The 60,948-nt window shown below is 39.7% G+C and overlaps 8 protein-coding genes and 2 pseudogenes across 8 annotated transcripts; 8 read left to right on the plus strand and 2 right to left on the minus strand.

Moving 5' to 3' along the window:
- Positions 1 to 752: 752 nt before the first annotated feature.
- On the plus strand, positions 753 to 1,985 carry LOC149116231 (melanocyte-stimulating hormone receptor-like). The gene has a single exon (XM_089278617.1). The coding sequence runs from the start codon at positions 788 to 790 to the stop codon at positions 1,727 to 1,729; it is 942 nt and encodes a 313-aa protein (XP_089134743.1). The 5' UTR covers positions 753 to 787; the 3' UTR covers positions 1,730 to 1,985.
- Positions 1,986 to 8,271: 6,286 nt separating this feature from the next.
- LOC149116232 (melanocortin receptor 5-like) lies at positions 8,272 to 9,217 on the plus strand (annotated as a pseudogene).
- A 4,728-nt stretch (positions 9,218 to 13,945) lies between these two features.
- On the plus strand, positions 13,946 to 16,327 carry LOC149116233 (uncharacterized). Its single transcript, XM_089283461.1, has 3 exons — positions 13,946 to 14,003; positions 14,237 to 14,544; positions 14,872 to 16,327. Exons 1-3 carry the CDS (start codon positions 13,946 to 13,948, stop codon positions 16,195 to 16,197), a joined length of 1,692 nt encoding a protein of 563 aa, XP_089139587.1. The 3' UTR covers positions 16,198 to 16,327.
- Positions 16,328 to 16,588: 261 nt separating this feature from the next.
- On the minus strand, positions 16,589 to 18,189 carry LOC149116234 (uncharacterized). The gene has a single exon (XM_089282169.1). The coding sequence runs from the start codon at positions 18,089 to 18,091 to the stop codon at positions 16,631 to 16,633; it is 1,461 nt and encodes a 486-aa protein (XP_089138295.1). The 5' UTR covers positions 18,092 to 18,189; the 3' UTR covers positions 16,589 to 16,630.
- An 8,259-nt stretch (positions 18,190 to 26,448) lies between these two features.
- Positions 26,449 to 27,893, plus strand: LOC149116235 (melanocortin receptor 4-like). The gene has a single exon (XM_089278638.1). It carries the CDS (start codon positions 26,496 to 26,498, stop codon positions 27,432 to 27,434), a length of 939 nt encoding a protein of 312 aa, XP_089134764.1. The 5' UTR covers positions 26,449 to 26,495; the 3' UTR covers positions 27,435 to 27,893.
- An 8,756-nt stretch (positions 27,894 to 36,649) lies between these two features.
- Positions 36,650 to 40,340, plus strand: LOC149116236 (melanocyte-stimulating hormone receptor-like). Its single transcript, XM_089282170.1, has one exon. It carries the CDS (start codon positions 36,762 to 36,764, stop codon positions 37,689 to 37,691), a length of 930 nt encoding a protein of 309 aa, XP_089138296.1. The 5' UTR covers positions 36,650 to 36,761; the 3' UTR covers positions 37,692 to 40,340.
- LOC149116237 (uncharacterized) lies at positions 39,705 to 42,595 on the plus strand. Its single transcript, XM_089282171.1, has one exon. It carries the CDS (start codon positions 40,678 to 40,680, stop codon positions 41,356 to 41,358), a length of 681 nt encoding a protein of 226 aa, XP_089138297.1. The 5' UTR covers positions 39,705 to 40,677; the 3' UTR covers positions 41,359 to 42,595.
- A 6,761-nt stretch (positions 42,596 to 49,356) lies between these two features.
- LOC149116238 (melanocortin receptor 5-like) lies at positions 49,357 to 50,670 on the plus strand (annotated as a pseudogene).
- Positions 50,671 to 52,772: 2,102 nt separating this feature from the next.
- LOC149116239 (uncharacterized) lies at positions 52,773 to 56,544 on the plus strand. The gene is made up of 3 exons (XM_089282173.1): positions 52,773 to 53,861; positions 54,178 to 54,748; positions 54,871 to 56,544. Exons 1-3 carry the CDS (start codon positions 53,278 to 53,280, stop codon positions 56,542 to 56,544), a joined length of 2,829 nt encoding a protein of 942 aa, XP_089138299.1. The 5' UTR covers positions 52,773 to 53,277.
- Positions 56,545 to 56,835: 291 nt separating this feature from the next.
- Positions 56,836 to 58,933, minus strand: LOC149116240 (uncharacterized). Its single transcript, XM_089282172.1, has one exon. The coding sequence runs from the start codon at positions 58,667 to 58,669 to the stop codon at positions 56,972 to 56,974; it is 1,698 nt and encodes a 565-aa protein (XP_089138298.1). The 5' UTR covers positions 58,670 to 58,933; the 3' UTR covers positions 56,836 to 56,971.
- Between the last annotated feature and the right edge of the window lie 2,015 nt (positions 58,934 to 60,948).

Below are 60,948 nucleotides of genomic sequence, written 5' to 3' on the forward strand. Positions count from 1 at the left end.
TGTCAACTTGAAGCAAAAGAATGGAAAGTGTCAGTCATTTTGAACAATACCATTCTTAATTTAATTTGTCTTCCGTATAAACAGCAGCTTGTGCTCCGGAGCTTTAGAAGAGGCGGAAAATGAAATAAAAACCAACTCTGGAAAGTAGTTGTTATTTGCATAGAAAAACGCAGCAAGGAATTCTTCATTTGAATTGTAGCCGTTGTGTATTTATCGTCGATTTAACAGAAACGCTCCTTTCAGGAAAAGGGTAAAAAAATGTCAATAGAGAGGATTGATCTTCAATTTCTCTACAGAGGAGCTTTATTCCAAACAGGAAAAGTATTTTTCAAAGACCTTTTTCTCGAAGACTTCGGGGATTAATAACGATAACGTTCTGTTCACGCGATTTCATGACATGATATCGGTCAATATCATGATATCAGGAATAAATTACTTTTAGGATAACAGGAAGTTTTTAGAACTGAAGAAATGTTTCTTGAAATTGAAAATGCTAGCTCGCGCATGTTGGAGCCCAATAGTTCAGTTGACTTTAAATTTGCATTTTTGTCCCTGTCGCGGTATTCATCATGAAACAAACTTTCTGCTTTTACTTCTAAACTGAAGAAAAAAAGTCCATCATTGGTAGCAAAACCATCTGCCAGGCTGATTTAATTCAGTTTTACCAAATCTATTGTTCGTGGATGTCTCTTACAATAATTTCAATAGCGTGAATTTTGATTAGGGCACTCCAGCTCATAGTTAGTCGCGCCAACACTACAGATAGTCATATCGCTTCGGCAGAGTAATGCCTACGACAAACGTTTCTGAAGACGGAAAGCAGATCGCATTTACGACGTTTCAACAACTATACTGCTCACCAGATTTAATTGCTAGAATACACGGCCATTTCACATTTATCTCAATTTTAAACGCTTTTCTGTCCATTGCTGCATTTCTCGGAAATACTCTGATCCTAATCGCTCTTTGCAAGGAGTCTTCACTTCATCCGCCATCCAAACTTTTGCTTCGTAGCCTTGCAACATCTGATCTTTGTGTTGGTCTTATTGTAGAGCCTCTGGCTGTTACTTTATTTGTGACTGCAGTCAGTGAACATTGGAATATTTGTCGCTACGTATACGAGGTAGTCTCTGTAATAGCCACTATTTTGTGTGTGGTGTCTCTGTGGACACTGACTGCAATAAGCGTGGACAGACTTCTCGCCCTGTTGTTGGGACTGAGATACAGACAAGTTGTAACCTTGAAACGAGCCTATGTGATCATTATCACTATTTGGATTGTACCCACTGTCTCGGCTTCAACAACTAGACCCTTTTGGAATTCTCGTAAATGGTTGTGGTTGGACATCATAGCTCTTTCACTGAGTCTAGTAATCTCGACCTTCTCTTACACGAAGATTTTCTTCACCCTACGTCATCATCAACATCAAGTACAAGACCATGTTCAACAACCAAACCAAACAAATCAACTGAACATAGCGCGATACAGAAAGGCAGTGTTCACTGCACTGTGGTTGCAATTCATGCTAGTCGTTTGCTATCTACCATATGTAATAGTGATAACTTTAGTCGTTCAAACTGAGTTATCTTCATCAGTTTCTCTCGCCGACAGTTATACAGCTACCTTAGTTTTCTTAAACTCGTCATTAAACCCGATTCTTTACTGTTGGAAGATCGACGAAGTGAGGCAAGCAGTAAAGGACACAATCAGACAAGTTCCTTGCTGTTGATCGAGTTAGGTCTTGTGAACTAGATCATTTCTTAGCTCAAGTACTAAGAAAAGGAACTAACGGCGATAAAAACGATGGTTAACGGATAAGATTATTCTTCAAAAGCTGTCTTGAATTATAGACATATTGGAACCATGAAAATAAATTTTATTAGAGATTAGAAGCTTTATGCCGTCGTTAGCTAGTAGGAGGTACACTTAGTACACGTAACGCTGGTGGTTGGCAGCGTGTTCACTCGCTCCTCGTCCGTTTTACTTTAACTGCTTCAATTGCTTCTTCAACCGTGTTTCTTTTCCAACATGGAAAAGATAACAGATATACGCTTCTCTACAGGTAGCCTTGAGGCCTCACCGGGAATAATTGTCGTTAAAATGCCTGGGCTTCTTTCAGCGACTACTGTCCGATTGCAACGACGCCATGTTGGTTTGACTCACCTATCAAGAAAAGGTTTCTTCGCGTCACGAGTAAAGCACTCCTCGAATTCGATATCCCCTTTTCAGATAACTCGGATTGTTCTTAGTGGTGACGTTGCCATGAATCGCGGACCTCCTAAATGTTCAGCCTGCGACAAGACCATTGCTAGAAATAATCGCGTAGTGGAGTGCAACGTGTGTCACCGAAGACTACACATCAAATGTGGCAAAGTAAAACCAACTAAATTTGACCGAATTCGGGCACAATCAGTTAAGACATGGACATGTCCTTGCTGCCTCGATCAACTAAAACAGCTACCATTTGCGAATACAAGCAATTTTGACACGAGCTCGAGCGGAAGGTCTTCTGATACAAGCGACACCGAGAATGATTCACTGTTTGACACCTGGAATTCATTTGATTTATTAGCAAAAAAACATCGGGCTAATACCAAGATTGGGCTCATAAACGCCAATAGTATTCCTGGATTTAAAGTTGGCTACTGTCTGGAAGATTCGAGATACTTCTCGTAACAGAGACGAAGATAGATGCTAGAATGGTCAATTTAATGTGGATGGATTTCGTATGCATCGCGTCGATAGAGATATTCATGGTGATGGACTGGTGATTTTCATAAGAAATGACATTTGCTTTCATGTGATGACACGTTTCAACATGGACCTGTCTAGTTTTCGTACCGAATCCAAGACGTTGAAAGTCAAAATAAATAGATCATGGTTTGCTCTCGCTGGCATCTACAAACCTCCCAACATCCCAAAAAGTCAATGGAAATTTGAATTGAGTGCAATCTTGGACGCTGCAAAAACGATTTCCAACGATGTTATTTTCCTTGATGACTTAAACTGTGATATGATGGAACCGAACAAGCCTCCAATGAACGGTCGGGATTTAAGTGATTTACTGGACATTTACAATTTGAAGAACACGATCACATCTCCAGCTAGAATAACAAAGACAAGTAAAACATTGCTCGATCTCATTCTTGCAAACAACAAGAAACCAATTCTATCATCAGGCGTAGTCGACGTCCAGATTAGTGATCACTCCCTTGTATTCACTATTTTTAGACTCTCAGCACCAAGACTACAATCGCGAAAGATTTATGCCAGAAATTATAAGAATTTTAACTCAGACATCTTTTTCGAAGACCTGCAAAACGCTCCGTTTCATGTTATGGATGTCTTTGACGATGTGGATGATAAATTATTTGCATTTGAATCGCTTTATCTGGATATTATAAATGAACACGCACCTATAAAGAAATTCCATGCGAGAGGTAACCAAGTGCCTTTCATGACGGAACAGTGGCGCAAATCCATCCGATAGAGGAACAAGCTGTGGAAAAATTTCACATATGATCGTACAGATGCAAATTATGCCCTCTACCAAAAGCAAAGGAATAGGTGTACTTCCTAAAGACGGAAAGCGATCACGGCATATTTTCTCAATGAATCCGAAACAGAGAAACCGAATGAGTTTTGAAACACTTATCGTCCCTTTCTTAAGTCAAAGAAATCAAGGCAAGCAAACGACATCTTACTGGAAGAAAACGGGGCACTTATCAAAGACAAAACCGAGATAGCGAATATTTTCAACAGCTATTTTATTCACATTGCTAATGCAGCAGCGGAGATAAACGAGGAGGACTTTGGAACTGATTGCAGTACTCATCAAAGCATTCAGTCCATATTAACTAACCATTCTTCAAACATAATAACAAATTTCGAGTTTGAATTTACTGACTCAAAGCAAGTGGAGAAGTTTTTGTTAGAAATGAATACGTGTAAATCTTGCGGTCATGACTTGATACCTGCACGATTACTGAAGGAGTCTGCATCAGTCTGCATCTGTAACATCGGAGCCTCTTGCTAAAATAGTGAACTGTTCAATCGGTCTAGGTCATTATCCTTCAAGCTGGAAAATGGGGCAAGTGATCCCTTTATTTAAGAAGGACGATGAATTTTGTAAAAAGTACAACAGACCCGTATCTGTTCTTCCGGCCCTCAATAACATTTTTGAACGAATCCTAGCATAACTAACAACTTGAGCTTTTTTATCAAGATATCTTGTCAGATTTCATCTCTGCATACAGACCAAATAACAGCTGCGAAACCTCTTTATTAAGACTGACAGAAGACTGGAGAAAAAGTTTTGATAGTAAAGAAACTGTAGCAATTGTTTCTACGGACTTGTCAAAGGCTTTCGATAGTATCCTTCACGCTCTCTTGTTGGCCAAACTCAAGGCTTATGGTCTTGGTGAGACGAGTATTGAACTCCTGAGGAGCTACCTTTCTAGTGAGAAGAGGAGTCTCCCAGGGAAGTGTCCTTGGTCCTATATTTTTCAACGTTCACATCAGTGAGTTATTCTACCATTAAGCAGGCAAACCTGACTGCCTACGCTGATGATGAACAGTTGCACTCGTCTGACAAGGATTTTTTTCGAGAAACCAAGAAACTTCTTGGAAATGACAATCTCATTAGTTAGTTAGGTAGGTGGGTAGGTAGGTAGGTAGGTAGGTAGGTATTCTTTATTTATCCGCGGTATCAATTCTTGTAATCCATCACATATTTTCGCTCGCGCGCGATTGGTCTAAACGCGTCACGTGACCGAATATTCCCCAGCTGAAACTGGGGAATATCCGAGAATATTCCCCAATTTTCAAAACTGCGCGCGAAGCTCACAGTTTTCCTCGAGCTACGCTCTCGGGAAACTGTTCGCTTCTCGGAACAGATAATGTCCCTAGACATGTATCCGAGCATATTTTCGCGCCAAATGGAGGCTATTGATTATATATAACACGCTCTTCCATCGAGCCTTGCTTACTTAACTAATTAAATTATCTAATGTAACTAAATTAATTTTATGCACAGAATTATACTAAAAACTATTAAAAACTATCCTATATAATTATTAGCTATCGTGGTATAATCTTGATTATATAAAAGAGTGGGCTGTATCTTAGCACACAAAGACAAGCTGTTCCAGCGAACAGAACCGCGATATTAAAAACCGGCAGAACCGGCAGATGCTTTTCTGACAATATTGTCAATGTGGGAGTTCCACGATAAGCTTTCATTCAAATGAATGCCAAGATACTTGTAGGTTTTAGCTCCCTCTAGGGCTGGAGAATGTTCAGCGATTTAATTTTTACATCAAACTGGTGGTTTAAGTTAACCAATTTGTTATGGCTACCAATACTTGATTGGGTCAGGAGCCCATGACCGGCTCCTGATTAGGTACAGGTCTGGAAGTTGTTTCATGCCACTTAAGGATCTGTGGAGATTATCCACACCGCAAATGGGAGTAAATTCATTCAAGTCCATGAATTTACTAGAAGATTTAGAACAGTTCTTCCCTGTGGGCTCAGGCCAGTGACGAAGTTCTTGATGAATAAAAAGCCGGGAACTCTCCCCAATGATAACAGGCCGTATTCTATGACTTATATGTACACTTGCAGGCTTCAGTGTACTTTGAAATCAGTTTGACCAGATAAAAAGCAACACGCCAGTCCTTGTGTTAAGCGTTTTCATCAGTGAAAGATGTCGAGGTAAGCAAATACTTTAGGAATAATAAATAAATGAATAATTTTCGTAGTGTTAACGGGCACACCCTCAATAACTAGCCAGAAGCAAGGAAGTCCAGTTCTGGCTGCGAATAGTGCGTTTTAGCCGTCCCGGATATCCTCAGGCTCAGTTCGCTAGCAAAACACAAGAAAAGAAAATAATCACTATATCCTGATTAGGAAAGAATAAATGTATATAGTTAAAGTTGAGAACGTTTCACAGCGATGTAAACGTCTGTGTAGCAAGAAGCTGAAAAGTGTAAAATTTCGGATTATCGCGAAGTGAAATCTGAGCTTTCGTTAAGATGACCGTTTTTTCGTGAATTTCTGCCGTTATATTGGATATTTCAAAAAAAAAAAAACTTAATTTCCCTCAATTGCTTACCTAGGCTTTCAAACTGGCAAAATAAAATCGATTTTTCAACCGTGGCCACGATTTCGTTGATTTTTAGCGACAATTACTCTTAATTTATACAGGAAAAAAGTTTATTTGAGTGTTTTGCTCGGGTTTCCACCTTTAGCTGTTGACGAGTAATTTGAGAATTCAAAGAATATCTGAATTCATGGAGTCAAAAAAGGAGAACATCAAAGAGAAATTTTTAATTTGGCACTCAAGAAGTATTTTACTAAGCTAGAATTTCTGACTGTTCGCAGTTTTTCGTTTTCATTAAGTTTGAGTATACAGACAGCAAATACTGAATTACTGAGTAAATTAAACGGAGGCCTGTTTGTCAGCTTAGAAATAAAAGAATGGAAAGTTGTCAGTCATTGTGAACAAGACTTTGGATATGAAAAGCAGCATCGTGTACTCAGTGTTTTGAAAGACGCGGAAAATGAAATAAAAACCAGTTCTGCAAAGGAGTTGTTATTTTTAGAGAAAAAGCAAGAAGTTGTTCATTTGAATTAGTTGTTGTGTATTTATGTCGACTTAACAGAAACTCTCCCTCACGTAAAAGGACCCGTGAAACAAATGAATAGAGAGGATTGATCTTCAGTTTCCCTGCAGAGGAGCTTTATTCCAAACGAGGAAGTTATTTTCCCATATGCCTTTTTCTCGAAGACATCAGGGGTATTGAAAACGATGTCTTGTACACGCGATATCATGACATGATATCAGTCGTTATTCAGTACTATTTGTTCACTTAAACGTCGTCTTTCAAAAAATGACGGTTTTTCTTTGGGTTAGGTGATAACAGTGATAGTAAGTTTAGTTTCTTGGTTTTTGTGTTATAGTTTTGGTCTTCTAAACGTTGAAGTAGCGCATTCTTTCACATTTTCTATTATGTGCATGGTTTTGTGGTTGGAATGAGAAATGATCGTCTAGCCGCCAAGAAAAACAACGACAAAACTTAAAATAAAATAAGAAAGATAATTACTAACGGATGAGATTCTTTTTAAGCTGATGCTGAGTTTAGTTTATTGTATATTGACGGTGGTGCACGTGTTTGCCGGTAGGGGTAACAACGAAACCAAAATCATTGTTGTAGATTCAATTTTCTAGCAGAAATTTGCAGTGAAGATTTGTTTGTAATTGTGGATAAAGAGATCAAAAAAGACAGGATACTTTTCATGTTTTCTTGTCGGAGTGCATTATTCAAACACAATTGGAATAGGATAGGCTGATACTTAGTACAATAAGTAAGCTGTGATACGGTTTTTGGATGGTGAACGTATTATAAATTGGTGATGCAGAGGAACTTTATTCCAAATAATTATGTCTTTTCCTGAGATTCCTTTTCTGTGAAGATCATCGGGGCTATCGGTGGCAATGTGAACATTGGCCTTCAAGGGTTTTGAACGTCTCCTTTTCCCTACATGCAAGAAAAAGAGCTCGGAGCGATCAAATTAAGATAACTGATCGTAAAATACAAACTTTCTTCAAACTGTTCTGGTTTTGTAATGTTTATGATATCAGTCGCCATAACTACTTGTTCACATCATTTTCGTCTTTCAAAACATGCACAGTTTTAAGCCCCAGCCAAACAATCGCAACATATCAACACAACATGTCGCAACATTATTGGCCCAGCATTTGCAAGCTCCGGCCAAGCATACCGTAACATTGTTGGGTACAACATGTTGCACGCGTTTGGCCACCCTGTTGCGACGTGTTGCGACATGTTGGGTATTGAAAATCGAACTAGTGCGTATGCCCGGGTGCAACATTGTTGCACGAACCTGGCCGAGCGACTACAACATCATGCAACATCCACAAACGTTGTATGAAAAATTTGACCTGTTTCAAATTTAAGCCAACAACACCCAACATGTCGCAACACGTCGCAACAGGGTGGCCAAACGCACGCAACATGTTGCGCCCAACAATGTTGCGATATGTTGGGTTGAAATGTTGCGATCGTTTGGCCGGGGCTTTACTCTTTAAATTTGGTAAAACCATCTGCCTGGCTAGTCAGGCTTAATTAACCTAATTAAGAATTCATGGATGGCATGTTTGGCAAAGTTAAAAAGCATGAATTTTGATCAAGGCATTCCAAGCAGCAGTTAAATTCACGCCAGTACATATTGTCATATTGCTGCAGAAAAATGGTGCCAGCAAATGTTTCTGACGACGAAAAGCATAGCACTTTCACTATGGTCAAACAATTATACTGCTCACCAGATACATCTGGTGAAATACACGGCCAGCTGACATTTATCTCAGCTTTAAACGTTTTTCTGTCCATTGCTGCATTTCTTGAAAATGCGCTGATCCTAGCCGCTCTCCGCAGGAGTCTTCACTTCATCCGCCATCCAAACTCTTGCTAAGTAACCTTGCAACAACAGACCTCTGTCTTGGTCTTATTGTAGAGCCTCTGTACATTACCCTGTTGGTGACTGTAGTGAATGAACACTGAAATATTTGTCGCCACGTAGCTGTCGCATTTTCTGCAACAGGCTTTATTTTGTCTGGAGTGTCTCTGTTGACAATGACTGCAATCAGCGTGGACAGACTTCTCGCTTTGTTGTTGGGACTGAGATACAAACAAGTTGTAACTTTGACGCGAATCTATTTGATCATTATCACCTTTTGGGTTGCTGCCACTGTCGTTTCAACAGTCAGCCTCTTTTGAATTCGCCCATAATTTCATGGTATGACATTTTACTTGTTTCAATGTGTCTGGTAATCTCGACCTTCTCTTATACAAAGATTTTCTTCACCCTCCGTCATCATCAACATCAAGTAGAAAACCTTGTTCAACAACCGAACCAAACAAATCAACTGAACATGGCGCGATACAGGAAGGCAGTGTCCAGTGCAATATGGTTGCAATTCGTGTTAGTCGCTTGCTATCTACCATTTGTAGTATCGCTCAATGTGCTCTTTCATACCGGGCCATCTTCATCAGTTTCTATCGCTTTCAGTTATACAGCTACCTTAGTTTTCTTAAACTCGTCATTAAACCCGATTCTTTACTGTTGGAAGATAGAGGAAGTGAGACAAGTAGTGAAGGACACGATCAGACAAGTTCTTTGCTGTTGATCGAGTAACCTCTTGTGGAATGATATTATCTCTTAGTTCACCAAGAAATAAAAACAGAACCTAACATCGACCGCTAACTGTTGAGATTTTCTAAAACCTAAGGGTGATAGTCAGTTTAGTTTATTGGGGGTACATATGTGATATATTTATTGTCTTCTAGACATCGCAGAAGCGTGTTGTTTTGTACCACAACGACACAAAACGCAGATAATTACTCCTTTTTTTTTCTTCTTTCTTTTTTTTTCTTTGCATTAATTTTGGTGTATACAGAACAAATACTGAATTGCGGATTGAATTAAGCGAAGACCTGTTTGCCAACTCAGGAAAAAAAAGGATGGAAAGTTGTCAGTCATCATGAACAAGGCCCTTCTGATGCTCTCGTGGATTTAATAAACAGCAGCTTGTACTCCGTGCTCTGGAAGGGCCCAAGAGGAATTTCAAACCAGCTCTGGCTGAGCAGTTGTCATCTTCAAATAAAAAAGCAGCAATTAAATTCCAGGAATTTTTCACGTGAATTTTAGTTCATGTGTATTTAGCGTCGATCTAAATCGAAGGCTCCCTTCAGTAAAAAGCTAAAAAATATCGATCGAGAGGGTTGATCTTCAATTTCCTTGCTCAGGAGCTTTATTCCAAACAAGGAAGTTATTATTCCATCTACCTTTTTCTCGAAGACATCGGGGATTAATAACCATGGCCCCAGGAACACTTGATTTCAAAGGTTCTGCAACTCACCATTCTTCCATCTAGGAAAAAGAGCTCGGAAATATCGAGTTAAGATATCCAAACGTAAAATACTGCTCTGTTTTGAAATGTTCATGATATCAGTCACCATTACTAGTTGTTCACTTCAACTTCATCTCTGAAAACATATGACAACTTAATTTGGTGTTGAGAAATAAATTGCTTATAATGGTAACCGGAAATTTTTAGCACTTCTAGAATTTAGGAAGTATTTCCTGGAATTGAAATAAAAGTTTTGAGCCCAGTTGTTGAATTATAAATTTCTATTTTTGTCCTTGAATCGATCTTTATTATAAAGGAAAAGCTAATGCTCCTAAATGCAAAAAAATTGAATACTTGGCAAATTCTGAATAAAGAGATGAAAACAGAAATAGATTCCAATTCCACCCCGATGGAATGCGTTATCAGACACGATAGTGTTACTAGAAGCAGTATACAAGCAAAAATCCGTCTGAAGAAAGTTTTACAATGTTACGTTAATATTAACGTTTTGAGTTCGGTTTATTCTGGCCGTTCGTCTACGATTGTCTTAAGTACAATTTCAAACTTGAACCCTTCATTTACTTCCGATATCATTAAAAAACAGTGAAAGAATAAAACTTAAATCAGTTGAATATGTACTCGGTTCACACTCAGGAAGCAGTTTCAATAGAATTTGAGTTGTTCATCGCCGCAGTGGTTCGCTATTGTGTCTATGATCAGTGCTTAGAGCATAATAAGAAAAGGGAAGGTCGTCATTTTACAATTCCCTAGTTGAAATCAAAGTGGCTGTGAGCCACTGAACACGGTTAATGATTTATGAAAGCCTGAGAATCGAATGGAGTTTTTGTATTAATTAAATAACGCGAGTCCATTCATAGCTTATGTTCAAAAGTCGTTCGACATTTGTACCTGTACATCGAGTTGTATGTCACCCGCTACTCCACCTCCATTGATTTCGTGACGAATGACGCCATTGTCAAACATCTGAACAGATCCACGAATGCACGAAAGAGAAACATTTCCAGAAAAACAATAATTCACCTCCACTTAAACAAACGACTTCTTTGAGGGATAAGCTGGAACCAGCCATCGACTCGTGCGGCCTATGGGCGACTACTCTTACTTGAGCCTGCTGTTCTAACAACCCAGCATTTCTCTAGAAACCAATATAACGAATATGAATTAAATCACTTGCAAATAAATCTTTTCCGACTTGAGCGCAAGGGACTGCCAAGGCTTTATATACTGGTCAGTAAATGTAGAAAAAGTTAACAGGAATCGAATTAAAGATTTTAAGGAAAACGACCACTTTTTTAAGTTTAAAAAACATGTTTCGACAGAACTTCTGTCATCTTCAGTTGAATGAATGATTACAAAGCAAGTTGAATAATAAGTAGGCAAAAATGCTAATTAAGACAAATAGTAACAACAGAACGTGAAAAGGTGTAAATTAAAAGGATAATTTTAGATTTACATGGTGTAATTGCTGATCGAGGCAAGGTAGTTCTTTTTGAATATGGATAGCCTCCTTTATCTTGAGTTGAAAGCTGGTAGTGGCGTGATCTAAAATATGAAAGCAGTCTATTGAACACAATGAGCGACAACGTTCAGAATTCTGAAGATGTTTGAAGAGGTGAGAGGCCCTATCAACGGCTAAGTGCTCACGTACGCGTGTGGAAAAATGTCGGGAGGTTTCGCCGACATAACAGGCATTACAGCCCGCACATGTAAACTTATAAACTACACGTGAACGAAGCCCGCCGGGGATAGGGTCTTTCACACCAAAAAGGTTACCTATCTTAAAGGAAGAAAAACCTAACCGAATTAAGCAAGCAAGCAAGCAAGAATGGAAGCAAGCAAGCAAACAAGGATGGAAGCAACCAAGCAAGCAAGAAAGGAAGGAAGGAAGGCAGGGAGAAAGGAAGGAAGGGAGGAAGGGAGGAAATAAGGAAGGAAAGAAGGAAGGAGGGAACGAGGAAGGAAGAAAGGAAGGAAGGAAGGTAGGAAGGAAGGGAGGGAAGGAAGGAAGGAGGAAGGAAGGAAAGAAGGAAGGGAGAGAGGGAGGAAGCAAGAGAGCAAGCAAGGTATGAAGGGAGAGAGGCAGCAAGCAAGCAAGCAAGCAAGAAAGCAAGCAAGCAAGCAAGCAAGGGAAGGAGGAAGGAAGGAAGGAAGGCAGGGAGGAAGCAAGGAAGCAAGCAAGGAAGCAAGGAAAGAAGAAAAAAAGGAAGGGAGGAAGGAAGGAAGGAAGGACTAGAGGAAGAAATGAAGGAAGAAAGGAAGGAGGGAAGGAACGAAGAAATGAAGGAAGGGAGGGAGTGAGAAAGGAAGGAAGAAATGATCGTTTCCCAAATGTCCTCGTTCCTTTTGTTACTTTTCGTTAAATCTGTTAAGTCTTAGATATTATATCATTTCATTGTCGCTCCACGGCGTAAAAGCATTTAGAAGTTGAACTGCAATTTCCCAGTCAATATAAAATTGAAAAACAGCAACGTTGTTGGATTTTGAAACAAAGTAGAAAAACTAAAGGTAAACGGTCCAAACTGTTCTCTCACAAGAAGACACTTGACTGAGACATGGAAGGGAATGACTAAGTTAAATCTATCAATGTTTCAAAATCCGTCAAATCCGTCTTTTCCGCCGTGTTTAGTAAAAAGTTTCACTTAACTGCCTCCCAGTACTGGAAGTTTCCACCGAAGGTTTTTCCTATTAATGGCGGAAAGGACGGATTTCGCGGATTTTTTAAATTGGTTTTATTTAATTCTTCTCTTTAAGACTGTAAGTAAAATATTATTAATGATATATTATAATATATTATTTATATTATACTTACAGTTTTAAAGAGAAGATTTAAATTAAATTAAAAAATCCGCAAAATCCGTAAAATCCGTCCTTTCCGCCACTAATAGGAAAAACCTTCGGTGGAAACTTCCAGTACTGGGATGCAGTTGGATGAAACTTTCTTGTAATCACGGCGGAAAGGACGGATTTCACGGATTTCGCGGATTTTTTCAATTGGTTTTATTTAATTCTTCTCTTTAAAACTGTAAGTAAAATATTATTAATGATATATTATAATATATTATTTATATTATACTTACAGTTTTAAAGAGAAGATTTAAATTAAATTAAAAAATCCGCAAAATCCGTAAAATCCGTCCTTTCCGCCATTAATAGGAAAAACCTTCGGTGGAAACTTCCAGTACTGGGAGGCAGTTGGATGAAACTTTCTTGTAATCACGGCGGAAAGGACGGATTTCACGGATTTTGCGAAAATGTTCAGATTTGTTTTAATATCTCTTTACAAAACTAAAGCATAACATTTGCGCTTTTATCCTTTGGCCTTTGAAATACAAGATTTTACTTATCTCTGGTTTCTATATTCTGTTTCAACTGTTTTTATTGAACCACATCCACATTTGCGGTGACATAGAAAATGTTACATCTTTCTTCAAAAGCCAGTGACACTGATACGTCGCTTTCCTACCTTCCCCAACATCAAGATGAGAGCTGTCTCAGTTTATTTATTCTTGTTCGTGTTTTTAACATGGGTCGTAATAATTGTGTGATACACGATGAAAACACGCCGCTGTAGATAATATTTTCTCAACTCTTTTCGCTTGCCTCATTAGTTCTGGTTGATGTTGTTGATAGCCCCTACTGGGACCATGAGTAGACATCATTTCCTAAATTCCTCTCACACGAATTTACCGTCACTGTGGCTTGTTAATCGAGTTTATTGTTTGGTGTAAAATAACTGTTGATTGCTGACCACTGCGACAAAAAATGGCATCGACATGAAATTACGTGGCGAGAAAAGTCGTCTAGAAAACTCACTGGAAAGCATCTGCGAACTGATAGCGTGTCACAATTGGCCATTTAAAACAAATAATTACGTCTTCTGTTGATTGCATTTGTGTGGTATAATTATCCCCGGGAAATTCACAAGTCTTCTCTCTATAAAAGCGAAACACGTTTCAAGGTTTACATCGTTCAAGATGCAGAGACTCGTTATCCATGCCGTCAACTAAACAGCAGGACGATAAAAAGCGCTGCGTTGTGCTACTTGAGCCCGGTAGTTCTGGGAAAATGTAGTATTATCAGTGCAAAATGTGCTTGCAAAGTTCAGGAGGAAGGTTTTGAAAATGCGTGGAATGGCGTGTGTCGAACTAGAGATGCCTGTGATAAAGCTCTGCAAGGTTTGTTTATATGTGTGTTGTTTGAAATGTCGAGCTTTTCTGTCGTTGTTTTGGTGGAATAAATTGATGCAGATTCAGTGAATAATATCTTGTTTCGTCTATTTTGCAGGCATAAAGAATGCCGCATTCTTTTTCAGCGCCATTAGCACGCAAAGTCTAAAGAAAGAACAAAGCAGGAAAAAAGCACATGTCGAGGAAGAGGGGAGCGATGATGCAGACGAATTTCCAGATTCGAGTCAATTGGGAAATTCCACAAGCCAAGAATGGGTTGCAAGTCACTCCACAATCATAAATCAGAAGTTGTGCCCATGTGTGAGTTACTGGATCGCTCTGACCACGCCAAATGGTGCGCCGTGTAGTCCTCTTGTTATCCACCGTGCCCTCCTGGAGTGCAGCGTGGATGTCTTCGCAACTCAGGTAACAACGTTATTCCAATCGTAAAATTGACATAGGTAACACTAATCAGTGATAAAGTGTAACAACTCTTTTACCGGCTTATTACAAGGCATGAAAAAATAAATAAATAAATAAAAAATAGTGAAAGTCAGGCTTTACATCAAATGTATAAGTGCCCAAGATAATTCCAACGGTTAGATTCAACAACTTTTATTTAGCCTGGAATTTCAAAGTACACTAACGATGAATTTCCTCGGTACTGAAAATCACTGATCACTTGTTGACCAGGCGAATGCTGGTTATTACGAAAGAACCGGAATCAACCTCTTAAGTATTTCTCAATCTTAGGTCCCCTGTCACGAGGGTAAAGAAACCGGAGCGATGAAAGAGCTGTTTAAAGTCCTTAAAGACCACAAGAACCCGTTTATGGAGGATTTGGTGAATTCGTCTTACCAGTATTGCTTTCGGGATGAATTTGAAAGTTTCGTGGGGGACGCTGATTCAGTGGATCTCGACGAATGCGGCACGGAGAACGTAGTCCGAATTTGTCTCGTCGATCCCTCGTTTTATTCCAGTCTTTCGTGGGCTTTGAGGAAACTTCAAGATGTAAAACTGGTCATCGACCAGTTCGGCTTCCAATTAGACGGCTCGGCTGTTCCAAGAGAGAATGAGATCGTCTACGAACAGGCAAGATTGTCCGATAAACTCACAGTGCTTGTCAATGACATCGGTATCGCCATGAAGAGGCTGGGCTACGCTTTGTACGGTGGAAAAGTGTACAAGAAATGCGACAAGGCAAAGTACACCTATTCCTACAAGTGCGAGGTGGAGGCGTTCGTTAATAGTTTGGCGGCTAACGAATCCTTCAAGGCGCGACTTCTAAAGGACATGAAGAAAGTCATCGATATCCTAGCCAACCCGCACTGCGAGGTCATTCGACCACTTCGCGTAGATTATAATTTGATTGAGGTTAACGATGGCAAGTGCTGGTCAGTCAAGGAGCGTCGCTTCCTGGAGAATGTGATCGCGGACAAGGACGTTGGTCATGTTACACCGCGAGCGTTTTCCCCGTACGATCCAACAAGAGAGCCAGAACCGAAGTATTTCAAAGAAATTTTGGAAAACAGCCTCACAGAAGCTGAAATTGAAGAATTTTGCGAAGATTTCTTGAGGCTCTTGAATCACAATCAAAAGAGACACAAAGACAAAGTTCCTTGCCTAATTGGCGCTGCTAATAGTGGAAAGACGAGTTTATTTCAACCAATTCTAGGCCTGGTACATCATGGCAACATAGCGACTATCACTAAACAGCGCGTCTTCAATAAGGCCATGATCAATCACTTCACAGAAGTAATCTTCGTGGACGAAGCGAATCCTTCCACACTAGATATAGATGACTGGAAAATCCTAACGCAGGGAGGTTACACGGCCTGTGACATCAAGTATCAAACAGCTAAGTCATTCATTAACCGTTGCCCGATGCTTTTAACAGCACAACAGAAACTTGAATTCGGACCAGAAGATCAACCAGCAATGGACCGTAGGCTAAGGAACTATGTCTTCAAGAGTCTGCCTAACCCAAGGAAGAAAGCTGCAGAGTGGCTCAGAAAGCACTCCATGGATTGTGCTGTCTGTGCCTCATTCAAGCTTCGACGACTGTGCAGTCTCTGCTGAACTACTTCGAGCTAGTACTTCTAACAAAAAGAAGCGAAAGAGGCAATCCAGCAGTCAACGAGCAGTCAAAAAATCCCAGAACGTTCTAACTCGATACTTTACTAGTCAAAAGTAAAAGCGGTGTTTTTTTTCCTCGTAAGATAGGCCGTAGGGTGGTCTTTTTCAGTAGTTTGATAATTAGGATAGAATTAGAATTAATAATAGATAGGATAGAATTAGGCACTCAGAACCCTACATGTACCTACGATAACTCGTTAAAAGAATAGACTTTTGTGTCCAAGAAATTAGAGTTTATTACACTTTGATCATTTATAAAACGCGTTCCGTAGATGTGTTAACAGGCTAGCTGTTTGTCGAATTGCGATAATTAAATGGTCCAGTTTCCTCTGCATTTTAGTTGGTGTGCATTTGTTGTTTTTTGCTAGTTGAATTGCTAACCGAGTGGCATTTTCATTCCAGCCCTTTTCTTTAGAGAGTCCGCTGTTCTTCCGTCTTGAAATTGGAAATCGTCATCTCTCAAAATAGCAGTCCACTGTCCAAACCCGTGCTTAGTTATCCCTTCCTTTAGAAAATCGTCCTCTTCTTTTGTGAATTTCAAAACACGACGAATGTTCCTCTGAGAGCGCAAGATTCTTTTAGGCAGGGCGTCCTTATTGGGGGAGGACTTGATATTTTGCACTCTTCCAACTGAAGGCCCGGCGTCGGAAGTTGAATCTCCGAGTCTTGCGTGGACGTCCTCGTCCACCTCTGAACCCTTGGCACCTTGAAGTTTTTGTAGGCACTCGTGACCCTTCAAAACAACTTCACGGGATCGTTGCTTTTGATAGTGAACTTTGGCAACAGCAGAGCTGTGTTTTTGGTCTTCCGACAAAATCCTCTGCTCCTCGCTAGTGAGCTCATTGAGGCTCTGCGTTTCAACAATTTGGCGATAACGCGTGGGATGGATGTACTTTCCAATTGCATCAAACACCAGTTTGCTCATGATCTCCCTCAATTTACCATGTTGGCCCCCGTTTCTGTTGACGAGAACGAAATCGCACTGGGGTTTAAGCAAAGGTCTGACGTTCGAGATGTAGCCATTGAGAACTTGCATGTTTGCATCGGTCAGAATCAAAGAATCAAATCCATACTTTCCAGCAGTCTTGAACGTTTTCTGATCAATGAATCCACCCTTTTCCTTAGCTGTAGCGATCATGTCCACCGTCAAATATTGATAAGTCATGGGACGCGACCCCTTCACTTTGATGAACAGATACATGGCAACGAATTTCGTGGCAAATGTCAAGTCTGAAGGGTTAACTTGAGTTGGACTCGATTTGCAAATCTTCACGGTATTCTCGTAGCGCGGCAGATGGAATTTCACCACCTCCAACAACTCCTCCATTGTTGCCCAATGGCCTCTCGCTTCTAGTGTTTCGATGTCTAAATCTTGTGTCCACTGCAATCTCATCATCTTAGCAACCGTCTTTCGCGCTCTTTTGAGGTACAGCTCTGTTGCAGAGAACTTTCGAAAGACTGCCTCTGATGCGCCATGAAGCTTTCTGAAGTCGATCATTTCAGAAATGGCATCTATGTAGCCTAAACGTCCACCATGTCCAAGCTTGCATTCGTCTTGTAAGTGGTCGATAAACTTGAACAACAAATTTGGAGAACACAAACTAAAGTCCACCACGTCAAAAGTCAACTCTTCCTCGTCCTCACAACAAAATCTAAGAAACTTAAAGCATCTTGTCACTATTTGTTGAGCTGCGCGATCTTTCTTGCAACCGCCACCACTTCCAGTCAACCATCTCGTGAATACTTCGCCAATGTCACACGACAATGAAAATGAGGGAAGTAACTTTCCGGCATGTTTTGTAGTCTCACTTGTTTGATCTTGAATTGTGTTCACCATTGGAACATTTCTTGCTACCTTTAGCGAATCTGGGATTTCTTTCGAATTGGGCTTTTCATCGAAATAAAAGAACTAACTGTGCTTGGTATTAACGTGTTTTCTGCACCCTCTTTGACTTTGAAATCCACCATGGTCACACTCTTGTATTAGGCAGTGATACAAGCTGTCGGTTTCATCCTTTTCCAAATGAAGCCGTTTTGGTTTGGGTGATGCTCCATCGATATCCGACCAATTGACCTTGCACTTCTTGCTCATTTTGCCTTTTGAAGAGCATTTGGCCAACACGATCTCCTTTAAATCTGACCCATAACCAAGGAGCCGATGACAAGCAAAGGAACTGCATATATGTTTGTATTTGCCAAGTCATGCCCTTACTTGCCCGCCCCCATTACTATTGTGCAAAATTCATGACAGTGACATGCAACCAAACTTGCCCAAGCAGGTCTGAGCGCGCCCTATTGTTTGCCTTACAAAGTACACCTCCATTTGGGAACAAAATAGGAATGCGCAGAGAAATGGTCCGAAATCTGGTCCCAAATGACCAATTTGGGAACAATGTGTTCCATTCACAGAGAGGAACTCGGAAGAAAAGGTCCTAAATTATCAATTTGGGAACAATATGTTCCATTTACAGATAGGAACTCGGAACAAAACAGTCCTATATTTCGTAATAAGTGGCCAATTTGGGAACGAACTGTTCCATTCACAGATGGGAATTCGGAACAAAAATATCAATTTGGGAACGGTATGTTCCATTGGCAGATGAGAATTCGGAACAAAACAGTCCTAATTTACCAATTTGGGAACAATGTGTTCCATCAACAGATAGAAACTCGGAACAAAACAGTCCTAAATGACCAATTTGGGAACAATGTGTTCCATTTACAGATAGGAACTCGGAACAAAACAGTCCTAAATGACCAACTTGAGAACAATGTATTCCATCAGCATAGAGAAACTCGGAACAAAAGAGTCCTAAATGACCAATTCGGGAACAATGTGTTCCATCAACAGATAGGAACTCGGAACAAAACAGTCCTAAATGACCAATTTGGGAACAATGTGTTCCATTTACAGAGGGGACCTCGGAACAAAACAGTCCTAGTTTATCAATTTCGGAACAATGTGTTCCATGCACAGAAAGGAACTCGGAACAAAACAGTCCTAGTTTATCAGTTTGAGAACAATATGTTCCATTTACAGTTAGAGAACTCGGAACGAAATGTTCCTCTTTTACACTAGAGCGAACGTTTTGTTCCTACCATGTAAAAAATCTGGTCCTCTTATAGTCAATAGGAACATTAAAACGAGGAACAGTCGATACTTGAGGAACGCTCCTTTTGGAATATAGGAACAGCCAACAAAACTTAAAATCAGCGAAAAAACGAGGCAAAGACTAAAGAAAAACTCAAAAAAGCGTAAATCGAGCGCTTAGGTGAAAAGGAAACAATCTTTAAAAACTGGTGAAGTTTGTTTCGCTCAAAGGCAGCGAAACACGCCATGATAAATTTTTGGGAAATGTGAAGGAGGAAAGGTAGGCAAGGCGGGCAGGCGGGCAGGCGGGCAGGCGGGCAAGGAGGGAAGGGAAGGAGGGGAGGAGGGAAGGAGTGCCGTGTTTTATCCACACCTACATCTCGGATTAATGATTACGTCATTATCTGAGTTAAACAAGGAGAACTGTGCGTTAAATGTTTGGAACGTAACAAATAGAATGAATATTTGTCATCAAAAAGAGGATACATAGTTCTTCAGCTGTCACAGTAAAATGCCCTTGACAGGCGGAATTTGCCTTTTAGAGCAGACTTTCAAATACTTTTAATTTCTACCGTTGCCTTTTTAATTACTCGGGTTCATGTTTTATTGACTACGATACAGAATAGTAAAGCTTGAAATCTTCACTTTTGACTGTGGATAGTAGTTAAATATGTTTAGAGTATTTGCGATCGAGAACTTAATTTGAGTTAGACATCACATGAATATTTGGTTAAACTTCTTAAGTCGAGCTATCAAAGGCAAAGGTACCTGGTGCAAACATCGTTTGTTTTTCAAGAACCGGCTCGCCGGCTTTCCACTAAAATGTACTGAAATTAAAACAAAGAAGAGTTGTTATATACCCGGTACAGACAACCAATAACTAATACATTAACGCTGGAAGATGGCGAGTCAGATGCGTTTTCCAATTTCTTTTTTTCTTTAGTTTTTATTTTTTATTTTTTTTTTTCAATAAATCAGCCAAGTGAGCAGCACATAGCAACAGATCTTGTCAACTTGCTCTATTTTCTTTGACCGTTTTCGTCTGATCACACAGTCTTCGTCAGGGATTTTGAACAAGACGACTAAAAGGATAATAGGATTCCTTCACTCCACGCAAGTACAAAATAAATCTCATTCGTACGCTCACTTATCGCTGTTACCGAATTTGCTCCTCCACTTTCCTGCTTAAATCTTCCCTTGATAACCTTCGCAAACTCCTGCTTCAAAATGGCTACCCACAAGGTATTATCACTTCCAACATTAACGACGTCCTAAACAGAAACAGAAACAAGCCAAGCAGCCCTGTCCCTACGGTTCCGAAGAAAGATATTATCATCTTATTACCTTACTTAGGTGTACAAAGTGACCAAATCTCTAAGCGTCTGAAATCATGTGTATACAATTTCTGTTCATTTGTCAATCTTAAGATAATTTTTCAAAACACTCGCCGAATCAAATCTATCTTTCAATACAAGGACCGTCTAAATCGTTCACAGAAATCTAAGGTCATTTATAAAGCTGCTTGCTGGGACTGCAGTGACTTTTACATAGGCAAAACAAAACGACGGCTTCATGATAGGAAAACGGAACATTTCAGGGCTGTCACTAAGAATGACCCCACATCAGCCATTGCTAGCCTGCAGTGCAGGTGTCTTACTGGGGCGAGTTAGCGTTACAACCTTGCGACCGCCTTTTTAGACCGCCATGTTAGACGGTGGGGGATGGGGGAGGGGAAAAATGAGAAGACGCCTGCCCGAAAAGCCTGTTAAAATGCGAAACACCTCATGATTAGTTGCGCTTCACTGCATTTCCGGAAATAAGCGGGTAACCAATCAAAATGAGGTTTTCTCGACACCGGAAGTCTCACAAGGGTACACACCACGAGAAGTTTGTGCCAAGCCGCAGGATGTCTTGCATTCTCACAGAGGTACGTGTTGCGCTAGCGACTTCAGACGTACAGAGTATTTTAGAAATACCGGCAACTGATGAGATCCACATGGAGGATCGAAACCATGGTCTTGCCTGAACTAAGCCGAACAATGGCATATAAAACACGCAAAACAGTTAACGGGACTTGCGCGTAAACAGCTACACTTGAATCATGTGGTGCCAGAACAACCAAAGGAGGAATAAACCTATACATCGAGCAAGAGAAACATAAGCTCGATCAGATAGCTGCAAGAAACATAAGAATGTCTCTAGACAAACGTATAGCTTTCTCAAAGTAAAGCTACAGCGTCTCCGAAGGAAATCGTACGAGAACAAATATGATATCCGTGATAAGGATCTACCTACTGTGCTTGTAAACAGTTCTAGTCAGAGCCGGGCCCGGTGTCACAATATAGAATGCAAGTAAGCAACATGTTCGCGGTAAATTTCATATTTTGTCCCTCAAAAGCAAATTCATGGAGACTTAAAAGCATATCTTGCATTAGAAATGAGCCTAAACAATGCATAAACACATGACAAATTACAGAGGTGTCAAACTCAACGAGTCGACATGCAGATAACAGCGAAAACCATGCAGACGTTTGACTTATAAAAATTTGCCATAGCACGATCTAACGGCTCAACTCCGCTTAAAATTCCTCCTTATTACACAACATGAAGTGCCCTTCATGAACACGAGTGAAGCGACAAGAAAGGTCGAGTGACCGAACAGAGAACGGCAAATGTGCAAATGTCACGAACCGTAGAAGTCGTGTAGGCTAGTCAACCCCATTTTAAATATTAAGCTTTTCCCAAAGCCAGTGGGTAGCACTGCCAACAGATCTTTTCCGGATACCAGTGTGGAAATTGCGTCTTTTTGCTCCGTTCGTAATTCGCGAGACATTCCAAGTTCACATAAACGCTTGAAAGATTCCTCGAGAGCGGAATCGAAACTAACAACATCACTTTCGACAGAGTTTGCCATGTTTCTTACCCGCACGAACGAAACGAAACTGACTGACAGACAATTGACAGGCAGGGTCAAGCCGCACCAATCAGAAACTCCGTTCGTGAGCGAACGGAGTTTCCTAAAAGAACAATGACCTCGGGCAGGCGAGATTTTCTTCGCTCCACCCCTCCCCTATCTTTCCTCTTGTCTATCATTCACCCCCTTGGTAAAACTTTCTTTCTCTCCCCAGTCTTCCACTGCATGAAAATTCAAGATGGCGGCTAAACTTTTTACGATGTGAGCGCTCGCTCGAAAAAATCTCGCCTGCTCTGCAGGCTAGCCATTGCCGACCATATAAAAGCCACAGGTCACAACATCAAGTGGGATCATTTTGATATTCTAGCTTCTGGTAAAACAGATTATCATTGTAAAATTAAAGAAACTTTGCTCATCCAAGAACTTAAGCCGGCTCTTAATGTAAACGTCAGCAGTGAGAAGCTGATACTTTATTAATAAGCTTAGGCTTTTATTGTTTTACTGTTAAGAAACAGATGTTTCTTAATCTCGTTTCCAGACCCCTTATTTACATTTCATATATAGTTTTCAAAAATTGTAACGGTCTTTAGTCCACTTTTGAAAATGTATGTTGCGTAGCATACGAAACGTCAAGTTATTAAAATGCGTAAGTTTAATATGTTTATCACCGCTATTTGTGTTTTATTCCTCGTTAAACTACGGCTAAAAGGAACTTATGTCACACCTAATCTATAGAATATACTTTCGACCTTCAGGGTGTGAACAGTAAAAACTCCTAGAGAGCACTACGTGCAGGCTATGACTAAAATCGTTTGTAAAAGTGCAATGCTTAATTTTGGAGCTCACGGATTTAACCCAAAATTAAACACATTTACCTCATATTACTTCATTTAGCTTCTGACCAGAATACCCACCACCATCCCCTCCCCCCCCCCCAAAAAAAAGGGGTGAAAAACGAGAAGTATGAGTAGCGATAAAATCAATTTTGCATCAAGAAAGAATTTACCTCTTGTAGACATTGTTAGCTTGCGCGAAATAAACAGGGGAGAATCGCAGCGCTTCTTGCTCCTCGTACCAAGCCTCTCTCTCCTCTTTTTTTGCTCCGCCGTCTTTTTACGCGGCGCCCCAACTAAATGAGCGCCTAGCAATAAAAACTTCTTAAGCTTAGAAACCGATTTGGAAGACTCCAACATGACAAGCAGCCATTTTTTGCAGAATGGAAACAAATTTGCCTGTTGCAGTCCGAATTCGCGAGTCAGCCGTGTTGAATTGGTCTGTACGCGTGAGGAGGCATAAGGACACGAAAGGTTCCAGGTGTGACGACATGCCATTTGTCTAGATCAGCCAATCAGCATTAAGTTCGACCAAGTGCTCGAGCTGTTGTTCGTTTTACAACATGGCAGTGTAGCATTACCTCGTTCTCAGAATAAAGTTCTGTTGAGTTTACTATTTATCGAGTTTATCGAGCCTGATTTATACAACAGGTATACTACCCTCTAAAGTAAATTGTGCAGCTGAACATCTTTGCCATGTTGCGATCTTAATCCCTTTTCAAGAGTCATATCTCCTTTGGAGAGCGAATAATCCCTTTCGAAAGAGCCAAAACGAATCATGATAAACTCCTTCGCGAAAACAACGGTCCTGTGACTAGACTCAAATTGCATTCCACACAATTTGCATAAACTTTCAAGATGTGTATTCTGCGGATAACTTCCAAGAATTTGCGACCCTTCACGCAGTTTATGAAGAAATATTCAAGCTACATATTTTTATTGAATCAAGGCAGGAGTATATTTAGAATGGACTCTCATTTATAAGGGAAGATGCGGCATTCTCTTTTACTATTTATTTTGGTTTTATGCTCGTCTAGTTCATGTCATGCAACATGATTTTCTTTTGCTGTCAGACACAGTTTTCTAAAAGAATTGGCGATTGCTAAGACTGCTGAATATATTTAAACTACTAGTGAAATAATTGGCTAAACTATCGTCAATGCAGATTTTCCTTAAGACTTGGCAAGAACATTGGTTCGTCAATAATCCCGCATAATTCCCGGCACAATCGAAGGTTTAATTCTCCCGCACAATGTGCCTCCAAATTCACACGTTATTTTTTTTTTTCCTGCACCCTACGGGAAAGCCAACTAACTTGGAGGTAAGATATTTAATTCAGGTTACCGAAAGTCCTATCTTTACAGCTTTGGAGATTGACATATTTTGCGCGGTGCAAGAAACAAGTCGCATGTTTTTAATGAGCTACGAGTCCAAAAACGCTTTCGTATTTAACTCGTTTTATCGCAATATGATTTGTTTTACTGCAATGTTCTAAATAATAACAGCAGTACCCACATACCGTCATTGACTGCCTATTTTTTGCCAGTGTTTTCGTAGATTGAACTCATACCGCAATCGGCTCAGTTGTTATCTCACGAGAACGTTTCGAACGTGGACTTTGCCTACCTGGCTGGCTTTCAAGCAATATAATTCGCGGACGGACCCTTTCTGAAAACGATTGACATCTTAAAGGCGCGATTCTTGCCAAAACTTTCTCCGCAAAACACCGCATTCTGTCACGAAGAGCGAGCAATGTCGCGTTTCTCGTCCCCAGTTTCCATGGTCTACGCATGGAACGCCTGGGACCATGACCCCCCTTTTGGCGACCAAAACGCTTGCATTTTATGACTTGGGCTTTCCTACGGAGTAGACAAGAAGAAGAAAAGATAATTGAAACAGAAAATTAGGTGAATTCGCTCAGAATAACTTAAAAGCCAATGGAGCTGTTGCTAATCGTCGCAATTATTAAAATTTTCATAAGATGTTTAAATTAAAACAGATGTTCACTCACGTGTTTCCTTTCTCTAATTTTTAGTGTATAGACAGCAAGTACTGAGTTGCAGAGTAAATTAAGGGAAGACCTGTTTGTCAACTTTCATAAAAGCAAATTGAGTTAAAGTGTCATTCTTTTACAAACAAAGAAACTGAAAAGGTGAAAAAGTTTTATTAACTCAAGGTCTAGATAGCAGCAGACATGTAAAGATTTTAAGGAAAACGACCAATTTTTTAAGTTTGAAAGACATGTTTCGACAGAACTTCTGTCATCTTCAGTTGAATGAATGATTACAAAGCAAGTTGAATAATAAGTAGGCAAAAATGCTAATTAAGACAAATAGTAACAACAGAACGTGAAAAGGTGTAAATTAAAAGGATAATTTTAGATTTACATGGTGTAATTGCTGATCGAGGCAAGGTAGTTCTTTTTGAATATGGATAGCCTCCTTTATCTTGAGTTGAAAGCTGGTAGTGGCGTGATCTAAAATATGAAAGCAGTCTATTGAACACAATGAGCGACAACGTTCAGAATTCTGAAGATGTTTGAAGATGCGAGAGGCCCTATCAACGGCTAAGTGCTCACGTACGCGTGTGGAAAAATGTCGGGAGGTTTCGCCGACATAACAGGCATTACAGCCCGCACATGTAAACTTATAAACCACACGTTAACGAAGCCCGCCGGGGATAGGGTCTTTCACACCAAAAAGGTCACCTATCTTAAAGGAAGAAAAAACTACACGCGTACGCGTACAGTTAACACCGTTTGTAAATATGTGTTCTTTTCAGTAAGATATTCAATTGTCAGATTTACCGCTTTGTTTATTTTTAGGCAAAGTTCAAATAATGCGTTGTGTGGAGCTCGTGAAACTGTTCGCGCAAAATAAAAACCTAATCGAACTTAAAGTATTTTTTTCTAAAAATAGTTAATCCAGAGCTATAATCTGGCAAAGTTTAGGGATTTTCAGTTTTTTCATTTTGCACATCTCCAGGCGAAATTTTGGGACGATTGCTCTGAAGTGTTTGAAAGCCTGACAGGTTTACCTCGGGATGAATAATAAATTTCTTATCAGAGGCCAGAACGTTTCCAGAATGTAAGAATTTCTGAAATTGAAAATACAAGCTTCAAGCCCAGTAGTTGGATTATAAATTTACATTTTGGTTCTTATATCGACATTTTTATTATCAAAGAAATAGCTGCTTCTACTCCTCTCTTGTAGAAAAAAGTTATGCAGACTTTGGTAGAAAAACCATCTGCTCGGCTAGTTAAATTGTTAATTTTCCACATTGGTAACTCAGGGATGACAAGTTTGGCAAATTAAAAAGCTTGGATAATTTTGAACAATGCACTCCCCAGCCAGCTTTCAAAAACACCAACAACGCAATCGCACCCTATTGCAGCGCTGCCGTAATGGCTACAGAAAACGTTTCTGGAGACGAAAGGCAGACCACTTTTATGATTGAACGACTATACTGCTCGTCAGATGTGACTGCTGGTATACACGGCCAGCTGACATTTATCTCAGCTTTAAACGCTTTTCTGTCCATTACGGCATTTCTTGGAAATGCTTTGATACTAGTTGCTCTTCGCAAGGAGTCTTCACTTCATCCGCCTTCCAAACTTTTGCTTCGTAGCCTTGCAACAACAGATCTCTGTGTTGGTCTTATTGTGGAGCCTCTGTACGTGACTTTATTGGTGATTGTAGTGAATGAACATTGGGATATTTGTTGCCGCGTAGCAGTCGCATTTTCTATTACAGCCCGTAGCTTGTTTGCGGTGTCTCTGTTGACACTGACTGCAATAAGCGTGGACAGACTTCTCGCCCTGTTGTTGGGACTGAGGTACAGACAAGTTGTAACTTTGAAGCGAGTCTACGTGATCACTATCACCTTTTACGTGGCGTCCACTGCCTTTTCGACAATGGAGAACTTTTGGAATTCCCTTATAGGGTCAGGGTATACGTATGTTATGATAGTTATCGTACTGTGTCTGGTAACCTCGGTCTTCTGTTACACGAAGATTTTCTTCACCCTCCGTCATCATCAACATCAAGTACAAGACCATGTTCAACAACCGAACCAAACAAATCAACTGAACATAGCGCAATACAGAAAGGCAGTTTTTACCGCACTGTGGCTGCAATTCATGTTAGTCGTCTGCTATCTACCACTATTTTTGGTAGCTTTGGCCTTTCATTCGAAGCCATCTTCATCTGGTTATCTCATCTGGAGTTGTACATTAACTTTAGTTTCCTTAAACTCGTCATTAAACCCGATTCTTTACTGTTGGAAGATCGACGAAGTGAGACAAACAGTGAAGGACACAATCAGACAAGTACTTTGCTGTTGATCGAGTAAGCGGTTGTTTCTTGTTTTACTTTTGCCAGTTATAAATAGAAAAAAAAACCATCAATGTATTTTATAGGCACGCAAGGAAGCCCGGAGAAGCCAATAAGGCTTATACAAAAGATTACCTTGAGTAATTAATTCTTAACAAGAGAATAAAAATGCTGCCATCGGCACGCAAAATAATCAAGAAAAGCACACACAAGCACACTAAGAGAAGTAAAACATACTAATACCAAGAAAGGTGACGAACGTTTAGAGGTGAATACAGCAAAACTAAGAGGCATTTTGAATTTCAGTGCTGAGAGAATAAAATAATTTTGGGCCTTGAAAACGGAGAGAGAATGTTTTTACATTTTTCCTACAGTAGGGCAAACGGAAAGAATTCTTAGCTCTAAAACTGAATTTATGTTCGTCGCAGTAAAACCATGTAAGTGAAACTTTCCGGAAGAAGGCGATTTTTGCAAAGGTACATAAATTTACCTATTTGAAGTTTAATAATGTTTTCAAATTTAAGGATTATTAACCCTCGGACATATAAGCTAACTCATTACCCCACCGAGGTACAAGGGTTGCGGAGGAGTTGATGGATCGCTCCTCTGGGTTTTCGATCGGTTAAGACAAAGCAAAATAAATTTACACTCATTAGATAGCCCTGAGTTTGCTCTACAAGATAATACCATTTTTGTTCGTTATAACGTCATATGATGTTAAATGACGTCTTTTGGTCTGCCATGTTGGATTTCACTCTTTTATTAAAAGGTCAAGAAATAACGGAAATTAAAGCAGAATCAAGCCAAATGCTTATGAAATACACAAACTCGCGAATTTCGGAACATTTCATGAAGAAAACTGGAAAAAGGTACAGAATTATGTCAAAAAAAGTTGATTTTTGGCCAAGCCTACATGAAATTTGCGGTTGCCATGCAACGTCAAAAATGATGGACGCACAGCTGACATATCAACTGAATGTTTCAGCCCCTTAGAATAAATCGTCTTTTCAAAAATTTGAAAAACCCTATGGGTGGGTGGCATTCATCCCCACCTTGTACGTCCGGCCGAGGGCTAACCTCACAAAAATAGGATCGGTATCTCTCGAAATTATCATAATGATTCGTTGCTGAAGTGTATTTAAACGTTTGAGATTTGATTCATAAGCCGAACGCCAGGCACTTGCACAGTAGTGTAAATAGGGATAAACTTAACTATAATAGAGAGTACATAAGGAGGTCTTTTTTAGGCACAAACTTGATTGATAGTCCCAATTCGTGAGTCAGCCGTGCTGAATTGGTCCTATTCTTCGGTTGCACTGTCACGCAATAAAAAAAATAATTCGAAAACCATTCAGTGGATAAAGTCAATATATTATAATGTTGTAGGGTCGGAGATAAATAAAGAAGACTCTTCTCCGAGTTTTACGTCTGTACAATTTCCCAAACTTCAAATATTCGTCGAAGTATATTTTGCACACATTTACAGAGCCCAGTATGGAGCCGCCATGTTCATGTATCTCCGTTTTATAACATAGCGCGCGTGCTAGTCCTATCTAATTCCTATTGAGCCATCATGAACGAAATCTCTATGTACGCGCGGCCGTGCGTATATAAGATGACGTGTGCAGTTTCAATTTAGCTGCAAAATTTCTGTCGAGTTCAGTGCAAGTTCCTTTTGTTTAAGTTTCGACAATGTAAAGATTATTCTGAACAATCCAAACTCTAATTCGAGCCTTTGACTTTTGCCAAGCTAAGATGTCGACTTAAACGTAAGTATTTTGACTTTGTTTGTCTACATTTTCATCGAGTATTTTTGACTTTGTGTGCTTACAATTTCATTATAATTATTTCGAAGAAGCGAATTCTTCATTGGCAATTTTAGGAACCAGGCTATGCGTTTTCGACGTGTTTTTCGCTCAACCGTTGCTCAACTGATTGTGGCGCGTTAGGATTCTAATGACCTCTGTTTTCGTTCACCGTGCATTGTGAGAACTTTGTAGTCAATCACAAATAAAACATGTGTTAGCGTTCAAGTTGTTATCGCCATGTTATAAAAGAATTGGTTCATGCTTTTAGCTGTGCATATATCGATTTATGGATGCACCTGGGAAGTTTGAAGAGCACTCAAGAAGCTATTAGTAGAATTTTCATTGTCATTCTGCACTTCTGTGGCACACGCGAAGATACTAAGATATGAGCGAAAATAATTTCCGCGCATGCGAAGAAGTGCAGCAGGATGGAGGTTTCCGTCGCTGAGGGGAGGTGGATGGGACAAAAAGGGAACTCTGAACAGACTTCTCGGGGCATGAACGCATAACAGAACGATCTCAAGTGTGGAGGGCGTATAAATACTCTGCTCAATACCCATGGGTATTACGTGGGTCTCTAGAGGAAAAGTATGCGAATTTATGTAGCACGCGAGGCGATTTCGGTGCAATCATATTAATGAAAATAGAGTTGCTCTCGGCTCTCGTTTCGTGCCCTCCAAACTTCCCGCGTGCATCCATAACTCGACATACGCACGCTAATCATGAACCAGTTCTTAAGTACACCAACATAGCGGCTGGAAAACGGGTGCCAGTAAACATCTGGATCTTACTTTGGCTATCTAGCCGACTGATTATCTGAACTGATCAAGTATGCATTTAAACAAGCACTTTTCCTAATACTTTAACTTCTAAAAAAAGCTAAAATTCACGTGGTGAGTATATATTTTTTGACAAACGCGTTCATAAAATAATTATGCAATAGAAGGTTTTGCACGAGGAAGTTTCATTTTGAAACAGAGGCACAACTTACCTCGGAAATTCCCTATTGATTCATATGGAAGATTTGGAGTGGACAAAATGAAGGTGAGAGTTTTTGAGCCATTTCTGCAACTTTTCTAACGTTTTGTAAAACTCATGAAATTCAAGTTGGCGGTTATTTAGAAATAATCACGTCATTTCAACAACATGTGATACCAACACTCCACTTTACGACTTGAGTGGAATTGTTTTCTAAATTTTCTAAGCTTTGTTGTAAGGGCCTCGGTAATGTTCGAAAATCGTCGGAACGTCTACGAAAATGTTTGTCATTGCTCGGAAATAATGAGTTGACAGGTATAATGCTGAAAATTTATTTTCAAGCAAATTATATTTGGGCCATTAGTTAAAGATTTTCTCTTCTTTCGTGTGAAAAGAATGTAACTAGTATTTAAGAATTAGAAAACGTGTACCGTGTTTCTATCGAGTTATAGAAACACGAGTGGAAGTTTGGGAGAACGAGAAATGCTGTGGGAACACGAGCCACAATCGAGTGTCTCCACAACTTTTTTCGTGTTCTCCCAAACTTTCACAAGTGTTTCTATGACTCGATAGAAACACGGAGAACATGTCTCCTATTTCTTTTAGAAAACACCGCGACGAAAAAAGGAAAACAACTTGTTAACTTTGATCATCAAAATGTAAATTCTCTTTGCTCGCGCCATCATTACGTCAACAGCTCGTGCTAGTTCTATGTTTCTATAAAGTTATAGAAACACGATTTTTAAGCAATCAGCGCGCGTATTTTCTTAGGACTGTTTTCTAAATAACTTTTAGACTTTGCAACACATAGAGCTACCATTGCCAAATCCGATACTATTGCGTGCGGAAGAGGACTACTCTCAAAGGCGAAAGTTTTGCGGAAGTCATTATGTAACTGATGTTGGATTAGGGGGCTGTTTTCTTGGAGAAAATTTAAATTGAAAGTGAAGGGACCGAATTTACTCTGAGCCGCCCCGTCCACACTACGCCGGAGGAAGTTGAAAACGGAGGTATCACTCTGAAAACGCGTCAAATGTTTTCCGTCCACACTTCGCCGGAGGAATTTGAAAACGCAACAATCACCGGTCATTTTGGATTTGTGTTTGAGGAAAACTCGTTGAGCGAAATCACAAGATTATCGTGCTGCCATCGTGTTTTCAAAATGTTTTTCGTCCACACGAAAACGAAAAGCCAGCGTTTTCACTGAATTCCCCCGGTTTGAAGAGCTTTTCCGAAAAGTTCCGTTTTCGTTCAGTATGGACGGTGGGTCTAACCGTAGAAATAAGTTCCTCCGGCGTAGTGCGGACGCAGCTTAAATTGTATTTCTTCTTTATTTTGAATATTATACGCAGTATAAATAAATTACGTTATAACGAACCACAAACAAAACGTTTCATCTATAAGTTAAAAATAAACTCAGTCAATTTGATGGCATATGGGTTAAAATTGAGGAATGCTCAACATGCTGGTCCAAAATACGTCACATTGTATTAATGTTTAATTTCAGTGGATCGATATATAGCTTCCTTCTTTTCTGGTATAAACGCTTTTCGGAGAATTTTTACTATGGACAATACATCAATTATTTTGGAGATAGTTAAAAAAGATCTTATTTGAATGTGTTCTTATAGTTTTCGTATTCGTGTTAATTCTTCTCGAGTTCTACGCAACAAATTATCAATTAATAAAATTTTCCAGCTTTACAATGAGAGTGCTTTTAAGCCAATCAGATACTTTCATGTATTTCACCGCAGATTGCAAATGAAAACAACAAATTTGTGAGAAATAGGCTCAATTTTGAACCGAGTTTCCTATCTCCTTTTTCGACTGCACGTAACTTGCTAGCACTGAGGCATGATCTTTGAGTAAGAAGTACATTTCTTTACGTCTTCAAGTATTTTCGACGTAATTAACGAGTTCGAAGATTTACGTAAAAGCTTAAAAATTGAATATATAAATGTGTTTGTGTTCAAATTTGCGGTCACAGGATATTTGCTCTCACAGCTCATAAACTTGTTTTGTCTGGCCGTCTAAAGGAATAATTCAGCTCCACTTAAACAAGCTCAGCAACGACTTCTTTGAAGGATAAGCTGGAACCAGCCGTCGACTCGTGCGGCCTTCGCAACACAGCGGTCAAACGTCTGCGCATGTGCGAGCAATGGAGCAACTAAAAGGCGGCCAAAATATTTTCATGACACTGTTCTTTTCGTGGGTCATCGGCATCCTATAAATGACATTTTCCTCGTTATTTATATATTTGTTTATGTTTTAGCCGGTACAACGAGAGCTAACAGAAATGACTTGAGAGTTAAAAATTGTTCTACCTTCTGCTTGTTGCAGGTCTTTCTTTTCCGTGGTATGTATTTTCCGTGCTCCTTGAATTTTTTGTCCGCCTCGACTTTGCATTTAGTGCACCAGTTTTTCCCAGGTTTGTAGTTTAGAAAATATTTTCCCACCTGGTCAAAGACCAGGTACAGGCGGTTTGTGATCGGTATTTTGGTCAGCTATGCCCCCATGACGATGCACATGAACATCGTTTGTCGTTTCGATTCATCTCGTTCCTGTGCTTCAGACAAATCAAGGATCCGGATGGAATCCCCACAGTCCTTGCCAAAATTTTTCCAGCTCGTCTGAGCGAAGCTGAATCACTGCAATTGTCTTTTTCTTCTCCCATTTTTCCTTCTTTTACACATCGTTTGTCGTCCGTTTCCGGCCTCACGCATCGTATGATTAATAAAAACAAATAAAAATATACTACGCCGTCGGCTCGTAGCATGACACGGGTTTTAAGACTTGTAAACTTTTTTGGTAAAGCTCAAAACAAAATGGTAAATCAACAGAATACCGGTAACTTAATAAACTTTGTGTCTGAAAAGTCTTAAGTTTTCCTTTTACCTGCTTTCTTTTCCTTTTACAGATTTCTATGAACTTTTCAATTTTTTTTCGTAAATTTTGCGTGACACCGGTTGTTTCCCATGTTTTCCTTTAAATTTTTGCGCGGGAAATTGGCGCGCGGCTGCCAAAAAATGTACCAATTTGCGCATGCCCGACGTTTGACCGCTGTGTTGGCCTTCGCGCGACTCCTTTTACTTGAGCCTGCTGTTCTAACAACCCAGCGTTTCTGTAGAAACCTATATAACGAATATGAATTAAATCACTTGCGAATAAATCTTTTTCGACTTGAGCGCAAGGGACTGCCAATGCTTTATATACTGGTCAGTAGATGTAGAAAAAGTTAACAGGAATCGAAGCAAGCAAGCAAGCAAGCAAGGAAGGGAGGAAGGGAGGGAGGGAGGGAGGAGTGCCGTGTTTCATCCACGCCTACATCAAGGATTAATGATTACGTCATTATTCGAGTTAAACAAGGAGAACTGAGGGTTAAATGGTTGGAACGTCACAAATAGAGTGAATATTTCTTATCAAAAAGAGGATGCGTATTTCTTCAGCTGCCAAAGTAATATGCCCTTGACAGGCGGAATTTGCCTTTCAGAGCAGAGTTTCAAATACTTTCAATTTCTACCGCTGCCTTTTTCAGTTATTACTCGGGTTCATCTTTTATTGACTACGATACAGAATAATAAAAACTTGAAATCTTCACTTGCGACTGCGGATAGTAGTTAAACATGTTTAGAATATATGCGATCGAGAACTTAATTTGAGTTAGACATCACATGCATACTTGGTTAAACTTCTAAAGTCGAACTTTCAAAGGCAAAGGTACCTGGTGCAAACATCGTTTGTTTTTCAAGAACCGGCTCGCCGGCTTTTCACTGAGATGTACTGAAATTAAAACAAAGAAGAGTTGTTAAATACCCGGGACAGACAACTAATAACTAATACCGTTGACGCTGGAAGATGGCGAGTCAGATGCCTTTTCCAGTTTTTTATTTAATTTTTTTAAAAAAAAGAATCAGCCAAGTGAGCAGCACATAGCAACAGATCTTGTCAACTTGCTCTATTTTCTTTGACCGTTTTCTTCTGATCACACAGACTTCGTCAGGGATTTTGAACAAGACGGCTAAAAGGAATTTATGTTACACCTAATCTATAGAATATACTTTCGACCTTCAGGGTGTGAACAGTAAAAACTCCTAGCTAGAGAGCACTACGTGCAGGCTATGACTAAAATCCTTCGTAAAAGTGCAATGCTTAATTTTGGAGCTCACGGATTTAACCCAAAATTAAACACATTTACCTCATATTACCTCATTTAGCTTCTGACCAGAATACCCCCCACCACCCCTCCCCCCCCCCCCGAAAAAAAAGGGGTGAAAAACGAGAAGTATGAGTAGCGATAAAATCAATTTTGCATCAAGAAAGAATTTACCTCTTGTAGACATTGTTAGCTTGGGCGAAATAAACGGGGGAGAATCGCAGAGCTTCTTGCTCCTCGCACCAAGCCTCTCTCTCCTCTTTTTTGCTCCGCCGTCTTTTTACGCAGCGCCCTAACTAAATGAGCGCCTATCAATAAAGACTTCTTAAGCTTAGAAATCTGTTTGGAAGACTCCAACATGACAAGCAGCCATTTTTTGCAGAATGGAAACAAATTTGCCTGTTGCAGTCCGAATTCGCGAGTCAGCCGTGTTGAATTGGTCTGTACGCGTGAGTAAGCGTAAGGACGCGAAAGATTACAGGTGTGACGATATGCACATTATCTAGATCAGTCAATCAGCATTAAGTTCGACCATGTGCTCGAGTTGTTGTTCGTTTTACAACATGGCAGTGTAGCATTACTTCGTTCTCAGAATAAAGTTCTGTTGAGTTTACTATTTATCGAGTTTATTGAGCCTGATTTATACAACAGGTATACTACCCTTGTTCTCACCCCCCACCCCCCACCCCCCTCCAACTGGATGTGTCAAAGTTGTTAACAGCTGTGTGCAAACATTTAGTGATCCTCAAAGAAAAAGATTCAACAATATATTATGCAATATGAGTAGAATTTCAAATTATCCAAGAAATTAAGAATAATCAACTATGCACAAACTAAAACAACAACAGCAACATCAAAATTGAACAACAACACAATTCTTTACAAAAATAGACAAACTCTTAGCTGGAAAAAAGATAATTGAAACAGAAAATTTGGTAAATTCACCCAGAATAACTTAAAAGCCAGTCGAACTGAGTGGCTAATCGTCGCATATTATTAACATTTTCATAAGATGTTTAAATTTAAGCAGATGTTTACTCATGTGTGTTTCCTTTGCTTTAATTTTGGGCGTATAGACAGCAAATAATGAATTGAAGAGTAAATTTGACACAGATTTTTTTGTAAACTTGCATAAAAGCAACGTAAAAGTGTCATTCATTTACAAACAGAGAAACAGAAACGTTGGAAAAGTTTTCTTTTTTTTAACTTCGATAAAAACCAACAGCAGCTTGTAACCAGTGGTTTGGAAAAGGCAAGAAAGGAATTTAAACCCCTCGGGGAGCGGGCTAGCTCCAAGAAAAATTCGGTGGGGTTGCGCCGCCCGCATGCCAAAATTCTTACCCTATTTATGACCAAAATCTGCGAGTTAAGAACAGAGTTTCTTCTTGAAATAACTGCAATAAAATTTTACGGCTTCTTAAACTGCGAAATTTTAGGGCGCCAAACAAAAGTGGCACAAAGGTTTAAACACGCCATTCCTTGTCACGCATTTAGAAATGGAAAATCAACAATGCGCTCGTGGAAAAGTCAATAAGCCGGTTTTTCGGTAGTTATTTGAAGAAGAAACCCTGTTCTTTCGCTGAATTAACTTGATGTAACCCCATATCATGTACCAAAGTGCTATTTTACCCTCTCAATTCTGCCATTTTTTTGTCCGCCGACATGAGTGAAATATTGAAGAAAAACAAACACTGCCCAAAAAAATAAGTTTGCGATGGAACGGGACAAATAACATTTCAAACTGTTCGTAAATATGAGTTCTTTCCATTAAGATATTCCCACGGTCAGATTTACCGTTTTGTTTATTTTTAAGCGAAGTTCAAATAATGCATTGTGTGGACCTCGTGAACTGACGTGAGAGCCGCCAAACCGATTTTGCCGCTGTTCGCGTAAAATAAAAATCTAAACGAACTTAAATTATTTTTTGAAAAAAAATAGTTAATCCAGGCCTATAATCTGGCAAAGTTTAGGGATTTTCATCTTTTTCATTTTGCACATCTCCAGGCGAAATTTCGGGATGGTTGCTCTAAAGTGTTTGAAAGCATGACAGGTTTACCTTGGGTTGAAGAATAAATTTCTTATCATAGAACCCGACCGTTTCCAGAATGTAAGAATTTTTTTCTGAAATTAAAAACACGAGCTTCAAGCCCAGTAGTTGGATTATAAATTTATATTTTTGTTCTTATATCGATATTTTTAATTTGTAGAAAACAAAAGTCATGCAGTCTTTGGAAAAAAAACCATCTGCTCGGCTGGTTAAATTGTTAATTTTCCAAATTGATAACTCATGGATGACAAGTTTAGCAAATTAAAAAGCGTGGATAATTTTGAACAATGCACTCCCCAGCCAGCTTTCACACCAACAACGACAATTGCAAACCTATTGCAGCGCTACCGTAATGGCTACAGAAAGCGTTTCCGGAGACGAAAAGCAGGACACTTTTATGATTGTACTATACTGCTCGTCAAATAAAACTGCTGGAATACACGGCCAGTTGACATTTATCTCAGCTTTAAACGCTTTTCTGTCCATTACGGCATTTCTTGGAAATGCTTTGATCCTAGTTGCTCTTCGCAAAGAGTCTTCACTTCATCCGCCTTCCAAACTTTTGCTTCGTTGCCTTGCATCAACAGATCTCTGTGTTGGTCTTATTGTGGAGCCTCTGTACGTGACTTTGTTGGTGATTGTAGTGAAAGAACATTGGGATATTTGTTGCCGCGTAGCAGTCGCAGTTTCTATTACAGGCCGTAGCTTGTATGCAGTGTCTCTGTTGACACTGACTGCAATAAGCGTGGACAGACTTCTCGCCCTGTTGTTGGGACTGAGATACAGACAAGTTGTAACTTTGAAGCGGACCTACTTGATCACTATTACCTTTTACGTGTTGTCCACTGCCTTTTCAACAATGGAGAGCTTTTGGAATTCCCTTATAGGGTCATGGTATGCCATGATAGTTATCGTACTGTGTCTGGTAACCTCGGTCTTCTGTTACACGAGGATTTTCTTCACCCTCCGTCATCATCAACATCAACTGCAAGACCATGTTCAACAACCGAACCAAACAAATCAACTGAACATAGCGCGATACAAAAAGGCAGTGTCCAGTGCACTGTGGCTGCAGTTCATGTTAGTCGTCTGCTATCTACCATTATTTTTGGTAACTGTGGTTCTTCATTTGAGGCCATCTTCATCTGTTTCTCTCATCTGGAGTTATACATTAACTTTAGTTTCCTTAAACTCGTCATTAAACCCGATTCTTTACTGTTGGAAGATCGACGGAGTGAGACAAACAGTGAAGGACACAATCAGACAAGTACTTTGCTGTTGATCGAATGAGCTATTGTTTCTTGTTTTATTTTTGCCATTTATAAATATAAAAAAACACATCAATGTATTTTATAGGCATGCAAGGAAGCCCGGAGAAGCCAATAAGGCTTATGTAAAGGATTACCTTGAGTAATTAAGTCTTAAAAAGAGAACAAAAATGCTGCCATCGGCACGCAAAATAATCAAGAAAAGCACACTCAAGCACACTAAGAGAAGTAAAATTTACTAATACCAAGAAAGGTGACGAACGTTTAGAGGTGAATACAGCAAAAATAAGAGGCATTTTGAATTTCAGTGCTGAGAGAATTAAATAATTTTAGGCCTCACGGAACGGTATCCTCCCCCTTGGACCCCTGATGCCCAAGTTTTTGAGACATGCGCAGAGTACTTTTTTTGGGAAACTGCTGTTCCTAGGAATACGCGGGCTCGACTCGCCAATGTTTACATTCAAGCTCACTCAAGCAAATTATTTTGAAATTGCAACAAAATGTCGAGCAGATGGGACGAAAAAGAGTTCACGGCAGTCATTTTTCCCGGTTAAATCAACCGTCAGTAAAGAAGAAGAAAGAAATTACCAATGAAAACGTGAAAAAAAATAGCTGCAAGCAGTGTCCGCGAAGAATTGAAAAACCTGTCGAGCGAGGAAAAAATCGACAAACTCGAGCGGGACTGTAAACGCCTACAGTGTGAAAGTGCCGGCCTGAAAAGGACAACACAAACTCTACGACGAAGTATAGGTAAGTGTCTGCTCAAGTAGTCATCAAGCCGTCTATAAATCTCCTAAAAAGTGTTTCGTAACGTTTCTGAATTACCAGTAAAAGCCGCTTTCCCGCAAACACATTAAAAATTCGTGGCGATGTCAATAAATGCGAGTTTCGATGTTGTCATTAAAACTTTTAAATTCAAACTTATTTAACGTAATAATATATTACCACTACAAGGGGTCAAGGAATACTTAAAAGGAAAATAGTTTTAAAAAGTTTGTAAAATGAAGCAAACTAAATGGTATGGTCACATAGGACACGGCTTTGTGTCTATATACCAAACTTGAAGCGGCGATTTTGGCGATCGAGTTGGACGCCGAGTTCCGAAGCAGACAAAAATTTAATAACATACTCTGGACTGGATATCACCGCTTCGCAAAAAGAGGGCTCCTTCATAGCTGGGTACGCAGTAAACCAGATTTGAATCGCAGCTAAATGCTCTTTTAAAAAAGTCTGCTTGCTCGAACCATTGCAAAATGTTCAAAATTGGATAGATATTTAGGTTATTTTTAATTTTGTGTGGCCGGCCGGCTTTCGTATATTACGCCAGTACTTCAGGTACTTTCGTAGGTTAATGTAAAAAAAAAAAAAAAACAGCCTTTTAACCAAAAGCGACCGACAAATTTTAGTCTAGTCGTAAATTTTGTGAGAATGCATTTTTTTCCCCAAAGGGTTTGTCTGCCTTTCGTTTTGTAAATTAGCAAGTCAACACCTCGACTCGATATAAGCGGACCGCTGAGGAAACAGTAACTTTCAGAAATCCACACAAGTACACTGTATACCTAAGTTTTTCTATCCTTAAATTTATTATTTAAATAACAGAAAATACAAGTTTGTACTCTCATAAAACTTGTAAGGCCCTATTTATCATGGCAAGGAACAGTTTTTAATAATGACATTTTCATAAGGTCGTAATACTAGCAATAATGATAAATATTGCATAAAACGTACAACAGTTTTTAAAGACATGTTTCGGCATGCTTATGCCATCTTCAGTTTAATAGAGTGACTAATGATACGTGACACAAGTTATATACTACAAAATATGAATAAATTATTTACAATATGCATTACAAAACAGTGGAAACGGAAATTACAGAGTTAAAAAGGTGTTGAAGTGATGTAACTGTTTGTTAAGGTCAGGTTTGTTCTTACTAATATAAAAGGCTTCTTTAAGTTTAAGATCAATAGAGCTATTCGCTGAGTCTAAGATGCGAAAACAAGAAGGTGTGCACATGCCCTGCATGAAGAAAATTGAGAAAGATGTTTAAAAATATGCGAGTTTTTATCGCTTACTGTATGTTCTTTAATCCTGGTAGAAAAATGGCGACTGGTTTCACCAATATAACAGGAATTACATCCCGCACAAGTAAATTGATAAACTACCATGGATTTTAGAGCATCAGGAGTACGATCTTTAAAACTGAACATATTCTTGATTTTGAAAGAAGTAAAAACTAATTTGATATTAAGATCCGTTTCACAAAAACGTTTAAGTAATTGCCGTAGTTTGAGTTCCGTTATTCTAGAGTACTGGCCGATAAAAGGAAGCTTAAAATAGCGTATATTGTTTTCATCATTAACGTTGCGGCTTTTTTGATCAGAAGGCTTGTTAAGATACCGCTTGAAGGTTTTTTCAATGATGTGTGAAGGAAACGAGTTACGTTTTAGAGTGTCCGAAAGCTTGATCAGATCGTTTTCAAAACCGGAAGAAGTGTTGTTGATTTTATAAGTTCGGTCAATGAGAGTACGGACAAGGCCAATTTTATAGCGAAACGGAGTGAAACTAAAAAAATTTGTTAAGAGACCAGTGTAGGTTTTTTTATGAAAAACTGAAAAAACGCAGTCATGCGAAGAGTTGTCAATCAGAACATCCAAAAAGGAAAGTTTACCGTCGTTCTGTTTCTCGAAAGTAAATTTGATGTTGGGATGTTGAGAATTGATGAATTCAAAGAAAGACATGGCATCCCGCTCATTTTTAAAGACGCAAAAAGTATCGTCAACATAACGCCTATAGAGTAAGATGTCGGCCTTGTTAAAATTATTTAGCCATGTTTCTTCGTGAAATCCAAGAAAAAGATTAGCTAAAATAGGTGCTAAAGGGGAGCCCATAGCTACCCCATCGACTTGATCATAAAATTTACCATTGAAAAGAAAATGAGTCTCGGATGTGGCAAATGAAAACAATTTCTTAAGGTCGGGTTTTTTGATGGAAAATTTGGGATGATGTTTCAAAATAAGGTCAACGGCAATATCGATAGTTTCATATTTACAGTATTTTTGAGAAGAATTAACAATGACCTAAGGAAAGATGTCTTGAAGTTACAACGTGAAGCAAAGAAGCGTGAAAGAACTTTGAAGTCTACTGAATTGAAAACGGAACAAGTCGGTAACAAACTACGAGGGACAAAATCTGCTTCCACAAAGCTGAAAAGACAATTAAAGGAAAATGATGAAAATGTAAAGAAACCTAGGTATTCCCTTGTGGATACATTTTCTCATGGCAAAAATGGAACAAATCATAGAACAGTCGTGTTTATGGCCTGCATGAGATATTTACAGCATGCATGTTTGCTTTCTAGCCAAAAGACACTCATTGCATTACATCTAATTTTCAGTATTTTATTCAACTGTAGCCCCCCAACAAATGTTGTTGTCTCGCCATCCACACTGGCAGACTGGAATATCCTATTAGGGGAAGCCGATAAACTGATATTATGCAAAAGATTTGCAAGTAGCCAATATGATTTCCATTTATGGAGTGATGACTCCAACAAAGGTGGTGAAGAGCGGCACATTGTAGGTGTCCACACCTGGTGCCCAGAGATCAATAAACCCAGGTCATATGTCCACGAGAATGCCAGTTCTTCGTACAAAACCTGCCAAACATTGTACAGTCTTTGAACATTGATCTTCCATCCACTTTGGACATGCATACCACCCAGTTACCTATGCAAGAAGAATGAAAGTCAAATATGGGGTGACTCTTTCTAAAAATGTATTTTCGTGAAAAGATTATTTTCAATTGTAACAATTTCATACTAAACAAATGTGCTTCAACTATGTTCTATCTGAGATTCAGATAAAGTAATAGTTTGCGGGGAGTCTTAACCATTTGTAAAATACAAATTGTTGCAGTGTAAATAATAGTGATCATAAATATCAAAATACTTCTGAGTGATTATAATGTAATGCATGATTACTGTAGAGTTGTACAGTCAGCAGTTTACAGTGAATGTGAATATAAAAATACTTCTGAGTGATTATAATGCATGATTGCTGTAAAGTTGTACAGTCGGCAGTTTACAATGTATTTGAACATACATCATAGTTTTTCATTATCATTCATATGGGGCAGTTGTTTAAAACTAGCATGATAAGTAAGCTGCCTAATTTTCACAGCAAAAATGTCAGTATTGCTAATTTTTAACGAAAAGTTTGCTTAAAATTACACAAGAGTGTAGCTTGTATAAAATAAAATAACATAAAGCAGTGTACTAGTGTACATGAGGTACCATGTTGCATGAGAGAAAAAACAAGGTTGAAAGGAATCGAAAGTAACTTAATATAGTGGAATGTAAAGCAGAGCACTGTTTATTAAAACCTGATGTAACTGATAAAACGCACAATAGACTGAATAATTTTATTCCCTCCCAAAATATCATGAAAATATTATCAACAGCGGGATGTCTAAACAAGACCACCTTTATTCAGATCATTAAAAATGAAAGTGCCTATTATGTTGGAAAAAAATCATTACTGGAATACCAAACAGTTGTTGTGGCTTACTAATCAATACTAGCAGGGGGTATTTACCTGAAAGAATGGAGCGTGAACTCACCTCTCGTAGCCTCGAATTTAACATCTCCCAAGCTGTCTCCGTGCGCTTAGTACATTCGATATTTATTCCACTACAATATCTTGGGCGAGCGGGGAAAAAGTTGAAATAACTTCAAGAGCAAGCTGTCTAGGCCTCTAGACCTTCATTATCCAGGAAACTAGAAGGCAAATCTCGAATTTCACCGTTTCGGTTTTTTGATATCACCGCCTCTGCCCGCTGAGGACGGCAAAAAAGTAAAAAAATACGTATTTCTGCCACTTACGCGACGAAAGAGAAAAAATTAAAACGGTAGAACTTTCAGCTGTGTCCCATTCTTCCTTCTTTGCACGTCTATGGGCCAAAAACTTCGCGTCGGAAGACGATATTCAGCCAAAAAGTTTACAATAATTTGACTGGAGCAAGTGTTCCCGAGAAACGGTTCGACTGCGCATGTCATAAATTTTTTCCTGCTGATGTACTGCATACCATTCCGTGAGGCCTAAATTTGGGGCCTTGAAAACGGAAAGAGAATGTTTGTACATTTTTCCTACAGTAGGGCAAACGGAGAGAATTCTTAGCCCTAGTATTGTATTTATGTTCGTCGCAGTTAAGTAAAACCATCTCGGTGAAACTTTCCGGAAGAAGGCGATTTTTGTAAAGGTACATAAATTTACCTATTTGAAGTTTAATAATGTTTTCAAATTTAAGGATTATTAACCCTAGGACGTACAAGCTAACTCATACCCCCGCCGAGGTACAAGGGGAGCGGGGGCGGGGTTGATGGAACCCCCCTCTGGATTTTCGATCTGTTAGGCACAGTAAAATAAATTTACACTCATTAAATAGCCCTGCGTTTGCTCTACGAGATGATACCATTTTTGTTGGTTATGACGTCATATGATCCGCCATCTTGTATTTCACTCTTTTCTTAAAAGTCAAGAAATAACAGAATTAATGCATAATCAAGCCAAATGTTTGTGAAATGCACAAATTCGCGAATTTCGGAAGTTTGATGAAGAAAACTGGATAAAGGTACAGAATGATGTCAAAAAAGTTGATTTTTGGCCAAACCTACATAAAATTTGTGGTTGCCATGGCAGCGTCAAAAATGATGGACACACAACTGACGTATCAAAATTTTGGCAGAGGATGAATGAACAGCTACTGAATGTTTCAGCCCCTTAGAGTGAATCGTCTTTTCAAAAATTTGAAAACACCCTATGGGTGGGTGGCATCCATCTCTCCCTCCTTGTACGTCCGGCCGGGGCTAACCTCACAAAAATAGGATCAGTATCTCTCGAAATTATCCTAATGATTCGTCGCTGAAGTTTATTTAAACGTTTGAGATTTGATTCATAAGTCGAACGTGAGGCACTTGCACAGTAGTTTAAATAGGGATAAACTAAACACTAAACATACGGCTGGAACACGAAATTGGAATTGCTAATTGGTATGAGCGAAATGGCATGATTGTAAATCCAGACAAGCACCAGGCAATGGTGCTTGGCGCGATCAGTAATTACGAAAAAAAAAAAAAAAAAAAAAAAAAAAGAATTCGCTTTTCCCGTTAAGAATTCAATTGATTTATTGGGTGTAACTATTGACAAGGATTTTGAGCTTTAATCGTCACATCTCACAGATATGTGAGAAGGTTAACAAACAACTCAGTGTTCTCAAGAGATTTAAAAATATCATTACCAGAAATGTCATGCTACGTTTATACAAGGCTTTTATCCTACCACACCTTCAATATTGCTCTCTTAGGCCCGGCTCGAACTAGAGCCAATTTTGTTTGTATAAGTAATAAATCTGTCAACAAGTAGCGTAAAATAAGTTCGACCCCAGTTTCAAAAACTTGCCAAATTTTTGCGGATTGCCAAAATTTCGCCAATCTCCAAAGAGGCCGAACTGCTGCCTCGGAAGCTTCCAAATTTTGGCAAAGCAAACAATTTTGTTATTTTAACCATTTAACTGTCATATTTTTTTAAAACATACCTGGATAAAATTACGGCGAGAAAATAACTTTGACGGCTAGTCCAGTTTGACGCTTGCGATGGCGGGACAAAATCATTTTTTACCCGGTCCATCTGACGCTTTTTTCAGTTATTTCTTATACTACTACTAATTATTCTTATATTCTTAGACAGTTAAATGGTTATAATTACTTATAAGAACACATAGCGTGGATAAAAATCTGGGAAGAGTTAAACTCTCGCATGATTACTTGTTACGTATATTTTAATCAGTAACGTTTTGGTTCCAGCATGTTGGCCTAATGCGACCACTGCCAAAATTTGGAACTTGCGAAATTTTTGCGAATTTTTTTCCTCGCCAAAAATTGGAAATGTTTTAAATAAACAAAATTGGCTTTAGTGCGACGCGGGCCTTTGGGATTTTTCTGGAACTAGAAATTGTGACAAACTGAAGTCTTTGAACAAAGGTATTTTACGATTTATTTTTAATGATTCATTGTTTAGTTATGATGAACTCTTAAAGAAAGCAAAGATAGCATCCTTATACACTGGAAGACTTCACAAAATTCCTACGGTAGTTTTCAAGAGATTATTTGTTGCTACGTATCCTGGATATCTAAAAGAACTATTCGTTTTTTGTAACTCCAGTTATTTATTAAGAGAAAAGAATATTCTGACCTTACGTATACCAAGAACAACAAGTTATGGACTTGAGTGCATCCGATATCAAGCTGCAAAAATTTGGAATTCGCTCCCAGACAGTATGAGAACAATAACATCATTTAAAGATTTTAAGACAGTCATAAAGAAAATGAACTTTTACTAGTAGTTATACTTATTGTATTAGTAGTAGTTTTAATTATTGTATTTTAATAATTTAATTGATTTATTTATTCTTATTTCATTTTATTTTTTCTCGAAGATATTAGCTCAATAGAGCTACTCTGGTAATTCGAGTTGAAACAAAGTGTATGTATATATGTATGTATGTAGGCTATCTGCTCCTACGACTAATGTTGTATCGATACCCAAACGAACAACACACTTATCAAAGATCAATCAGAGTGAGCTGGAGGAGTTAGAGACATGGCGAAAAGACGATGCTGCGCGAGTAAGTTCTTCAATATGGTGGAATTTGTGGCGTTATCGAATGCAGTTACAGTGTAACCTGGAGTGTAACAAGGATATCAAAAGCCACTTAAAGTCCTTCAGATTTTTTTCGAGAAACCAAGAAAATTCTTGGAAATGACAATCTCATTAGTTAGTTAGGTAGGTAGGTAGGTAGGTAGGTAGGTGTTCTTTATTTATCCGCGGTATCAATTTTTGTAATCCATCAAATATTTTCGCTCGCGCGCGATTGGTCTAAACGCGTCACGTGACCGAATATTACCCAGCTGAAACTGGGGAATATCCGAGAATATTCCCCAATTTTCAAAACTGCGCGCGAAGCTCACGGTTTTCCTCGAGCTACGCTCTCGGAAAACTCTTCGCTTCTCGGAACAGATAATGTCCGCGGACAAATATCCGAGCATATTTTCGCGCCGAATGGGGGCTATTGTTTATATATAACACGCTCTTCCATCGAGCCTTGCTTACGTAACTAATTAAATTATCTAATGTAACTAAATTAATTTTATGCACAGAATTATACTAAAAACTATTGAAAACTATCCTGTATAATGATTAGCTATCGTGATATAATCTTGATTATATAAAAGAGTGGGCTGTATCTTAGCACACAAAGACAAGCTGTTCCAGAGAACAGAACCGCGATATTGAAAACTTCTTTTGCCTGCGTCAGTATTCGGTCTAGGAACGAAAAGGTTGTATTTTGAATTTCTTAGATTGTGTGAGCGAACACTGGATGTGGACTTAAACTCCATTCAAACTAGTCGGAGAAGGATTATGGGGGGCATTAAACAGAATAATTCCTAGTTGCTCAGAACGCCATCGCTCCAAAGAATCCCAGCCGAGGTCACTGAGTAAAGTGGAAGTTCTTATATTTAAGTCAGAAAAAGTAATTAAACGCGCAGCCCTATTTTGTAGTTTTTGGAGTTTCTCAGAATGACACAAACCTATGTTGCCCCATATAGGGCTACAATAAGTTGGAAGAGAGCTTCATAGATCATAATAAGAGTCTCATGGGGAACCAAATCCCTGACACGTTTGATAGCCCCGAGACCGGCAGATGCTTTTTTGACAATATTGCCAATGTGGGAGTCCCACGATAAGCTCTCATTCAAATCAATGCCAAGATACTTGTAGGTTTTAGCTCCCTCTAGGGCTGGAGAAGGTTCAGCGATTTAATTTTTACATCAAACTGGTGGTTTAAGTTAAGTAATTTGTTACGGCTACCAATACTTGATTGGGTCAGGAGCCCATGACCCGCTCCTGATTAGGTACAGGTCTGGAAGTTGTTTCATGCAACTTAAGGATCTGTGGAGATAATCCACACGACAAATGGGAATAAATTCATTCAAGTCCATGAATTTACTAGAAGATTCAGAACAGTTCTTCCCTGTCAGTGCTCAAGCCAGTGACGAAGTTCTTGATGAACAGAGAGCCAGAAACTCTCCCCAATGATAACAGGCCGTATTCTATGACTTATATGTACACTTGTAGGCTTCAGTGTACTTTGAAATCAGTCTGACCAGATAAAAACCAACACACCAGTCCTTGTGTTAAGAGTTTTCATGATCAATGACTAGCCAGAAGCAAGGAAGTCCAGTTCTGGCTGCGAATAGTGCGTTTTAGCCGTCCCGGATATACTCAGGCTCAGTTCGCTAGGAAAACACAAGAAAAGAAAATAATCACTCTGTCTTGATTAGGGAAGATTCAATGTATATATTTAAAGTTGAGAACGTTTCACAGCGATGTAAACGTCTGTGTAGCAAGAAGCTGAAAAGTGTAAAATTTCAGATTGATTTCCTAGGCTTTCAAATTGGCAAAATAAAATCGATTTTTCAACCGTGGCCACGATTTCGTTGATTTTTAGCGACAATTACTCTTAATTTCTAAAGGAAAATAGTTTATTTGAGTGTTTTGCTCGGGTTTCCACCTTTAGCTGTTGACGAGTAATTTGAGAATTCAAAGAATATCTGAATTCATGGAGTCAGAAAAGGAGAACATCAAAGAGAAATTTTTAATTTGGCACTCAAGAAGTATTTTACTAAGCTAGAATTTCTGACTGCTCGCAGATGTTCGCTCGTGTTTTTCGTTTTCATTAATTTTGAGTATACATACAGCAAATATTGAATTACTGAGTAAATTACACGGAGGCCTGTTTGTCAGCTTAGAAATAAAAGAATGGAAAGTTGTCAGTCATTGTGAACAAGACTTTGGATATGAAAAGCAGCATCGTGTACTCAGTGTTTTGAAAGACGCGGAAAATGAAATAAAAACCAGCTCTGGCAAAGGAGTTATTTCTAGAGAAAGAGCAAGAAGTTGTTCATTTGAATTAGTTGTTGTGTATTTATGTCGACTTAACAGAAACTCTCCCTTACGTAAAAGGGCCCGTGAAACAAATTAATAAAGAGTATTGATCTTCATACAGTTTCCCTGCAGAGGAGCTTTATTCCAAACGAGGAAGTTATTTTCCCATATGCCTTTTTCTCGAAGACATCAGGGTATTGAAAACGATGTTTTGTACACGCGATATTCATGACATGATATCAGTCGTTATTCAGTACTATTTGTTCACTTAAACGTCGTCTTCCAAAAAATGACGGTTTTTCTTTGGGTTGAGTGATAAGAGTGATAGTAAGTTTAGTTTCTTGGTTTTTGTGTTATAGTTTTGGTCTTCTAAACATTGAAGTAGCGCATTCTTTCACATTTTCTATTATGTGCATGGTTTTGTGGTTGGAATGAAAAATGATCGTCTAGCCGCCAAGAAAAACAACGACAAAACTTAACATAAAATAAGAATGATAATTACTAACAGATGAGATTCTTTTAAAGCTGATGCTGAGTTTAGTTTATTGTATATTGACGGTGGTGCACGTGTTTGCCGGTAGGAGTAACAACGAAAAAAAAATCATTGTTGTAGATTCAATTTTCTAGCGGAAATTTGCAGTGAAGATTTGTTTGTAATTGTGGATAAAAAGATCAAAAAAGACAGGATAATTTTCATGTTTTCTTGTCGGAGTGCATTATTCAAACGCAATTGGAATACGATAGGCTAATACTAAGTACAATAAGAGGGCTGCGTTGCGGTTTTTGGATGCCGATCGTATTATAAATTGCTGATGCAGACGGAGGAACTTTATAATTCCAAATAATGAAGTTTTTTCCTGAGATTCCTTTTTTGCGAAGATCATCGGGGCTATGGATGACGTTGTGAACATTGGCCTTCAAGGGTTTTGAACGTCTCCTTTTTCCTACGTGCAAGAAAAAGAGCTCGGAGCGATCAAATTAAAATCGTAAAATACAAACTTTCTTCAAACTGTTCTGGTTTTGTAATGTTTATGATATCAGTCGCCATAACTATTTGTTCACATCATTGTCGTCTTTCAAAACATGCACAGTTTTAAGCCACGGCCAAACAAGCGCAACATATCAACACAACATGTCGCAACATTATTGGCCCAGCATTTGCAAGCTCCGGCCAAACGATCCCAACATTTCAGCACAACATATCGCAACATTGTTAGGCGCAACATGTTGCACGCGTTTGGCCACCCTGTTGCGACGTGTTGCGACGTGTTGCGACATGTTGGGTATTGAAAATCGAACTAGTGCGCATGCCCGGGTGCAACATTGTTGCACGAACCTGGCCGAACGACTACAACATCATGCAACATCCACAAACGTTGCATGAAAAATTTGACCAGTTTCAAATTTAAGCCAACAACACCCAACATGTCGCAACATGTCGCAACACGTCGCAACAGGGTGGCCAAACGCATGCAACATGTTGCGCCCAACAATGTTGCGATATGTTGGGTTGAAATGTTGCGATCGTTTGGCCGGGGCTTTACTCTCTAAATTTGGTAAAACCATCTGCCTGGCTAGTTAGGCTTAATTTAACCTAATTAAGAATTCATGGATGGCATGTTTGGCAAAATTCAAAAAGCATGAACTTTGATCAAGGCATTCCAGGCAGCAGTTAAATTCACGCCAGTACATATAGTCATATTGCTGCAGAAAAATGGTGCCAGCAAACGTTTCTGACGACGAAAAGCATAGCACTTTCACTATGGTCAAACAATTATACTGCTCACCAGATACATCTGGTGAAACACACGGCCAGTTGACATTTATCTCAGCTTTAAACGTTTTTCTGTCGGTTACTGCATTTCTTGAAAATGCGCTGATCCTAGCCGCTCTCCGTAAGGAGTCTTCGCTTCATCCGCATCCAAACTCTTGTTAAGCAACCTTGCAACAACAGATCTCTGTCTTGGTCTTATTGTAGGGCCTCTGTACATTACCCTGTTGGTGACTGTAGTGAATGAACATTGGAATATTTGCCGCCACGTAGCTGTCGCATTTTCTGCAACGGGCTATATTTTGTCTGGAGTGTCTCTGTGGACACTGACTGCAAAAAGCATGGACAGACTTCTCGCCTTGTTATTGGGACTGAGATACAAACAAGTTGTAACTTTCAAGCGAGCCTATTTGATCATTATCACCTTTTGGGTTGTTACCACTGTTGCTTCAACAGTCAGCCTCTTTTGGAATTCGCCCATAATTTCATGGTATGACATTTTACTTGTTTCACTGTGTCTGGTAATCTCGACCTTCTCTTATACAAAGATTTTCTTCACCCTCCGTCACTATCAACATCAAGTAGAAAACCTTGTTCAACAACCGAACCAAACAAATCAACTGAACATAGCGCGATACAGGAAGGCAGTGTCCACTGCAATGTGGTTGCAATTCGTGTTAGTCGCTTGCTATCTACCATTGGTAATATCGCTAAATGTCCTCTTTCATGCCGGGCCATCTTCATCAGTTTCTATCGCTTTCAGTTATGCAGTTACCTTAGTTTTCTTAAACTCGTCATTAAACCCGATTCTTTACTGTTGGAAGATAGAGGAAGTGAGACAGGTAGTGAAAGACGAAATCAGACAAGTTCTTTGCTGTTGATCGAGTAACCTCTTGAGGAATAATATTATCTCTTAGCTTACCAAGAAATAAAAACAGAACCTAACATCGACCGCTAACGGTTGAGATTTTCTAAAACCTAAGAGTGATAGTCAGTTTAGTTTATCAGGGGTACATATGTGATATATTTATTGTCTTCTAAACATCGCAGAAGCGTGTTGTTTTGTACAACAACGACACAAAACGCAGATGTTCACTCGTTTTTTTTTGTTTTTTTTGTTTTTTTGTTTTTTTGTTTGCATTAATTCTGGGTGTATACAGAGCAAATACTGAATTAGGGATTGAATTAAACGAAGACCTGTTTGCCAACTCGAAAAAAAATGATGGAAAGTTGTCAGTCGTCATGAACAAGGCCCTTCGTGGATATAATAAACAGCAGCTTGTACTCAGTGCTCTGGAAGGGCGCAAAAGGAATTTAAAACCAGCTCTGGCTAAGTAGTTGTCATCTTCAGAGAAAAAAGCTGCGATTAAATCCGAGGAATTTTTCATGTGAATTTTAGCCCTTGTGTATTTAGCGTCGATTTAAGCTGAAAGTTCCCTTTAGTAAAAGGCTAAAAAAATATTGCTGGAAAGAGTTGATCTTCAATTTCCTTGCTGAGGAGCTTTATTCCAAACAAGGAAGTCATTTTCCCATATGCCTTTTTCTCGAACACATCGGGTATTAATAACGATGGCCCTGGGAACAATCGATTTCAAGGGTTCTGCAACGCCCCTTCTTCCATATAGGAAGGAAAGCACGGAAATATCGAGTTAAGATGTCATATTGTAAAATGTAACCGTTCTTTTTTGAAATGTTCATGATATCATTCGCCATTACTACTTGTTCACTTTAACTTCGTATTTGAAAACATATGACAGGTGTTCAGAAATAAATTACTTATAACGGTAACCGGAAATTTCTAGCACTTCTAGAATTTAGGAAGTATTTCCTGGAATTGAAATAAACGTTTTGGGCGACTCCTTTTACTTGAGCCTACTGTTCTAACAACCCAGCGTTTCTGTAGAAACCAATATAACGAATATGAATTAAATCACTTGTGAGTAAATCTTTTCCGACACAATGGACTGCCAATGCTTTATATACTGGTCAGTAGATGTAGAAAAAGTTAACAGGAATCGAAGCAAGCAAGCAAGCAAGCAAGCAAGCAAGGAAGGAAGGAAGGAAGGAAGGAAGGAAATAAAAGAAGGAAGGAAGGTAGGAGGGAAGGAAGGAAGGAAGGTAGGAAGGAAGGAAGGAAGGAAGGAAGGAAATAAAAGAAGGAAGGAAGGTAGGAAGGAAGGAAGGAAGGTAGGAAGGCTGGAAAGAAGGACGGAAGGTAGGAAGGAAGGAAGGAAGGAACGAAGAAAGGAAGAAAGGAAGGAAGAAAGGAAGAAAGGAAGAAAGGAAGAAAGGAAGAAAGGAAGAAAGGAAGAAAGGAAGAAAGGATGAAAGGAAGAAAGGAAGAAAGGAAGAAAGGAAGAAAGGAAGAAAGGAAGAAAGGAAGAAAGGAAGAAAGGAAGAAAGGAAGAAAGGAAGAAAGGAAGAAAGGAAGAAAGGAAGAAAGGAAGAAAGGAAGAAAGGAAGAAAGGAAGAAAGGAAGAAAGGAAGAAAGGAAGAAAGGAAGAAAGGATGAAAGGAAGAAAGGATGAAAGGAAGGAAGGGAGGGAGGGAGGAAGGAAGGAAGGAAGGAAGGAAGAAAGGAAGAAAGGATGAAAGGAAGAAAGGAAGAAAGGAAGAAAGGAAGAAAGGAAGAAAGGAAGAAAGGAAGAAAGGAAGAAAGGATCGTTTCCCAAAATTTCTGTTCCCTATCACGTTTTGATCTGTAAGTATCAAAATACTTACAGTAAAAATGAAAGGTAAGTTGATGAAGTGAATCTTACTCTGTTGTTGGCGTGTATACTGGGTATGGCGTATACTACGGATATGGCCAGAGTTGATTAACAAATTTACTCAAACCCGCTATATACGCTTAAACCGGTATATACGCCAACAACAGAGAAAGATCATTGCAACAACTCATTAGCATGCAGTAGGCACATTTCACTCTGTACATGGCGTGCTTACCGGGTTTAGCGTATAAAGCGTATATGAGATGAATTAATTAACATCAACTACTACTACTACTACTACTAATAATAATAATAATAATAATAATAATAATAATTAATTTTATTTATTATTATTAGTAGTAGTAGTAGTAGTAGTAGTAGTAGTAGTAGTAGTAGTAGTAGTAGTAGTAGTAGTAGTAGTAGTTGATGTTAATTAATTCATCTCATATACGCTTTATACGCTAAACCCGGTAAGCACGCCATGTACAGAGTGAAATGTGCCTACTGCATGCTAATGAGTTGTTGCAATGATCTTTCTCTGTTGTTGGCGTATATACCGGTTTAAGCGTATATAGCGGGTTTGAGTAAATTTGTTAATCAATTCTGGCCATATCCGTAGTATACGCCATACCCAGTATACACGCCAACAACAGAGTAAGATTCACCTCATCAACTTATTATTGTTCATCACATCACATACGCATGAATACATTTGTTTAACTTTATCAGCTTTTTTTCCGTTATTATTTTCAAAAGGAACTAACCACAAGAAATTTGTCAGAAATATCAAAGTTATTGATAGGTTACATAACGCTTATGTAATCTTTTCTTCATCAAATGTATTAAAGCATTAACTTGTTTTGGAGATTTGTATTGTGGAGTGTTTAGGTGAAAGCCATTATTTGTTTTTGAGCTCAACGAAAGAATTTAGAGAAAAAGAATATTGCAAAGCTATTGGTGGTGATCAAATGGAGTTCTCAATCTTTCACCTGTGATTTGCTCTGCTATTCTCTCCGGCGGGTTTGAGAATGAAAATTTGTTCATGTTTGTGACGGAACAGTATTTAAGGGTAGTCAGAACTTCAAACGGCTCAGTTCATGCTCATGTTCATGTGGCAAGATGAGCAAACCTTGCTCTCAGTTAAATAGCAAGGCAATAAGAGATAAGGCGGAGTGCGAGATAGTTGCGAGGGTTGAAAAGCTGTGTTCGGTTGTTGCTTTTAAGTGCGTTTGGCGGGTTAGCGACGCCGAAATAGAAAGAGCATGGAACTGGATATGCGAGAAACGCGACGAATGCGATTTAACCTTGTCAAAATTGGCGGAAATTTGCTTCTTTTTTTCGGCGATAAGTACGTCAACATTGGACAGCAAGAAGCGAAAAAGGCCACAATTGCAGGAGACCAGAGAGAGTGACGAATCGAATGACGAATCGCCCGTCAATGCGTCCCAGCTTTCATCGCCGGGAAAGCAAACATTCCCAGCCATATCTTACTGGGTGGCTTGCCAAACAAACAATGGCTCGGTCATTAATGCACTTCGAATCCAAAGAGCTGTCGCAAGTTGCGGTTTGGAATATTATGCATCAAGGGCGTCACGAAAGAAAAACTGCTGTCATAACCTGAATCAGCTGTGTCAAGTGTTTAAGGACCACAAAAACCTCTGCTTAATGCAACTAGTGGAGTCATCGTACCAGCATTGCCTCGGGTGAGTAGATTAATTTGACCAATTTATATTCTTTGAATTTCTGTTAAATTGCACGCTAATGAAAGTAAATATATAATAAACAAACATAAATAGTCAGAAAGGTAAAAAATGCTATTCATCATTGAAAAATCAAAGTAATCATGCTTCATTGCCCGGTGAAAAGAGACTGTTATTCGATTATCGATAATTGATCAATTTTTATCTTCTCATTTTCAAAACATCGCGAGTTTGATTTCAGCAGTTCACTTTCACAAAGTAATACCAGGGAGATATTGCATTGCCTTACGTAAGCAAAACCTTTTGTTTTGATTGGCAGGGCTCTGCAAGAGGAACTTCATGGTGACTTCCACGAAGAATCCCAAGAGTCAGCGCCGACGGAAAATGTCGTTCGCCTTCGTGTCGTTCTTGAGAGTTTTCAAACGATGATGGCAGCATCCGTTTCGGAATTACGCCGAGCTGGTCTCGTGTTAGACACCTTTGGATTTGATAACAACCTGCAAAGTACATCGCAGACAGCACTACCAGATCCGCCACACAAACCCCTATCCTGTCCAGTAACAGTCCTGTGCAACGATATACAAATTGTGATGAAAAAGCTGCAGTATGCTGTGTATCGCGGCGAGGTGTACAAACTGGCGGCCAAATCGCAGTTCACGTTCCAGTATCTGTGTACCATGAAAACGTTCCTCCACAGCCTAATGGGAAACGAAGCGTTCAAAGACCGTCTGGTCCAGCATATTCAACGTGTTCTGCCCATACTAAGCGAGCCAGAAAAATCTTTCATACGCCAAATTAAGATTGACAGAGACCTGATCGAAGTACAAGACGGGTGGTTTTGGAGCTTTTCCTCTGGGTCGTTCGTCCAAGGGATTATCTCAGAATCTCAGGTGAGAAGAATACACTGGACTGTTTTAACATTTAAATAAGAAGATACAATCAAATTTTCAAACCCAATCTTTACGATCTGTAGCACTGTCTGATGTGCTTTTGTTTTGGCTCTTTTCAACAGAAGGGTCTCACAACTCCACGCGCGTTTGTGGACTACGACCGACTCAAGGACCCGGAGCCAAGATATTTTGAGGCAATCCTAAGGAACAGCCTAACAGAAGATGAAATTCGGCAGTTTTGTGCAGATTTCCTGGCGTTGTTCCGTCCCAAAGAACACAAACAGCCTGTGCTGTGTGCTATTGGCTCAGCTGACAGCGGAAAGACCAGCCTCTTCTCACCTGTTTTTCAGATCATTCCCCTAAGCCGAATTGCTCGCGTCACGGAGCAAAAGAGTTTCAACAAGGCTATGATCGACAACCTGACAGAGGTTATCTTCCTAGACGAGGCATATGCCACCCTGCTCGACATAGATGACTGGAAAATCATATGTCAAGGGGGCTTCACGTCGCACGACGCGAAGTGGAAAAAGGCTCAAGGTTTCCATTGCACTGCGACCATGTACATAACTTGCCAGGTGGAAATGGATTTTGGTGCAGCTCACAATCAAGCTATGGACAAACGCCTGCGCAAGTACCACTTCAAGAGTCTTCCTCGTGTCGAACCTGAAGCAAGCAAGTGGCTGAGGAAACATGCTATGGATTGCATTGTGTGGGCGCACAATATCGTAGGAGACAGCCCGAGCAGTCAGGCCAGTACAATGCCCACTGTGCACGAAAGTGGTATGCCTGAGGAGGAGTTGCGCAACATTTTGAGCGTTTCTTTAATAGACGAAGAAGTCGACGAAACCGCCCAGGGCGATTGTAGACGAGAACAGAGTTGCGGCCTTCTGACAGAACCGCAATCCCGAGAAGAAAGCTCTGAAGAGGACGCCATTGAAGATGTCGGCGATTCCGATGAAGACGAGACCCTGACGACCTTGAAAGCTAGGCTGGCACAATGCTCACCTGGCTCTCTACGTCACCGCCAACTGAGCCACATGTTAGAAAGTCATCTCGCTGAAAAGGAAAGGCTGAAAAGGGTTGAAGAAAGGTGCTATAAGAAGAGGCAACACTTCTTACAAACGAGGGGAGTGTCGGTGGAGCACGTGTCGTTGCTCCCGCACGACCATAACGAGCCGCTGCCCACACCGATTCGAAGGGACCTCGCTGCCTTTCAAGAAGATCAGGAACAGGAAAGGATCAGAACAGCATTTGGGAAGCCGTGGCTTTTAGCTATGGAGAAGGAAATGGCTGAGCAAAGCGAAAGAATGGAAGATCCAAGAGACGAAGAAGAACGAAGAGTGATGCAAAGTCTCCTGGAAATCAATTGCAAAAAACTGCGCTGTTATCACGAGCGTCATGGAACGCTGAAACTACCGGCTGCCCTGGCAGAACGCAAGAGGCTCTGCCTTAGCAACGAGCTGGTAGACCGTTCTTGCGTGAATTTCATACGAGACCTGTTCTCTCCGCTGCCAGTGAGAGTCTTCCCACCCAGCCAGCGTCCAGCAAATCTGCCTGCCAGAAGCAGGAGCTCAGACGAAGACGACGAAGAATGTTGGTCGGCGGCACCAAAGACACCAATGTACATTCCGAATGACGACGTGGAAGCTATCTGTCCACCGTCCCCAGGCATTGCTCGAGCTCACAACCCTGTAGCAGCTACGTCAGTGAAGAGGCCGCACTTTCAAAGCCAGGCGCATCCATCCAAGAAGCAAATGACCCTGACTCGTTTTATGCAGACTAGTACGCAACCGTAGATTGGTAGTTTCATGGGCTTGTAATAAGACAGCTTGCGTGCGACTTATTCTTTCTATGTTCATATTTGCACATGTATTAGTGTGTGCATTGTTAAGGAATACCACGTTGCGCTTATGCTACGTTTGACTATTTTGCACACGATGTGAATTAAAGGAAAAATATTATGGCTATTAGTTACATTAAGAGATTATAGTTCTTGAAAGCACTGTGAACTAGACAGTCGTTATGCTACAGTGATATTGACAGTGGCGATAGGCCAGTTCCAAAAGAATATAACATGTTTGTTGAGTTTGCTGTCGTCTGGAGACAGGAAGATGCATTTACAATAAAGCAATTGATTTTTGTCTGTTTTGTGTACAACAAACTCTGCTTACACCCATCAGCTTTGCATTGAAAGTCAGTGTCCACACTTTTCCAGTCTCTTTATCAAACTAGCGACATTTTCATTCCGGCCCTTTTCTTTAGAGAGTCCGCCGTTCTTCCGTCTTGAAATGCGAAATCGGAATCTCTCAAAATAGCTGTCCACTGTCCAAACCCGTGCTTAGTTATCCCTTCCTTCAGAAAATCATCCTCTTCTTTCGTGAATTTTAAAACATGACGAGTTTTCCTCTGAAGGTGCAAGTTTCTCTTAGGCAGGGTATCCTTTATGGGGGTCGAGCTGTTTTTATTCTGAGCTGTCTCAACTGAAGGCCCGGAGCTGGACGTTGAACCGCCAAGTCTTGCGTGTACGTCATCGTCTACCTCGGAACCCTTGGTACCTTGAAGTTTTTGAAGACACTCGTGACCCTTCAGGGCAACTTCTCGCGATCGTTGCTTTTGATAGTGAACTTTAGCAACCGCAGAACTGTGTTTCTGGTCCTCAGACAAAAACCTTTGCTCTTCGCTAGTGAGCTGATTGAGGCTTTGCGTTTCGACGATTTGGCGATAACGTGTGGGATGAATGTATTTTCCAATTGCATCAAAAACCAGTTTGCTCATAGTTTCGCCCAGTTTGCCATGCTGACCTCCATTTCTGGTGACGAGAACGAAATCACACTGGGGCTTAAGCAACGGTCTAACGTTCGAGATGTAGCCGTTAAGAACGTGCATGTTTGCGTCGGTCAGAATCAAAGAATCGAAGCCATATTTTCCAGCCGTCTTGAACGTTTTCTGATCGATAAATCCACCGTTTTCCTTAGCTGTGGCAATCATGTCCACCGTCAAATATTGGTACGTCATGGGCCGCGATCTCTTCACCTTGATGAACAGATACATGGTTACAAATTTTGTGGCAAATGTTAGGTCTGAGGGGTTCACTTGGGCTGGACTGGTTTTGCACATTTTCACGGTATTTTCGTAACGCGGCAGATGAAATTTCACCACCTCCAATAACTCCTCCATTGTTGCCCAGTGCCCTCTTGCTTCCAGAGTCTCGATGTCTAAATCTCGTGTCCACTGCAATCTCATCATCTTTGCAACTGTTTTTCGGGCTCTCTTGAGGTACAACTCTGTCGTAGAGAACTTTCTTAGAACTGCTTCTGATGCGCCATGAAGTTTTCTGAAGTCGATCAATTCAGAAATAGCATCTATGTAGCCCAAACGCCCACCATGACCGAGCTTACATTCATCTTGTAAGTAGTCGATAAATTTAAACAACAGATTTGGAGAACACAAACTAAAGTCGACCACTTCAAACGTTAACTCCTCTTCATCTTCACAGCAAAATCTAAGAAACTTGAAGCACCTTGTCACTATCTGTTGAGCGGCACGATCTTTCTTACAACCGCCAGCACTTCCTGTCAACCATTTCGTGAATACTTCGCCAATGTTACATGATAATGGAAATGAAGAAAGTAACTTCACGTTGTGCTTTGTGGTCTCGCTTGTCTCATCTTCATTTCTTCCAATCGTCAGCGACTTTGTTACTTGTTTAGAATCGGGCCTTTCGTCAAAATAAAAGAACCAACTGTGTTTAGTGCTAACGTGTTTTCTACAGCCTCTCTGACTTTGAAATCCATCATGTTCACACTCTTGTATCGGGCAATGGTAAAAGCTGTCTGCTTCATCCTTTTCCAAGTGAAGCCGCTTTGGTTTGGGTGATGCTCCTTGGACATCTGACCAATTGACTTTGCACTTCTTGCTCATTTTTTCCCTTTAAACAACATGTGGCTAGCACAATCGCCTTTAAATCTTAGCCGAAACAAAAGGACGTTTCAACTTGCCAAAACATGCCCTTGCTTGCCCACACTCATTACTATTGTGTAAAATTCATGACAGTGAGATACAACCCAAACTTGCCCAGGCAGGTCTGTACACGCCTATTCAGTGACACAATACATAGTTAACGGATCGATAAATCGGAACAATAAAGTCCAAAACTTGTTCCTAATGACCAATTTCGGAACAATATGTTCCATTCACAGATAGCAAAATCGGAATAACACAGTCTTTCTTTATTAATTTCGGAACAATGTGTTCCACGCACAAATAGGAACTCGGAACAAAACAGACTAAATTTATCAAGTTAGGAACAATGTGTTCCATGCACAAATAGGAACTCGGAACAAAACAGTCCTAATTTATCAAGTTAGGAACAATGTGTTCCATGCACAAATAGGAACTCGGAACAAAACAGTCCTAATTTATCAAGTTAGGAACAATGTGTTCCATGCACAAATAGGAACTCGGAACAAAACAGACCCAATTTATCAAGTTAGGAACAATGTGTTCCATGTACAAAAAGGAACTCGGAACAAAACAGTCCTAAATCACTCATTTGGGAACAATTTGTGCCACTTGCAGTTGACAGCTCGGAACAAAATGTTCTTGTCTTACCTTACAGTGAAAGCTATGTTCCTACTCTGTAAAAAGCTGGTCCTCTTAAGGTTAATAGGAACACAAAAATGAGGAACACTCGATCCCAGAGGAACGTTCCTTTACAAATATCGGAACAGCCGAAAAAACTTAAAATTTGTGAAAAATAAACCAACAAGTTCAGCTTTAAAGCTAAAAAAGCATCTATTAAACGTTTAGGTAAAATAGAACCAAGCTTCAAAATCTAGACCACTTTGATGTTCTCGAAGGCAGTAAAATAAACCCTGTAAAAATTTTGGGAAATGTGGAGGATGAAAGGAAGGAAGGGAGGGAGGAAGGAAGGAAGGAAGGAAGGAAGAAAGGAAGAAAGGAAGAAAGGAAGGAAGGAAGAAAGGAAGAAAGGAAGAAAGGAAGAAAGGAAGAAAGGAAGAAAGGAAGAAAGGAAGAAAGGAAGAAAGGAAGAAAGGAAGAAAGGAAGAAAGGAAGAAAGGAAGAAAGGAAGAAAGGAAGAAAGGATGAAAGGAAGGAAGGGAGGGAGGGAGGAAGGAAGGAACGAAGGAACGAAGGAACGAAGGAACGAAGGAACGAAGGAACGAAGGAACGAAGGAACGAAGAAAGGAAGAAAGGAAGAAAGGAAGAAAGGAAGAAAGGAAGAAAGGAAGAAAGGAAGAAAGGAAGAAAGGAAGAAAGGAAGAAAGGATGAAAGGAAGGAAGGGAGGGAGGGAGGAAGGAAGGAAGGAACGAAGGAACGAAGGAACGAAGGAACGAAGGAACGAAGGAACGAAGGAACGAAGGAACGAAGGAACGAAGGAACGAAGGAACGAAGGAACGAAGGAACGAAGGAACGAAGGAACGAAGGAACGAAGGAACGAAGGAACGAAGGAACGAAGGAACGAAGGAACGAAGGAACGAAGGAACGAAGGAACGAAGGAACGAAGGAACGAAGGAACGAAGGAACGAAGGAACGAAGGAACGAAGGAACGAAGGAACGAAGGAACGAAGGAACGAAGGAACGAAGGAACGAAGGAACGAAGGAACGAAGGAACGAAGGAACGAAGGAACGAAGAAAGGAAGAAAGGAAGAAAGGAAGAAAGGAAGAAAGGAAGAAAGGAAGAAAGGAAGAAAGGAAGAAAGGAAGAAAGGAAGAAAGGAAGAAAGGATGAAAGGAAAAAAGGATGAAAGGATGAAAGGAAGAAAGGATGAAAGGATGAAAGGAAGAAAGGATGAAAGGATGAAAGGAAGAAAGGATGAAAGGATGAAAGGAAAAAAGGATGAAAGGATGAAAGGAAGAAAGGATGAAAGGATGAAAGGAAAAAAGGATGAAAGGAAGGAAGGGAGGGAGGGAGGAAGGGAGGAGTGCCGTGTTTCATCCACACCTACATCAAGGATTAATGCCTACGTCATTATTCGAGTTAAACAAGGAGAACTGTGGGTTAAATGTTTGGAACGTCATAAATAGAGTGAATATTTCTCATCAAAAAGAGGATGCATATTTCTTCAGCGGCCACAGTAATATGCCCTTGACAGGCGGAATTTGCCTTTTAGAGCAGAGTTTCAAATACTTTCAATTTCTACCGCTGCCTTTTTCAGTTATTACTCGGGTTCATGTT

Source organism: Orbicella faveolata, unplaced genomic scaffold, assembly GCF_042242905.1.
Source record: "Orbicella faveolata isolate gen_17 unplaced genomic scaffold, um_ofav_v1 contig_12, whole genome shotgun sequence".
NCBI lineage: Eukaryota > Metazoa > Cnidaria > Anthozoa > Scleractinia > Merulinidae > Orbicella > Orbicella faveolata.

Bases quoted from the DNA above. Each gene is read 5' to 3' on its own strand.
- LOC149116235 (XM_089278638.1), top strand. From the start codon at position 26,496: ATGGCTACAGAAAACGTTTCTGGAGACGAAAGGCAGACCACTTTTATG.
- LOC149116231 (XM_089278617.1), top strand. From the start codon at position 788: ATGCCTACGACAAACGTTTCTGAAGACGGAAAGCAGATCGCATTTACG.
- LOC149116240 (XM_089282172.1), bottom strand. From the start codon at position 58,669: ATGAGCAAGAAGTGCAAAGTCAATTGGTCAGATGTCCAAGGAGCATCA.
- LOC149116236 (XM_089282170.1), top strand. From the start codon at position 36,762: ATGGCTACAGAAAGCGTTTCCGGAGACGAAAAGCAGGACACTTTTATG.
- LOC149116239 (XM_089282173.1), top strand. From the start codon at position 53,278: ATGAGCAAACCTTGCTCTCAGTTAAATAGCAAGGCAATAAGAGATAAG. The intron at 53,862-54,177 runs GTGAGTAGATTA...TTTGATTGGCAG, and splicing joins TCGTACCAGCATTGCCTCGG to GGCTCTGCAAGAGGAACTTC. The intron at 54,749-54,870 runs GTGAGAAGAATA...TCTTTTCAACAG, and splicing joins GGATTATCTCAGAATCTCAG to AAGGGTCTCACAACTCCACG.
- LOC149116237 (XM_089282171.1), top strand. From the start codon at position 40,678: ATGATGTTTCAAAATAAGGTCAACGGCAATATCGATAGTTTCATATTT.
- LOC149116233 (XM_089283461.1), top strand. From the start codon at position 13,946: ATGCCGTCAACTAAACAGCAGGACGATAAAAAGCGCTGCGTTGTGCTA. The intron at 14,004-14,236 runs GTAGTTCTGGGA...TCTATTTTGCAG, and splicing joins CGTTGTGCTACTTGAGCCCG to GCATAAAGAATGCCGCATTC. The intron at 14,545-14,871 runs GTAACAACGTTA...TCTCAATCTTAG, and splicing joins TGGATGTCTTCGCAACTCAG to GTCCCCTGTCACGAGGGTAA.
- LOC149116234 (XM_089282169.1), bottom strand. From the start codon at position 18,091: ATGGTGAACACAATTCAAGATCAAACAAGTGAGACTACAAAACATGCC.